Raw genomic sequence first — 72,089 nt, 5'->3', positions numbered from 1 at the left:
AGGAAAAAAGGAGTTTTCCCAAAGTTGCATTTTAAAACCTTCAAAATGTAGTGCTGACAAAACTTACTTTTTTAAAAGAGCCTACTGCGTAAAAGTAACTGCCTATTTTAACTTATATGTCCATTTTAATCTATGAAGGCCAGCAAGAACATACCTCAGCTGTGAGGGATCTCTACAAAGTTCTACGTTTGGTCTTCTTGTTCTCTCGTCGAGGCGTGTTTGCGCCACCCGCATGGGGGCGTCCTTGTCAGCAATAGCACGTTTAATGTGGCTGATGGTTTGTTCCGTGGAAAACATCTCTTGGAGAGTCTGGAAAAAATTTGTAAAGGCAAAGTTGGAAAGGATGAAGTCAAATTTGCTATAATAGAGGGATTTCTGTTGACTGCAAGACTACAGAAAACACCATTTTTCATGCCATTTTCTGTGTCTTTTAGATGGAGATCTACCAGTACAATGCACTGGAAATGAATTGCCCCTGTAGTACATAAATAAAGGATCGTTTAAGTTAAGCGTTAAATTTTATTTTCAATTTTACCATTGACGTGTCTAGAAAACGAAATCACCAACTGTTACAGTAAGCACAAATAAGCAAGGTAGGCTAATTAACGGGAGAAGGGCACCACTGAAATGTACATGAACAAAAGTTTGTATGGTCAGTTACAGGTTTCCAGTTAGCATGGCTAAAAAACGAAAACTACTCAAATTGAACTCATGATAAGATGCTTCAAAAGCGTAAACTTCGAAAAATGCTTAAAAGTATTTGGTACCTTAGCAAGATGCATTTGAAGCTTGTTCTTCGCGTCTGCGGACTCGGCTATTCTATTTGTGAAGGACACATTGACGTTGTTGAACTGCGACCACATCTCGTTGCTGAGTAAGAAGAAGAAGAACTCTTTTTATCCATTCAAATAAATCATATGTACTGAACATCATAAAAGGTAGAGCTGTTTGCTGGAACTGAGCTATCTCTGCTAGACCTCTCGCCAACCACAATCAAGTTACAATAAAGAAACTCATTAACATAATTACAGTATAACCCAACATACGTAAATTAAGTTAAATTATCCAATGCTTGAGGGAATTAGATCAACTAGCACGTTTTAAAATTTAAGCTGAAGAGGACATGAAGGACAAATCAAATGAATTTAAATTATGTGCAAACAATATTGTTTTGTTACCTTGTGACGTTTAGTAAAGTTTCGATGTCATCTCTGAGCTTGGAAGAAGATGCTCGCTCGCTCTGCGAACGCAACAAGTTGTCATCGCTGAACTTGGCCCACGTCTCCGGCACAGATACACTAAATGAAAGAAATCAGTGAAGCGTACCCTTTCAAAAATAAAATGTTTGTGCTGTTAAACGCATGCTCAACTATCATTCGAGCTGAAAAGCCTTCTATTGCAAACTTCAATGTGTGGACATTACATTTTCTTGGAAAACTTCAAAGATTCAATGAAATTTCTTACGTCGCATCCACTTTGTCCACACCACGGTGGTAAGCTATTCCGTCAGAGGTGTTCTTCAAATAGTGACATCTACCATCTATGCGAAGAGCGCTGAACTTGTCGCTATGGTCGCGCTCGAGTTCATGCTGGGCAGCCCGATTGTTCCTGCGCAGAACAAGATTGCTGACAAACATTATAACAACGTTAAGCAACAACAAAAAACAAGCACGTGCTTCACCCTTTACCCTCTCCAGCAAGTCAATAATATTTACGTTGATTTGACGTCTGCAGAACCCATGACTGCACAATCAACCACTAAAGACGTAGAGTCCATGTAAAACAGTCATGTCAGCTGCTTGTGCTTGAAATCTATTTTTCATCACAGTTTTTAAAAACTAAACGAGAAATTTCCGTTTTACAAACAAGAAACAGACAACAAAATAATACTCGAGAGACATACACATATCAGACGAGGCCATATGTTTTCAAAGGGCATTTAAAGAAAAGAGACCCAGTTGTTTAAAGAGACCAGACAAAGGCCATGTCATTGCCACAATAGAACGAACAAAGGCTTGGGCAGGAAAGAATAAAAAGCAAACAATTTAAACGCCTGGTTCTTGTTTGTTGTCTCCAAACCAAACAAACGATCATTAAATGACGAAGATCTCGGTGTCAAAAAGAGACAAAAGAAAGGAAGTAAGCTCACTCTTCCCTCTCGGGCTGACATTAGTTGCCATGGGAAACACGTTCATGAGATATAATTACAATAAATGACCTTTGGAGAATTACAATTCACACATATCGTACAAATGTGGACTTTTGGTCAAACTACTTGTACGACAAGAACCTGGGGAAAGAGCAAAAAAGGTCGCCATGAAATATTATCACAGATGGGTGAAAGAAACTCATTCTTTGATGAACTTTTTCTTTTAGTTTAAAAGATTTATTTAATTTATCACCACGTCAGAAAATCAGTCACTTTTGCATTGACTAAACGTTTGCAAACATTAAATCAATCTAAAAAAGGGCTGATTTTTCGACTGAGTAGTTGTGGAACGTTATTTGGTGTCAACTTACGATAGTTGCTGTACGGCCCTGTCTATATGACGTCGCATTCGTTCTTGGCAAGATTTGATGACGTCAACTTCCTTTGGAATAAAAACAAAACTTTGTATTGTAATTTATGGACTTCCGTTAGCCAAGAAAACCGATTCATAATGAATTAAAAAGTAAAAATTCTCATGGACCGAGGTGATAGGCTATATCAGAGCTTAAACCCATTGACGTTAGCCTACATTCGGGATGCGAAAGTTTGCTTTTTCGCCTACAGTAAAAGGGTTAGTTCTAAATTTTTCACGCCTACATATAAGGCTTCTTTTTAAAAAGAAATTTTAAATTGTTTTGAAAAAGTTAACTTCATTACTCATGTTTAACTTATGACATGCACAATAGTTTGCAAATTAGAAAAAATTGCCCTTCTGATACTGCACTGCAAATAAGCTAAAAGCGTATATGCATCTTTGGTCTTCACGTTAATAAGCGATAACCTTTGTTGCATCTAATCAAAGACTCTTGGTTAAAATGAGGAATTGGATGAAAGGAAGTGTATTGTCATCTGGCACAAGTCATTTATCTTGTTTTAAGCATTACATTAATTGCGTCATATTAATTTTTAAGTGCATTATGTTTTAAACTGCATTGTATTAATTTTTAAGTTGATGCGAAAAATGGTTGTACTCTTAGGTCGATGCAAACCTTTTTTGGATGTCAGCTTGTACAAAGTAACTTTGAGAGTAACGAAAACAGTTTTGTTCTGTCAAATACTTGAAAATATAGTTTAAAACTTTGAATCCTTCTTACTCAGCCCATGTAAACCCACTAATCCGGTCATGGAATAAATTCAATGTATATACTGTCCTAGAGTTTTAGGATGTAGACGTAGACCAAACAGTAGCCTGGAACAAAGCATTCCGACAATGGATTACGGCAGACCAAGGTGGCGATTTTTTTTTCTTTTTAAATTTAATAATAATCTGCAGACTGGTCGTCTGGTACATGAATAGAAAAATTTTCTTGAAGTTTGTAAATTTTTCAGTTTATATTTTACCACGTGTCTTGGGCGAAAACAAAAGTTCCAGTCCCAACAATCGGTGGAATATGAAGCTATGAAGAACTAGAAAATCTAATATCTTTGCAAAATGCAAAACGTTCAAAACTGAAATTCTATGTCTTAGTTTCGATCTTAATAAGTTAATGGAAAAAGGTAACCAATTTGAATGTTATAAACACTTTTTAATAAATTGTATTAATATTGTGATGTACATGAAACGCCCATTCACAAGGGTATAGGCCTACAATAAATGATATTACAACAGACATCGAAAATATGTGAAATATTCGCTTTCTAAAGTAACTTTTTGTCTCTAGCGACTTAAATTTACATTGAAAAGAATGAAAGAAACTGGATTGTTGCTTGAAAAGCTATTAAGAAATAATCAACTTGCACAATTGTTCTCATTGAAATATTAATTGTTAAAAATTGGGTAAGAAGGGAATTATATTTTAAAACTGTTCAATGACGTTCAATGTTGAACCAACAGAGAATCCTAAACTTTTTTGGAAAGTTCGGTTTTGCAAAAACAAATAATCCTGTTTTCACAAGGTAACTTTTCCATTTCCGATTCATAAACCGTTCAGAAATATTTTCAAAATTTCAGACAACGATGGTAAAAAAATGTTTATTGGAAAACGAAGAACAAATGTGGTCTTACTCTAAGAAGATTCCTCTCTACGTCATCATGGACCAAATCAATCCCTTGTCTTCTTTCGCGATGGTACAAACACTCTTGCGCTACCTAGACAAAGTTTTGTATGAAAATTAAAAATATATAATTAACATACATGTACGGCTAGAGTTGGCCAATCGTTAATACTTAAATAATTGGAGGTACTACAGTATGTATGGCAATGCAATTTTCATCGGTTAATTTGATCAAACAGTTAAAGTAAAAAATAACCATAATACTGTATAATTTATAAAATACTTGGATTGATTTCTCATAACAATAGCTTTAGTACAGTATGTGTATCTCATAACGGTAGCACATGACAAGAGTTTATGTACAAAAAGTAAAATAAAATCATCAGTTTATTTTCCGTACTTGGAGGGGCCCCTCTGTTTCAGACAAGGCTCGTTCCAGACGCTTCTTCACTTCAGTCAAAGCATTTGTTTCGGCAACTTGGTTTTCAATTTCATGTTGAATCTCTGACTTCCAGAAGGTGATGTCGCTGACTCTTTCACCCAAGTTCTTGCTCGTTTCTTGCTGAGTACGGAAGGTCAGTTGTTCCCGGTCTTGGACCATGCGAGCTGTGTCTGCTCTCAAACGCTCAGCGCTGTTCCTCCATGACTCTGATGTCTTGTAATTGGTAACGTTTGACTTGAACCAGTCATCAGGGGTGTATCGGGTAAATAAGGCGGTGCGGTTGCTTGCTGACAGGGGCGGTATCTTGTCTAAAGTTGAGGGAAAACTGCGGGTCATTCGTCCAAGAGTTGGGTTGACCTGGGCAACTTTGTAGTAGGTACTCGGCCTCCAGGGGAGACTGAGAGAGTGTGTCAAGGCATGAGGAGGAGCATGACTTTTATAACTTGCTGTCATTGTGCTTATTGAGGGGAGGAAGTTATTCCCGACCGACTTTGGTCGCGTGTATGTGGCAGTGAGAGTTGAACCGGCCATTTCCATATTGCTGTGTTTATCTGATTACTTAGGTTGTACTCAGTTCTGAAAAACAAAATTTTAAACTTGTTACTAACTTTTTGTTGTAAATAAGCTTGGTTTAAATTATATTGAAATGGCAGGATGCCTAAGTATATTGGCCTACTTGACTCATACTTCAAACCTAAACATATAGTGATGAATCTCAAAAGTCGTCCTTTTGTTTCACCCCTGATAAATGACTATGACTTATCGCTGCCTAAACCTCTCTGAAGCGGGGGAAAATACTTTGCGAAAAGTATAGTATTCACATTTGAAGTTATGCTAATACCGGCTGTACGAAGCCAACTCGGTCGTTTTCATCGCTTTTGGATTATTGTACAACCTCACACTTTCGTATCGACTTGAAGTAGGAAATATTAATCTTAATAGTAGAATACCAAATGTCTACAAACGCACAAGGTGGCAATCATGCAGGTGCATTTTACGGCTTTAAAAAATAGCTTCCTCTGACACCAATAATCGAGATCACTGTAATATTACGGATGGCTACGTCACGCAAAACTTGAAACAATTTTCGTGGAATGTAAAGAGAAAAAAATTTTTCATAAAATTATAAATATGAATTTTGAAATAAGATAGGTGTCCTGTAGCAAAAAATAGAACTATTTTGTGTAGGGATACGTCTGTACATCAATCCACTTTAAAAATCTGAGCCTGTGTCACATAGCACAAGCATTATCAGGAAATTCTTTATTCTTGACGATTTGTAGTAGCAAATTTTAACATTTTGTTCTAAAGTTTACTATAGTTGAGGTCAAAGCAGTGCTGTGTTAAACCCTTTGTGGGCCCCGGGGACAGAATAATTTTGGGCCCTCTATCGTCAAGCAGACCTATAGTATGGTGTATACTTTCACTGCAATGATATGGAAATGTGGTTCACTTCAATAGACTTTCTCACCAGTTTAGAAAAGAACACAAGTGTAAGTAACCGCAAACACAGGTCTTAGCTACACCTTTGCTCGTAATGAAAGCCAAAAGTGTTGACAGTTTCTAATAAAAAAAATACTGGCAATGGAGTATAGTCACAATGCGGTAATACCACCGTACCGCGCAGAATTTTGAGTGTTTGAACTTTTCGTCGCGGTACCGCGATAAAATCTGAGGATAAAACCAAAACTGAAGAAATTATTAATTTTCATTCAGATTTGGTCATCTGGTCTGGTAACATTATTGTTTTTCACCATTTTTATGGTTTATCTGCCAACACTACTTGTTCATTCAACCAAGGTAAAAACATTGTGATTGTAAATTTTAATTTGTAAACAAAAGCAGTGTCAAGAGTTTTGAGAATCAGGTGTTTAATTATTTTTATTTAACATTATTTCATTCCAAGGCAAAGCTTTCATTATTTTATGCAGGCATTCAAGTTAATTAAAGTTTTTAGGGTATGGTAACCTTGGTTGAATACAGAAAAGTTTGGGTGTTCATCAGGACAATTATCGTTTCTAGCACTAGTTGCTACGTTCATCAGATGAAATTGAAAGTAAAATTCACAACAAACAAGATGGTTTATTGCTTGTTGTTAATTTTATTTTCAATTTCATCAGATGAACGTAGCAACTAGTGCTAGAAAAGGTGACCTTGGATAGTGTCAAGAATAAACACTTAAACAGGTCACTTGTGAAAGAATGATTTTTATTTTGGATCAAAGCAATTTCAGTGGGCTACCATACAACATGTGATATGCCAGGCCTATAAGGTATCTGAAGATAAGAGAAATTTCATGTGCATATATTCAGAAAAAAGTAAATACAGAAAAACGTTTCTGCTAAAAGTATCCAGCATTCAATAAAAAGCAACTCAGATGAGCTATAAAGGTGGATAACAAGTGGTGCAAGTTCCTCAATTGCCTAAATAGGGCCTAAATTTTTTCAAAAATTTGCTTTTGTTTAATAGATTCCCTTGCATTTGATGTGCACTTGCACAAGTGCTCTCTTATTCTTCATGGTGCAGACTGCAGAGGCAGTATGACATTTCGAGATGTTTTGCGTTGCAGTGTACGGGAAGACATGTGCATTGTGCAGTGCGGCAGCGGACAGGTTTTTACTGCTCGTGACATTACTAGTCAAGGATATTTATAATTACAGTATTGTAAATGTTAAAAATGAAATGATAAATCATAAAATAAATTGAATATATAGGTATGTGAGTTCACAAAGGGCCCAACTCCATTTTTTTTCATTTCACTTTTTGTGCTTTCCGATTTCTTTCAATCAAAAGAAATTGAATACCGGTATGTGAATTCAAAAAGGGCCCTCTAGTATTTTTTTTATTTCACTATTTGTGCTTTCCAATTTCTTTCAATGTCTTGTAAATTATACTAAAAAAACAGCCAAATTTTTCAAACCTATCTGTAAACACATAAAAAATACCCTACCAATATTTCCATTGATTTTGAAATGGGCCCAACAACATCAATTACACTTCAACTTCTAAATAGTTTCTCCAAAGAATCTTCACCGAGTGAACTTATTACATATGATGCTTCTTACCAGTAAGCAGAAAATCATTATCGAAGTTTCACCACAAAAGTAAATGACCAAAATAATTAAAACGGTTGTGCAAAAACACTTTGTGGCAATTGGGCTCTTCTTGAATTCAATTGCATCCCACCTGTTATATGTTAAATATATTTCTGCAGATCATGTTACCGGATCTAACGTTATCGTTTTTTTATTTTCTTTTAAGATAGTAATGGTGTTTTTAGAGATGTTTCAGTAGTAAGGGCCCAAATTTGAGATGTTTTAGTATAATAAGACCTAAATCATCTTTATAATGGACAAGTACACGCAGTAAACTTTAGAAAATCAAAAAAGCTTCACTGAAACGCAAATGTCTGTTATTTGTGGGCCCCCTGAGATGGTGGGCCCGGGGGCCGGGCCCCCCTTGGCCCTCCCCTTAACACACCACTGGGTCAAAGTGATGGTACACAAACTGTTTGTATTTGATTACGTTTTAAATCAAAATAATCTGGTTCACAATTAAAAAAAATCTTTGTCAACTAAACGTTTATTCAGAACACTTACGCACTTAGAAAAGTAATTTAACGTTTTCAATAACCTTGTCAAATTTCAACCAGAATTTGTGGATGAAATATTATTGCTTGCTGTTTACACAAAGTAGCAAACTTTTAGTTCTCATATTTGTATGCGGTTTTGGCTACTTCAAAACAAATTTGCTTATCAAGACAGATCGTAGACATTCACACAAGTTTGAACCATCGCAGAACAAAATCTTTCCTATTCTTCCATCGATTTATTGCGTATGCTAAGAGATGTTCTCAAGCAGCAAAACGGTTTTTGTTTTGTAGAGATTCGACGATTGCAGACGTTGAATCAATGTAAAAAAGGACTAATTTGCTGGCTAAAAATTTTAAGTGGGAGTAAACATGAAACCATGTTGAGGCAAGTCCAAGTCCAAGCACAATTTGCGTTGCCATAGCAAACGTTGTCAAAGCTGCAACACATCGATTTCAACGAAGCAAGTGGTCTAACGCAATTTCTACATTGCTTAAATGTAGATACGCTGGTTGAACTTACAACATGGTGTTGGTAAATGTTAGGCTATTCAGTTTAATTATCAGGTAACCAACATATACCTTTGCACTTGCAATACATTTTTATTCCAAACAAACATGTTGTACGGTAATAGAAGTGTTTAGAGCATAAAAAAAAGCTTCGACGCAAAATTTTGTAAAGATAAAAAGACTTATATTTTCTGACTGGGTAGCGTAGAAAGACTTTATCAATGAAAAGACAAAGATTTGGAAGTTAAAAACTCTTGTGAATTTAACTTTATGTTTGCGTAATGTTCTTTAAATATCAGATTTAAAAATATTAACTCACTAATCACGACATTGCTATTTTACTTTGCTATCTTGTCAGGTGATATGCAAAAATTAAAATGTAACCGTTTCCAGCTGGTACAAAATTCTTTCAAAAATTGCAGTTCAACTAAATTAGAGGTGAAAATACTAAAGTTTAAAAGCACCACTAAATTGGTGTTGAGAAATGGTGAAAACAAAATTCAACTCAGAAAGAATTCTGACTTCCTGTGAACTGTAAAGCAACTCCGCTTGGCTTTATCAAGCATTAATGTAAGATTACTCGAATAGTTATAATTACCAATTTCGTAATTTTACAGTAGTTCAGCTTTTTAGTTGATTCAGGCGGAATTGTTGTTGATACTTGAATATGCAAACTAAGCAAACTTAGTTCGTAAACTCTCAACAAAGCAAACTCTCTACCAAAGATTTACTTGAATAAGAATAATATAAAAAGAGAAAATCTACTGCGCAAGGCGGCAATAGTTTATGAAACAACACAACAACACATTTCTGCTAGCAGACCTTTTTCACAAACTTTTAGGTGACGTTAAACATAGCTGTTCAGTTTTAATTCAAGCTTTATTCAAAGAAGTCACAAAATACCATATTTATTGCCTACATAAAACTAGTTTAGCTTGTGCACTCTTCATTGTGCGATCAAATGAGTTTATATTAGCTGAGATGATATGAATCTACAATGAAATTTCTGTTGATTCTATTTCAACTGATATTTTTTTATCCAGCTTGAAATGGAGAAAAATTTCACTAGATAAGTTGCGATGTGATGTCACAACAAACAGCTTGATTAATCTCATCAAAAATTTGATTCATAATAAAACGTTTTTTAACATTGAAATGTCGTTTAGCAATACCGCTTGCTCTGCAGCAAACTGGAAAAAAAACGATGTTCAACTGTAGGCGCAAGATTCGTAATTTCTAGGTTTGTTTAAAACAAATTTTGAAATATTGTGCATTGCTTTGATGCGATTATTAGTTTTGTAGTACGAAAAAATATGTTTTCATCGCCAACTCGAAATAAAAACGAAACCGTGAGCCAATTTAAGTGTATGAATCGCATGTAAAAGGAACAAATGCTCTGATCGGTAAAAAATTGATGTCTGAATGAGAAGAAATGACAGGAAAATGTGTTTATCTCACAACTTTTGACACGTATTGTACAAGAAGACTGATCATAATAAAACGCAGCTTGTAAAAACGTCTCTGCAGCAAATAGGCCCTAACGTCTGCAGATGTTGAATCGACGTAAAAACAACCGATTTGCTGGCTTGGAAGGATATTGACGCAAAACCACGGACGACGTGAAAAAACGAGCGATTAGCGACTCAAAATGTGTCAGTTATACTGTAGTAAGTCGAATTAAAAATTTGTAATTACAAAAAAATATTATCATCCACATAACAAAGCTTAACTTGCAATTAACATAAAATCAATAAATTAACGCTAGCACTTAGTTATTTTCCTGATGAAAGCTGTGGATTCATGTTCAATCTCGAACAGCTTTAGTATCTAAGCTTTTGCTTTCATATCAACACTTTTTGTTGGTTGTGGTTAATCAACTTGAAATTATTCTCGCAATCCTAAACTTTACCGACAACATGTTTTAACAAAAGCTTCAGACTGAACAAAAACAGTCTTTATTAGCTTATTTTCCCCATAATATCATCAGGGCACTTTGCTAACTGTACTTACTGGTCATTGAGCGGGGAAAGTGAAATACGATCAATCCGTTGCTAATGACGCTGTCATGGTGTTACAAGCCGGTTCTCTTTACTGTTTCTTTTATATACACTCAAAATGCTCTTATCTTTGTTTCTTTTATGTTTTTAAGGAAAAAAGTTAATTGTTAACTCCCTTCGTTTTTCCCAACGCGTTGCTTTAATTTCTTGGGTTCTTTTATTATCTTCAAATACCAGCAATACTTTCAGGAGATGAGACGCCCTTGTCTGGCAATTTGGAATTACTAAAATACTTTCCCTTTCAGCTTGTTCGAGTTATAAACCTGTGATTTCAACAAGCAACAGCTGCTTCATTTCGTATGGGGCAAGCTGGTCTTATTTAAGGGATTATTGTATTATTTAAGGGACCCCCACCCGAAGATTGGGTACTTGAACACGGGCGATTGCAAGTCACGGCTAACTAGCATTGAATTATTATCAATGTAGTAGCCTATATTTTTTTTTATCTCATTTCGCAAAAAAATAGGTTTCGAAACTAGACAAAACTCCTGTTAAAAATGTAAGCAGTAGCCTGATTCTACTTAGGGCAGGGGCTCTATCCACTTTTAGAATTCGGGGGGGTGATTTTTGGACAGTGGGCTAAAATCGTTATAGTCATTTCAACTTCTGGGGGGCTACGCCCCCCAGACCCCCCATTGCAGCATCAACTTCTTTCTGATCGAGGCATAGGGTTTCCAAGTCGTTTCATAAAGTATGTTCCGGAAAGGGCATTTTTGGGTAAGCAAACTGGTAGTCACTTACCAAGAAATAATTCTGGCACTGCAAATGAAAACTCGAACCAATCATAAACTACGTTTTCCGTGACGTGAAAAAGAGCGAAAAGAAGATGATACAAAGCAAATCAAGTGCTGGATTTTCTATCAGCTGTTTGTTTGTTTGTTTATTTGTTATTCATATGTTTACCCTGCATTGCGGGAAAGCGGACTTGAGCGCTATGCATCGGTGTACGCCTTCTGACGTACACCTGACCCACGCTGCAGCCGACGGCAATGTCTGTTTCCGGTTGTCTACTCTACTTATGACTTAAATTTTGTACTACCCATTACTCGAAATCGATCACTGGGTAGAGGCAATTATAGTGAAGTTTCTTCCCCAGAGAAACAACAGCAAGTGCGGGGGGGGTGGAGTCGAACATGCAGGCTCTCGACTGCAAGCCCAACGCGCTAACTACTCGGCCACTGCTGCCGACTAAGTTGGCAGCTGGTCGGCTTTTTAGGGGTTAGGGTTAGAAAGTAGTCATTTGATTGACGTGGGTTCGATTCTCACAACTGCTATTGCTCTTTTTTCTTCTGTAATTACCAAATAAAGTTCAAAACAAAGATTAACTCTCTGGCTAAGTGCGAGAAAGGTCACAATTGGACGGTAGCCTCTTATAACATGTTCTGATTGGTTGGCGATGTCATTCTAGTCATTTGCAGTGGCAGAATTTTTTCTTGTTAAAGTGGCTACCAAGCAAACTAAGTTAAAACACAGTGTAAACGCCTGGCTCGTAGTTCAGAGTTGCCAAACCAAAAAATCATATTGAAATGAAATATATATTCATATTGATAAAAAATTTCAAATGTGCTAACAGCGAAAATATATTTTTCAAAATTTGATCAATAAAATATCACAAAACCTTTCCAAAGCCAAATGAGTGGGGGGGTGATTTTGCATTGTTCACCCCCCCACTCCAATTAGTGGGGAGGTGATCACCCCCCTCACCCCCCCTTGGATAGAGCCCATGACTTAGGGGCTGTCCATGAAAGATGTCCGCAGTGAAGGGAGAGGGAGTCTGCAAATGGCGGACCTTTGTGGACAGGAGGGAAAATTCCTGGGATACAGACATCCTTTGTTTTATGGTACAAACAACAAAGTTATTTTACCAATCATCTGATCGTGCTTTTCCCAGGGCCACTCCGATGCCACAGCCAGGGTCAGCATACTTTGCTTTTCGTACCAACACGAATATTCGCCATTCGTAAGCCGTTCGTGTTGAAATATTTTCTTTAAAATGTCTAAACTCTAGTCTAGAGGGACTATTTTGAAACACGAAGATTTTAGTTTTAACAAAATGTTTTTACGAACAGTCAAAACTTCTCTAAAATAATTGCACGAATAAAAAAAATGATTCAAGCGTTTTTGACATAAAAAAAATTTAATGTTTGTTTTTCGCAAGTTTTGGTGGTCGTGTACTTGGAGCGCAAAAGTTTGCCTTCAAATAAAAAACGTCATCTAATAGCCAGTGATTATGACAGTACATTTAAAACAATGATTACTAAAGGTAATAAAAAACGTATTTGAATAAATTTGCAGTTGTTTTTGAGCTAGCCCGGTAATCAAACAAGTTATATAGCCTACTGGTCATAGGCTAAACCAGGATTTCCCAAACTGTGGTCCGTGGACCACTGGTGGTCCGCGACGACTGCACAGGTGGTCCGTGGCGATATGACAAGAAATTAAAAAGTCACACATATACGTTGTACAGTATGTAGGGGGGACTGGGGATAAGTGGGACAAAATTTTAAAGTTTAAAGAAAAATGAATGGTTTGAATTTGAAAGCAGTGAGTCAAATGGGTATATATAGGACACGTGCAGGAGAACTGGGACACATGTTTAGGAGAAATGGGACACCTTGGAGTGAAATGGGCAGTACAAAGAATGCACACAAATTTTGCTGTTGAAACATGTCTTTTGGTTTTAATAGAGTAATAACAAACTCAAATAACAAAAATGATGTTAACAGTCAGCATCACACTATAGAAATGCAATGTTTCAAGCATGTTTGTGAAAAAATATCTTCGATCTTTTAACGAATATCAAGATCTCCAAACTTCACGGCAAATATTATGCTGTCCTTGGTAGCCTACGAAGTGTTGTTCCTTTCGAAAATAACCTTGGAAGAATGGAGAAATATAATAATATCAAGTGAAAAAATAGGGTGGAGTCAGGGACTTGCGAATGAACAAATTTGTTGTTGAATTTACTAGTTTACCTTAAAAAGTTAACCATCACCTCTTCATCTTCAGTAGATGTTTCCTCAACTTGAGCCACATATAATTCAGGATTGGGACCCTTCTCTATGTTAAATTCTACAAGAACATATCACCCCATTTGCAAGGCATTAGATCCACACCTCCTAAATAAATTGGATCTAAAAATTCATCTTCACTTTTCTCAAGTTCGTCATCTTTGCTATCCGCCATGATCATCACAACGTTGTCATCATCTGAGCTTTCATCACAAGCAATGTGTTTCTTTTTTGTAGACGTTTAAGCGACACTGCAGAGTTGGACTTTTTCCTGTGTCTTTTCTCAAGATCTAACCCTACGATGAGAACTAGCACTATAGCCTACTATCGGGGAGAACTGGGACAGCCTGTCCCAGTTCTCCTGCAAAATGTTTTTACGCCATTTTGTAGTTCTACCATTTACCTTGCAAAAGGATGACTTCTTTACTATCATCAATGCAAGCTGATACCTGAAGCAACACAACCCTTCACAAAAACTAATATACCTTTATTATTCGAGCACTATTACAAAATAATGCCAAGCCTAAAGAATAACTTTTATCACTCAAAAACTACTTACAGCCACTGAAGTTGAATAGCTGCTACAACAATGGTTTCAACTGCACACAAGTGAAAGGAAACTGATGTTTACGTGAACACGTGATCGTTAGCATGACTGGATGTAAAACGCGGGAAATATTGCAGGTGTCCCAGTTGTACCCCGTCCCAATTATCCCCACACTCCCCTATCATGTCAAAGATAATTGCCGCAGTTCTTTACAACTTAAATGATTTCGAAAGCTTTTGCTATCCAGTATCGTAAATCTTACTTGTTGCACCTTCGTTGCAGTTAAAAAGTTGTTTACGAAAATTTTTCATATTTGGTATTCCTCAAAACAAAATAACAGCATTCATAAAGAAACTCAACGTATGGAAAACAAGGATAAATGATAATGTTGTGGATATGTTTCCTGTTCTGTGTAACTACATTACCAACAAACCCTTAATTAATGCAGAGTTGATTTTCTCTGACGGTTCACAACATTTGGAATTGCTTTCTACACACTTCAAGAAGTACTTTTTAAAAGAGACATAACTTATGAGAGTTTTGACTGGATTTTAAACCCTTTTGTTATTACAAAGACTGATCTATCAGGACGCGAAGAGGAAGAAGAATTAACCGAATTATCATCTGATCGAACTTTTATGCTTAGTTTCAATCAAACAGCTATTGCATCTTTCTGGTTGAGTGTTGTGGAAAAATACCAATTGCTATCGCAAAAGGCAACTAAAATTGTATTGCCTTTTGATACGACCTACATGTCTGACAGCATTTTCACCTCTCACCAACATGAAGACAAAATACAGGTCCAGACTTTCCGTGGACCCTGACTTACGAGTTTGCCTTTCAGAAATAACTCCGAGAATTGATGACTTATTCAATATAAGAAGCCATCCCATCCGTCCCATTGATGGTGTCAGTTTTATAAACAAACAAAATTCGGTTTTATTCATTTTTACCTTTGTATTGGGGGTCCACGAATGAACAGTTTCACAAATAGTGGTCCGTGGCCCAAAAAAGTTTGGGAAACCCTGGGCTAAACGACGAAAATGCCCTTAGACGATTTTCTGAAGAAATAAATCATAGGCTACTGGTTAGTCTTGTTGCTTATGAGTTTTTACCTTTTGCTTATTTCTCGTATTTCTACATCGTAATATCTTTCACTGAAAAAAAAAGGTGTAAAATGCCATTGCAAATATGCTAATAAATCTTTCCTGCTTTGATTCCCTAAAAACTGCAATAAAGTTCAGCAAGCACGCTTGGGTCCAGCTTAGCTTTATCTCATATGAAAAAATCTTGGTGAAAGTTACATGAGAAAATCTTGGTGAAAGAAAAAAATCTAGATTTTTAAATATTTTTACATGAAAAAATCTTGGTGAAAGTTACGAATGGTCTTGATCATTTGTGAAACAAAAAAGTAGCCTTTCCAAAAGAAAAATTATGACGTATAAAAAGTCTTTGTGCGAACACAAATATCTTCGTATGAACAAAACCATTATTATTGACGAACAAAACAAAATGTTCTTAGGAAGAAAAATATCTTCTTACGAATATTCGTAAGTTTCATTCCCCGGTTTCATTCTAATCAGTGTATAACGAAGACCATAGTATACTAAATTGTCAAATCACGAATATTCTTGTTCGTACAAAGTGCAAAGTGACCTACGTGGACCCAGGTTTCGCGTTGGATTGAGAAACCTGGAGCGGTTCAGACACGCACAAAAATCAACAATGTAGTAGGGATGTTCATTTCGGAATAAAGGATCCCTTAGAACCAGTTCCAAATAGGAGCCAGCCCAGACAGCCACTTTATCTGGCCCAGATCTAGTCAGATCCGTACCAGAGCTGGTAATGCTCTGGACCAGATAAAGTGGCTGTCTGTCATATCCACATTATGGAACCGAAGTAAGATGCTCGCCAAATGTTTGCTGATGTTCTAATGTTCTGATCACACAACCTTTTTTGTGCAAAAACGTTGATGCGTGTGTGCAGTGCTGTGTCAAGCCTTTGATGGGCCCGGCCTAAAATGATTTTGGGCTCCCTACCAACAAAAAAATTTATGATAATACAGTGTGTATCTTCACTGCATCGATATGGAAAGATGGTTTACTTTAATGGATTTTCTGACCAGTTTAGAAAACAACACAAATGTAGGCTAGGCTAAGTGATAGCAAACACAGGTCTATTGCAGTATGTTATAGCCAGTGTTGGGCGCGATAACTCATTTTTCAGTTAAGCGATAACGATAATCGATAAACGAAAAATGCCTAAAGCGATAACGATAAACGATAAATCAAAAAAAAGTTAAGCGATAACGATAAACGATAAATTATCGCCGATAATGTCCGATAACGATAGTTTTTTTTTTCTTGATTAGCGCTGCCCCATCCCATGCAGCACGAACTGTTTTCATCAACATGACGAAAAATCAAACATAATATACTGTAGTGTAAAGGGACAAAACTTTTTGTAAGTTATGCATAAATAGAATCGCAACAGCGGCAGTAGGTATCGAATCTTCAACCTCTTGATCTAGAATCAAACCACTGAGGTAACCGCCGTGCTTATAATTATACCTTCGGATACCAGTTGTATGCTTTTATCAATTGAGTTACACTGCCGCTTACGTGCAGTAGGCAAAATAATTAAATCAAATAAAAATACCATAAAATATGCCAAACTTTGTAGGCCTATTTTGCTTTCTGCTTAAAGGTCTGTTTACAGCAAAATCAGCAATAATTAAAAAAATTCCAAAAAATGCAAAATGCTTGAAAATTTATCAGTAGCCTAATCTTAAACGTTATTGGTAGTAAAATGTGCATACTGTGAAATCCACCAAGCTTGTCAAATTAGTCGTGTTTGTTTAAGCACAAAAACATAATTATCGTGATTTACTGGTAATTTCAGATAATTTTTTTTTGTTTTCTTTGTGAACACCATCAATAAAGCAATGGCAGAAAGCTGAGTTATTGAGATAAGAATTACAATATATAGGCACTGTATTTGTGGGAATAAAAATATTTGATTGAGGTAGGCTATGTCGCATAGGTAAATGAGAAAGGTTATAGCCTACTGTATTTAGCATAATTTTACCACGCAACTCGATGCGCCTATTGTCATGCAAAAACTACTAACTTACAAGATGCAAAAAATGTGATGTCGGTCTGCATGTCAAATGCTTCAAGCAATATAATAGCCTATTCCGCAATGACTTGTTTCAGTGATGTTGTGTTACTTTGCTAATTTTCATCTTCATATTTTTTGAACTCTCATTTAAATAAAATGCTCGATGACAATAATGACATGACAAGACATGAACAAGACATTTCCTATTTATCACTTTGAGCGATAAGTAAAATGTAATAACGCTTAAGCATTACGCACAAGAAACTTGTGAAATTTGATAACGGATTTGCCTAGCGTCTTATTATATAGGACAGTTTTTTTCTCAAAAAGTGCAAACACAATTAGGAAAAAATAATTGTGATATGTTTTTTAGATCATAATTATGCAATATTTAAATTTTCCGAAAATTATTTTAAGTACTTTCACTTTCGGCACAAATGGGTTAAATTTTCAAGTTAAATGGCACTTACACATTTGGTTATTATTTTTGGATTAAAGTTATATCGCCAAGCTAGAAAAATATCGATCTTACAGTCTATAACCAATCTTGTGTTGTTATTGTGTGTGAATTTTGTCTGTTAAACTGAGTTTGTGACGTAACCGCACGTCTCAAGGCAGGTTCTTGTAATTTTAGTTAATCTAGGCTACTCATCAACAGATTTAATGCGCTTAAAACAGTAAGTTTCATGTTTTGACCAGAGAGATTTTATTTTTTACGACAATTACTAAAAGCTAACACTTCCAACGAAAAAAGAAAACACAAGAATAAAATAGTTGATCGTGAGGTGGCGCGAAAGACCATGTTTCCGATGTAAAAGCGGCCTCGTATTGCGACACTTTCACAAACCACTTGCCAATTTCTTTCTCTTCGCTTCAAAGGAACCTGTACCGCCTGTGCGCTTAATTTTAATTGTAAAATTCACTCGCGATTGCCCATTGCAGCAAAACAACAAGAGCCCCAGCCAGCAAGCCTATATGGGCCCCACATAGGGACCCATATGGGCTGATGTACGGGCCCCATGTGAGATGCCCATATGGGGCCCATACACATTGTGTCCGCGGGCATCACATTGCCCCCATATAGGCTGCCCATATTCATTTATGGGTTGCTCACACTCAACCCACAAATCTAATATGGGCTGCCCATATGTAACCCATAAATCTAATACAGGCTGCCCATATGTATACCAGGTATATAACTGCAGTCTGCAGACAAATGCCAAACTGCAAGCAGTGAACTTTGCGCAATGCATTGCAAGATGCCCCCAGTAAAGTGCTCAATCGGCGTAAGCCAAGAGCGTCCACTGCAGACAGTGCACACGATGATGAACTGTTTTATTTTGATCAACAACGCACGAGTAGGTATATAGATCCATGTGACATTTTCCTATTTGTGGTACGTAAGCACAAAAAATAGTACTACTGCTAACCTTGCTAAAGTGCTCTAACTGCAAGCAGTGAGCTTTGCGCAATGCATAGCAAGGTGCCTCCAGTAATTTTGCTTGTTCAATTTCATTTTGTGTTTGTTTAAAAGATCAACAAAAGTCGTTTGAGACAACTAAAAAATCTCAAAGTCTAGACAAATGCTGATCGAGGTGTATATCATATTAGTATGGGTTGCCCACAAACCTTTGAATCACTGTGTGGGTAGCCCATGGTCTGCCCATAAAAAATGTGTGGCAGTCCATGGTCTGCGCATAAAAAATGTGGGCAGCCCATGGCCTGCCCATGAAAAATGTGGGTAGCCCATGGTCTGCCCATAAAAAATGTGGGCAGCCCATGGTCTGCCCATAAAAAATGTGGGTAGCCCATGATCTGCCCATAAAAAATGTGGGCTGCCCATGTTCTGCCCATAAAAAATGTGGGCAGCCCATAAACAAAGTGGGAAGCCCATCAATATTTCATGCTTAGCCCATGATCAATAATTTTATGTGGCTAAATTTCTTAAAATGCATTTATATGATCACGCATTTGAAGATTGGAAGTTTTATATTCCACCTTGTCATTTAGCAACACATTCTGCAAGAAAGCCCATATTGGGCGCATATGGCAAAAACAAAAAAACCCACATAAAACCCACATGCCCACAAGCCCATTAAAATAGTATATGGGGCCCATATGGGCTTGCTGGCTGGGGCCTTGTTGCATGCATTTCATTGCATTGCAATTTGCAACTCTAAAAGTTATTGTGTTGTTAGGTCCGTCGCTGCAGGGGGCGTGCCCCCTCCCTTGACAACGACCTGTGCACACACACTTCAGGCACTGAAGAAGAACTGGTTTTAATTTTAGTATCATTAACTAGATGGCTAGTAAAAATATTACTTTTCATTGTCTTTCCACTTGTGTGTTGATCCGAAATAAAATTTATCGGCGATTAATTATCGGCGATAATCAAATATTGTCTTTGGTGATAACGATAAACGATAACTGAAAAAATAATTGAGCGATAACGATAAGCGATAAAAATTTATCGCCGATAATTATCGCCGATAATGCCCATCACTGGTTATAGCTACACGTGCTTTGCTTGGAATGAAAGCCAAAAGCATTTGTACCGACTGCAACAGTCGGTAGGCTACACATTAAAGAGTTTTAATCAAAAATACTGGCAATGGTCATGAACATTGGGGTCATTCCACCCAGAACTTATATCTGTATATCCATGGTAGAAGCTAGCATGGAAAATTAGCATGCTCAATAAATTGTCTTAATTTTTTTTTATAGACAAAAATTGACAAATTAAGAGGTTTAATTTGCTTAGCTACATTTGAAAGCGATTTTTCTCTACAATTACAGTTATTCGAAATTTCACTAACCTATCACTTTTAACCCTTATCCTGTAATTACGGGCCTGGGAGGCCCGGTGAGAGAGAAAATTCTTTTAATTTTTTTCTTTTTTGCTTTTTAGAGCTGTTGCTCTAGAAATGCCTAAAATAGTGTCGTTTGCAAAACTTAAAACCGGAGTGTAAGGATTAATAAGTCCAAAACAATTTTTGTTGGCTAAAAACAAAAGTACACCTCAAATTGCAATTTACGGCCTCGGAGGCCCGGTTGTAGTTTAGAGTAAACTTTAGATTATAATCTAAATTGTAATAGAATTAAGAAGTGGTAGGCATACACCAGCGAGGTGGTGTTCGCCCATTTTAAAGTTCATGAGTCAGTAATTCTAGAACTGGCCTGTGTTGACTTTGATTTGGGTACGAACATCGGTCTTGCGTAGCGTGAAGTGTCGACTTAAGATTGGTGACCTTGCCATCTCTGAGCTGTGTCGTTCTGTGTTCTGCAGCGGCTGTTTAGAGAGTTTGTTTGTTTGTTTATCTTTATCCTGCATTGCGGGAAAGTGGACTTGAGCGCTATGCATCGGTGTACGCCTTCCGACATACACCTGACCCACGCTGCAGCCGACGGCAATGTCTGTTTCAGGTTGTCTACTATACTTATGACTTAAATTTGGTACTACCCATTACTCGAAATCGATCACTGGGTAGAGGCAATTATCGTTAAGTTCTTGCCCAGAGAAACAACAGCAAGTGCGGGTGGCTGGAGTCAAACATGCAGGGTCTCGACTGCGAGCCCAACGCGCCACTCGGCCACTATCCCAACCTGAGTATAGCTCCAATTGGGGTTTCAGGGTGGGATTGGGGAATGATTTGGATGTCGGGGGGGCTCTCTTGAGTGTGGAGCTCATTTATCTTGGGTTAGGGTTGTGTTTGTCCACCATTCACATTACGTTCTTTTCATTTTGTTTCCGTATATGTTAATTCCGTATATATAATATGTATAACGATCAATGCATCCTTCCAACCGCTACATATGGTGCAGAAACTTGGAACCTTACAAAGAAATTACGGTACACTTAAACTAAGAACTATGCAGAGAGCACATGAACGAATCATGATGGGTTTAACATGGCGAGATAAAAAGACTGCCGAATGGATCAGAAACCAAACGAAATTACGAGATATGTTTAGCACAAACAAGAAACTAAAATGGTCCTGGGCAGGTCATATAGCAAGATATCAGGACAGTAGATGGATTAAAAAATTAACAACATGGACACCACGAGAAACCAAAAGAAAGAAAGGAAAACCACAAGTGAGATGGAGGGACGACATTGACAAACAATGCAATACAACCAATTAGTACCAACTAGCACATGGCCTAATCATGTAAATAGGCATGAAAAGGGGAAGGCTTACGCTCTGCAGTGGGCTCTCACAGGCTGAAAATGATATGTTAATTCATTTACATAGATAGTAGTAGACAAAACGTTAAATTTCAGTAACATAATTGGGCTGCAAATTCATTGCTTTATATCCAATGAAACATAGGCTACATTTACTGTATAGTTTTACAAAGATTTAAAACTGTGAACATTGAAGTGATTACTGGTATTGCTTACTGAGCATTCTATTGGTGTGCCCATAACCTATTTCAATTATATCACTAAGTTATGACTGTATTACAATACAGTAGTTGCTTAATACATGTGTTTTTTATATAACTACTGTAGCCTACAGTTGTTTGATTTTGACACTGGAAAGGCTGAAAATGTAGTTTTTTGTTGTTAATTATTGCAAGAATGAAACCAGTTTCAAAACATTTGGGGGAAAAAGATAAAATCTGGAGTCACTCCAAGAAAATAATTTTGAAACGGTAGAGCTACATTGTCCGCCCCGATAGCTCAATTGGTTTGCGCGTCACTTCTGGAACGAAGAAGCTTCAAGATCAAGCGGCGCTGGTTCGACTCTCGGGGTGTGCGCTTGAGCAACCCACGTTAAGGACTGTTGCCGGGGAACTATTCCATGTAATGGATGGAATAGTTCCCCGGCAACAAGACTTCAACAATCGGAAACTTCACTCTGTCAATCTCGTTGACCGGGCCTGCGTCAGTGATTCAAAGCCTCTACAAGTATGCGAAACTGTCAGGATTAAGCTCTGCAAGAAGCTTTTCCAGTCCGAGGATAAAGATTCAATCAATCAATCAACCAATTTAGCACATTCTGTGGCAATTTTGGGATCGCAATTTTCCGGAGGGCAAAATAAAATTTTTAGGGGGGCAGTTCCTCCCCTGGGCAACCCCGTTGCTACATCCGTGCATTAGGCAACATTGGCCTACACTCATTTTCTGAAAGCGAATACAGCCGATGTAATGAATTGAAATACGATTGACTTACTTTTTCATATTATGTTAGTATTGGGCCTGAGAGGCCCGTAATCGCTGTTTGTGTTACAGAACAGTAATTACAGGATAAGGGTTAAATACGTAGGCGTAACCTAGCAAAATACTTTGGGGGTACAACAAACATTGGCTTTACCAAAAAGAACATTTCAACACTTTTACCAAGTGGTTAGTATGTTTTGCCTGGTGGGTTCAAACCACTCCATTGTAAGCTCATGCGCATATAAACCTACCCGACTGCCAAATACTACATCGGAACAGCAATTAGCAGTAGGCCTAGGCTACAGATTTCACTTACCATCACTGTCCTAACCGTGCTTGCTAACATTACTTACGCATACAATAGGGCTACCATAGCCTACGTCCTCTTTTAAGAGGATTTGTCCTCTTTTTTCAAGAAAAATGAATTGTCCTCCAAGGACACTAAAAAATGCTCAAATGTCCTCTTTTTTGACAGTTTGAGTTTTCATGCTTATGTTTTCAAAGAGATTACAGTAGAACTCGGTTAATCCGGATCTTCGCCTAATCCGGATGAAACTGGAAGTACAAATGAGTCAGGTTTGATAGAACCGTCATCGGTTAATCCGGATCTTCGCCTAATCCGGATGGAATCGCCGGTCAAATCGAATTCGGATTAACCGAGTTCTACTGTATATTGCTTGGTGACGTTTCAACGACGGTTTAGGGAACGTTTAAATAATACGTAACGCTTTTTTTTCCGAATTTTTGACCCCCCCTCCCCCATGTAACGCTTTTTCACTACGAATTTAGCACAAAAAAACTACCATTCCGTAACGTTTTGCTTGAACCCCCTCCCCTCCCGATGTGACGCTAACGTAACGCTTTGCATAACCCCCCCCCCCTCGAAGGCGTTACGTAATATTTGAACGTTCCCTTATGTGGCTATTTGTTTTCTAAACATTTTGTAGGCAATACCAATGTAACATGCTGATTTATAAATTCTACAGAAAATTGGCACATCTTATGGAACTGTTGTTGAACGTTCGTTGCCTGGTTCACTGTAAGGTATTCAACGACATTTTAAAGGCCATGCTCACACTTTCACAAAAAATATTCTTTTACCCTGGCCACCTTTCATATTGATACAACGCTTGTAGACGTTGTTGATTACCAACTCAGTTTGGTTCGTTTGTTAGTTAGGCTACTTGAAACAAATGTCTAAAAGTGCAATGTGTCATGTGTAACACCTAACCTACAGCAAAAGAAATCGTGGCATGGAAAAGGTACCTACACTCTTATGACTTAGCAAGGAAAGTAACGGCTTTTTAGTTAACGCCGTTTTTAGCATCGTAACGGTTTTGTGCAGCCTACTGTTTTAATCATATTAGTCTACTTGCAAATAATTTAACAATTTCGTTAAGGCTTAGCCTTGTCGAAAAAGGTGAAGGCTTGATGGCTACCTAGAGATCGTGCCTGATTTGTCACATTTTGCAGATTTTTGCGATCATTGCTGTGACTGAAACTGTCTAAAAATTCTGGGTAGGGAGTAGGTCTCTGACCAACGCCTTGACGCGATATGAGTCATTTTTTGCTGGCAGACAATAATTAGGAAGGTAATTTGTTATTTGCGCAAATTGCTTTGTAGTGCAAAAAGTGCATGGAATACTGTTTGCACAGAAACGGAAAAACAAAATTGATGAAATTCTGTGTTCAATGCAAGAAGACTTTCAAAATAAAATGTGAACTGAGAAATTTGACCAAGAAATGGCGAAAATAGGTCAAAAACCAAGTCTTTATCATCTTTTCTACCTAAAATACACAATCACGAATATATTTTGCGAAATAAATTGATAGAGTGATAGATAAGGCTTTTGACCAACGGCATACTTTTTTCTGGTGTTATTTGATAAAAGCCGATGGAGTAATTAGCAATAAGAGAGACGTGGATCTGATGGTCTCGGCCAGTAACTCTTGCCGCCAAAAGAAAGCAGTAACAGATACGGTTAACGTGCGTTGTTCCAGCGCACACCCCGAGAGTCGAACTAGCGCCGCTTGATCTTGAAGCTATTTCGTTCCAGAAGTCACGCCAAGTGCAGATCAAGTGCCGGCAAAGAAAGGTTTATATAACAACACAGGAAAATTTTTTAAGTCATGTATCATCATCATCATAATCCTTCGTCGGTTTGTTCCCCACTAGTGGGGGTGGCCGATTAAATCACAAATTATTTACATTCACAGCTGTAAAAAATCACTAAACGAACACGAAACTAGCACTTCTGTAAGTAAATTGCAATACATATAATTCAAAATTGAACCTATTCTGGACAAGCTTGATTTTATTCAATTTTTTGATTTGTAAAACCTGTTCAAAAACCTGAAAAAATAAAATGAACGTAGGTATGAGTTTGATAATACAACAAAGCTGTACAAAATTCTGAGCTTGACTGCAGTGAATCGTTGATACATTGATACAAACATTTACTAAACAGAGTTTTTGCATATACAGTAAGTGTCACACTGTTAGCTTACAAGACCAAACCTTAATTTACAGTAAGATATGAAGCTCTGAGCATTCAGCGGGTTTAATCATAAATTAAATTAAATAGAAGACCTATTGACAATAACGAAGCCACACCCAATTGCAGCAACAGTAAAATCAAAAACTCTAAATCTGTTCGGCCATACTAAAAAGATCAAAATACAGTAGGGAGACCGCAAAACACCCAATTGCAGCAACAGTAAAATCAAAAACTCTAAATCTGTTCGGCCATACTAAAAAGATCAAAATACAGTAGGGAGACCGCAAAATCTGCATGGAAGAAAAAGTTAACGGAAAGAGAAAAATAAGCAGACCACCAAGTCGATGGCATGACAACGTCCAGGCATAGACCGAACTCAATTTGACGACACTGAGCGAGCTACAAACAGTGACTCATGGAAACAGATAATCACGTTGATGCGCAATCTATTTGAAGTGGAGATTGAATATAACCATAAATAACAGCAGTGTGTCGATATCTATGTTTTGAGTGGTCACAAGCTGAGCTGATTTTTGTCAAACTTGAACGAGCATAAGTAGCAAGTCAGCAACTGCCTTAAAATATAAAAAGGAGGAAGTGCACTTGCGTTAGAACAGGCCAAGCAACTTGATCGTTTGCGCTGCATCGCTAATGAAAACTACAAATTGTCACGATGGAGATACAAGCACAATCGATACACAATTAAGAAAATTAAAAGCTATAGTTGAATCAAAAACGCTGATCAGACAAAAAACGAAAGGTATTTCCTGAAAAGCTACAAAGAATCACTATAGTCTAAAAAGGCTCAATAAAGTTAAACGTCGTGTCAACTACTTTCGCGGAAAGTCAGCCTGAGTGAATGGCTCACCACAGTTTCAGTGATTACTGTCATTGTTCTTCTATTCCAAGGCTGGTACCTTTCTAGAAAAAAATAGTATTTGTAATCATAGAAATAAAATAATGATAGAATTGCTGTAACATTTACACATTAAAACCACCATTTTAAGGACTGCTCTCCATTCAGCGGCACCTAATCGTTGAAACAAACCACTAACAACACTTCAACAAACACAAACTTCACTCCGTCAATCTCGATAACTGGGCCTGCGTCAGGAGTTCAAAGCATCTACATTCTACAAGTATGCGAAACTGCCAGGAATAACCTTTCAGAGGCTTTTTCAGTACAAGGATAAAGATTCAAACCAACCAACTATTGCCTAAAAACCACATTTTTTTTGATTAATTGCAAATAATCTCACCACACAAAATCTTAGTAAGCATAAAGGCAATACCGCAACACCCTTACAAACTTTCAATCATAAAACCCCTGGGTGAGTTTTGACTTCAACGAACCTCTATTTGTTTCGTTTGCTCCTCTTTCGTAGATTTGTCGTGATTGTTCCCGGTTTTCTGTGTTGAATCATTAGTAGCTGCTACAAGATCACCATCTATCACAATACAAAATATTATTTGACAAAGTAATGACCGTTCAAATGACGATACACTATGTTCAACCAGAGGGCCATGTGGGGCCTAGTTGAAATATTTGCTTCGCCTTGTTGATACTGTCGAGTATTTTGTTTTGTGTAAAAATGACAGGTTATTACCGTCATTCAAATCACCAAGCTGTTGGAAACAATTCACGTGCACGGACATTTTGCCGAAAGGACATTTTGCCGAAAGACATTTTGCCGAAAGACATTTTGCCGAAAGGACATTTTGCCGAAAGGAGATTTTGCCGAAAGACATTTTGCCGATGGACAAATTGCCGAAAGGACTAAGGTTGTGAACGATAGACTAAAAGTCATTGTGGAGAATATTGATACATATAACCCAAAAATGAGTTTCGGAAAAATGTCCATTTAGCAAAATGGCTTTCGGCAAAATGTCCTTTCGGCAAAATGTCTTTCGGCAAAATGTCTTTCGGCAAAATGTCTTTCGGCAAAATGTCCTTTCGGCAAAATGTCCGGGTACCACAATTCAAACGAGTTTTGATCTTCTGCTTGAATATGACAACGTGTTCAAACTTTTAGTGTGACAATTTGACCATGTGATGGAAGCCCACAGAATCTGAAACCTGAGTTGCTTGGTTTCAAAGCAAGTATAGAGTTGAAAGCATGGTTTTATAAAGTACAAAATTTCAATTTTTATAAGAAATGTTCATTAACAAATGTTGCCCAACTTGAAGCTAAAGACAATGCTATGTGCAGTTGTGCACCTAGGCCAGTGGCTATGAGCACAACTTATGGGTGTGAAACATACACTATACACTACAGGCTATTTTTCAAATTTAACAGTTTTGAAATCAAATTCAAAAAGTCTGGTATCCGAAAATCCTGATAGGTTGTACCATTGAAAAGTGGCTACGAACCCAGTTTCAAAAGTTTACATCGACAAAATGGAAAGACTTCAAAACAGGTTCACTGAATTATTAAATTTCAGAAGCATATTAACACTGATGAATTAACCTCTGGAAATATCCACTATCCAGTTATGCAATCAGACGTGAGAAAGAGGCGATTTAATTAAAAACATGAATCAATTTTTCAATCAAAGAAGCAATCCACCACAAAGAGAAAACAACAAGTCAAGGAGCATCATCAAACAAATCCTCTAACTGAGACATTCATTTTCAAATCAATTGATTAACAAATGGAACACTTTACCTTTATACTGTACAAAGTTATAATTTCTGAAGTCATAAATACTTTCAAAAACAGCATTTATAGTACCGGTATATTAAATTTATTGATAAAGGATATTGTTAATTCCACTCACCATCGCTAACTTTTTTATTGTCATCATTGTTGTTATTATTATGTGCAACTTCTTTATCTATTTTGTCAGTCTTCCCTTCTTCAACAAAACTCTCCTTGTTGGAAGAGCTTTCACTTTCCTTTATATCTTTCGAAGCACTTTGTTTTGTAGACGGTTCTGTTGCTTTGTTTTCTTCAGGTCGACTTTGCTTGCTTGTACTTTGCCTATCACAATCAGGTTTTACATCATTACCCTTTCCTTCTTCAACATCTTCAAATTCCTTCCTCTGTTTGAAATCTGGATCATGTGTGTGAGTGATTTTGTCTTCATAATCATCACATTCACTTTCTGAGCCAGAGGGTTCAGATTCTGATTCACCTCGACCCTTTCTTGCAGCTTTAGCAAACTCTTTTCTGTATTGGTTGTCCTCTGGCTTCGGAACTGGGCGATTGAAGCGAGATTTTGGAATTTGCGCATTCAAGCTGCAGTAAAATATAGGAAAAAGATTTAGTCATTGATGAAGAATCTTTAAATAGCTCATAGCTGCAACCAGGGCTGCGATTTTTTCTTTCTTGTCGAGACCAAAAATTCTGCATTTGTTTATCGAATAGGAATATGATGTCACAAGAGTCAGACAAGCGTTTGGCCGCGAATTACAGTACCGTACAAGTTGTGTGGATGTACGTCAGAGTTACTTACTTAAGTTTTTGATTGCACGCTGGTTGAGTGATTGCAAAGGAGCATCAAGCGCTAAGTTATGTATATACCTACCGGATGTGTATATTATTTGTTTTGCTCCAGGAAGAGAACTGTTATAAAAGTGAAACTGAGGATCGCAAAAGAATAAGCCCTTCTTAGACTATACCGCTAGCGTAATCTACTGCGTGATGGAGATTTTTGGCATCTTTTTAGTCTTGCTTAGTACGTAATGGTTATGCACGTACCAGCACGCAAACACAGTTAAGAGCGAAGTCTGCAAGTTACCAAGAAACACAGCGAAGAAAAAGCGAAAAATAAACTGTGAAAATAAAATGGAACAATACTACGATAATACGAAACAACGGCGTAATGTTACAGCGTTTAAGGTGTGCCGAGATGGCAAACAAGCCTTTTCGTACAACATTGCAACAAAATAAATCAAATCACATAAAGTAACACAATTGAACAAATTAATTAATATAACAGTGAAAGGAACGAACATTAGTAACAAGACAAACATTAATGCCAGGGCATGCTTGCTGCTAGATCTTGATTTTGCTGCCTCTGTATGACTTTAGACCGGATAGATCCGGTACTCTTTTTTTGAAGATAGAAATGTCAACCATTTGGAAACAGACAGTCAAGTACTTATCGCTACAATGGTTTCGTCAGTGAAATCGGTAGGCTGCACATGCCAACCAGGTCCCTGATGCCAACGAATAGGCTATTTTCTAGATGCAAAACACTTGCGTAATAAGTATCCCATAGAGTCAATTATGTTAATTGGCTCATACGGCGAAATACAAACTGGCAATGACGTTGACAACTAAAAGTAGCCTATTTCGGTTATTTTATCTATAAAAGAAACCCACTGTGTCGAATAGCACGAAACGTGTGGCACACAGCGGCAAAATGTGCGAAAAGTGTACGAAAAGTGTGCAAAAAGGGTCGAAATCTTTGATGCCAGGTGTCGAGCGGCATTGCCGCCAAAAAAGGCAAAAATCGCAGCTCTGGCAGTAACTTTGCTACTGACATCCACAAAGAAAATAGACAACGTTTAAAGCCATCAAAATAAGTGCTTTGAAAATACTTGTACTTGGATTACTGGACAAAGGAAAAGTATTGTGTCAAAAAGGTAATTTTTTTTGATTTTGTCTCATGTTATGGCAGTTTTGTTACACCAGATGTGATAAAAATTGTACGCATCACATGAAACTTGAAATCTACCCAAGGCGTTTTCATAAAACATTTTAAAACTCTGACAAGCTTCCACTAAGTTGACTAGAGAAGTAGCTCGGAATGTGGTGTGTAGTTCTCATCAATGGGTGGCGTTACCATTTTGGTGAGATATGTGACAGTTTCGCTTCCGTCGCCCACTTTGGCCGTCGCCCACTTGGCTCGTCGCCCACTTGGTCCGTCGCCCACTTGGTCCGTCGCCCACTTGGCTCGTCGCCCACTTGGCTCGTCGCCCACTTGACTCGTCGCCCACCTGGTCCGTCGCCCACTTGTCTCGTCGCCCACCTGGTCTCGCCCAAGTGGGTATCGCCCACTTTGTCTCGCCCAGTTGTCGTGTACCGATCCTTTTCACCTCACATTGACAAGATGGTATCTAAGACAAATCGTATCGTTGGTACCATAAAAAAAAACTTCACTTTTCTGGGTGTAAATGTGTTTCTCATACTTCTTCTTGCTTTGAGACTTCTTCCTCATACTGCACAAATCTTAGTAAGAACTATACTGGAATATAATACCATCTGGAGGCCAAGCTCCAAATATCAAATTGCAAAAATAGAAGCAGTTCAACAAAGAGCCACAAAACTTGTGTATACATGGATTTTGAGAGTTTTAAACCTATCCAGAAAGGCTGCAAAAACTTGGTCTGCCACCATTGAATACAGAAAACTCTGAGGTGACCTCATTGAAACATTCAAATATATTATATGCAATATGCATGGTTTGTATGACGTCGATGTCAAGAATTTATTCTCACTGGAACTAAAAAATATCGCTACAAAAGGACACAGCCTTAAGCTGGAAAAGCCAAGGCCCAAGTCTACAAAATTTGGTAACTTTTTTACTTGTGTAATTAATGAATGGAACCGTCTCCCTGAGTATGTGGTTGCTTCACCAAGTGTAATTTTGTTTAAATCTTCAATAGATAAAACAATTCAATTTCCAAAACCGAGATATTGTGTATACCCCACAATGTTTCTAATTGTTATATATATATATGTTGTGTTTTGTTAAGAAGCAAGTTCTATTTCTAATATTTTTAGTTATTTTCTAACCGCAGACATTGCACACAGTCTTTTCTATGTATATATATATAATATAATATATATTATATATAATTGAAAGATGAATAAGCAGTAAGCACTCTGCTTTGCAACATCTCATATGCTATTATTATAACTACCATCAACCGCAAACTTCCCACCAATAGCAATAACCATAACCACTGTTATCAACATAATCTCGCAAAACAGGAGCAGATAATATTACAATTACACAGCAAGCAAGACATTCGTCATCGTGAGAGCGTCTGGGGCCGAGGGTCTATTCTTTTACCACCCCAGATTCACGATGTTCCCGGACTACACTGGAAGGCTACTAGAGAGCAGTCAGTCTTTGGTTACATCATCCATGACGCGCAGACCTTCCACTCCGTTAGGTGGCTTGAAGATGAAGCAGTCATTGATGATGTGGTCTGCGGTCTGTTCCTCGGCACCACATTCACAGGAGGAGGAAGAGGCCATTCCCCATTGGTGCATGGCTGAGCGGAAAAGCCCGACGCCCGTACGGAGACGGTTGAGGCGCACCCATGCCTGTCTTGGTAGTTTTAGACCGATGGGGCGTGTGTCGGCGTCGGGGATGAACGAATAGAGTCTGGTGGCGGTTGACTTCCATTCAGAACTCCATTTATGGTCCGCCCAAGCAGCCGCAGAGATGTCTTGTACATCAGCTTCGTTGATAAGAAGTTGAACGGCTGGCACGAATGGGTGTCTTGATTTCAGTCGACGGGGGTGCTCGTTTGCAAGACATTGACTCAGTATAACTACCAAACCTTGCATTATGTAAGCTAGTGGTTCTAGTGGCGGAATGGTGAGTCCGATCCCTATTCGATGATTTTTTCAATTTTATTTTTAAACTTTAAAATTATCGGGTACCGTAGCCTAATTATCATTGCCGCTTTAGAGTTAGGGGCATAGGCGCCTAAGCCGTGGGGGCCAGGCTCCCACGCATATTTCTGCGTGGGAGCAACTTTTTATGCTGCATTGATACATAAAACAATAGATGAACTAGCGATCGGTAACAGGAAAACATTTTTAAATGCAAACCGCAACAGCTTCGCGATAAATAATCACTAGAACGAGTAGCGATGCTACAATCCCACCCAGACAAAAAAAATCTGTCATTTTCACATTGATTTAACGTCTGCAGACGTTAAATCAATGTAAAAATGGCTGATTTTGCTGCCTGAGACATAGCAAAAATCTACCATTTTGCGTCGATTCAATGTCATCAAATGTTGATTGTTGAATGCACACAAAAACAACATAATTTGCTACGTTGACGCAGCGTGCGTTTAGCTTAATGCGCTTGCAAACAGACCCGATGTCGCTTTCGAAAGTCGAAACCTCTGCAGAGAATTGTCGCGGCAGTGAATCGCTTGCTGTGAAAATGAACTTGAAGTCTCGGCCCGAGGTAACCACTAACCAACATAACAAGGGCTGGTACAAACCGCATTGCGCACACGCGGCATAATCAACACAACAACGGACTCGCGCAAACTGCATGGCGCACACACGACCGTTGCCATAGAAACCCGATCAAAGGCGGGTAATATGCGCATATTTTGTTTCATCTGCAACACGAAAACGGGCGTATTACAGCCAATTGAAACTTGAAAGCTGGTCAGCGATAAGTTGCAATATTGTAGTAAAAAGGGAGCAATGTCAAGTCGAAAACTTAATCAAACGTCTCTCCGTAACTATTTTTCAAGGGCTGTTTACGGATGTCAGAAACTTTTAAATTTATTCAAGGTGACGTGCTGTTCGCTGTTAAATTGATGTAAACATGAATGATTTTACTTTCAACAGGTATATTTTCAAGCGTATGATCAAGTTAGTATTTTCATTCCATTTACAGTATACCTTTTGGGTCTGCTACTATTCGGTGAGTCCGATTCGGTGAGTTCCTAACCCCTAACCTTAACCTCTAACCCTAAAACGACAATGATAATTAGGCTACGGCAGGCCTCGAAATTCACGGCGAACATGTCCGCCGTCACAGCATGTGATGTCCGCGGGAAGTACCCTCTAGATCGGTCATATTTGTCCGCCGAGAAATATCGCAGAAACTGGCGATACAAATCGTCATTGCATAGCACGAACAACTGTTGCAAGAATATAATTTGCGCTGGGAATGCGAAATTATCGCATTCCAAGCGCGCATCTAGAAAAAGTTAATACTGTATCTCTTACCTTCCATTCAAGCAGAAAAACTTTCGAAATTTACGTTGCTTCAACGATTGATGACATTGAATCAGCGTAACAGAGGTGAATTCTTAGCTAAGAATTGATGGGAGTACCGGTACTTCTACACTAATCACGCGCAACTTAGTTCAAGTCTTATGTCACAATGTCTGGCTTTGATCTCCGAGTAATATTGATAATGCAAGGTTGGTTACAAAGTTAGATTATAAGAGTATAGGCTACTACAGCAAGATGCCGCAAAACTTAAGTTTTGGTATTACAGTAAGAAAGAAGAGGCCCAGGGAAATTTCTGAAAGTGAGAATGAGGGCGATGAACCTACTACTAGGAATTTTAGTGGTGATAGATGCATATATTAAAGGAACAACGAATGTAAGGATTAGCTCTGTCAAAATTCACAACACATCGTTTACCCCAAGCCATCAATTTCCGGTCATCAAGGCCATCGACAATATGAGTGACAACAAAAAAAATCAAAATTAAGAGGCTGTTTGAAATCGCATATTTTATCGCTAAAGAAGAGCTCGCATTTACGCTTTTCCCTCAACTAGCCGGTCTGGAGAAAAGACACGGAATAGATCTCGGTATCACGTATCTTAACGACAAGCAGTGATCTCGTGGAGATTGGCGCACGTCTTTGAAGATCGATGTTATTGAAGCTCTAATCATGCGCATATGTTTGAATGGCCTTGACTGCGCTGATTATAACTCCGAGCCTGCCGTGGTCTCGTGGAATACTGATACTATTTTGGAGAGGCGACCGCATCACGGAGAGGGGAAAAAATAAATGTGCTTTTTCTAATGTTTTGTTTATTCTTTTCGTCACTTTCGCTCACATGACACGCAAAAATAAACCTAAAGAAAAAAGCCTAGTGAAACTTTGCACATCAGAAAATAGTAGCGTTACGCGTTAGTGTAGAAGTTTTCCCACTCGTGCCCAGAGCATTGTGACGCAAGAAGCCACACGACCTCGTTCGGTGGAAGTTAATCAGTTATGCGGCGGATTATTTTTTTATTATTTATTTGCATCAGACACAAAAAGTCCATAGAATTTAAATTTTTAACAATCATCATATTATCATCATCATCATATTTAGTAGCTACACAACGTCAAGCGCACGTCGTTGATCTGATGAAAGCCTTTCAGACACTTTGCTGAAATTTTAAAAAGCCTAAACCGTAGCTATGGTTCTCAAATGGCGAAGACTTATCAAGATAAAGGGATTAAGTATGACGATCGACGTTAAAACTGGTGTGTCCGCCGTAAGACTTAATTTGTCCGCCGAGATAGCTGCTCAGACCGGACACGTTTGTCCGCCGTCAACAAACACGAATTTCGAGGCCTGCTACGGTACCCGATACTTTTAAAAAAAAATTCAAAAAATCACTGAATAGGGAATCGGACTCACCGAATTGGACTCACCGAAACGGGCCATTCCGTACCTTTTAGTAAACCTTTTCGTCTCTTGTTTCATGCTAATAAATCTAGTTCGTTGCTAAACTTTATGTTGTGCTTAGCTTAAAGAGTCGCAGTCCATCAACCGCTAGCCAACGCAGACGCATAGCATGTGTTTTGGTCGAGTTTTGTTTATAATAATTAACGGTAGGTCGAACGTAGCGATAACTCCAAGTGTGGCAATAAAAGCAATCCTAGTGTGACGACATGTGTAATTACGTCACCCATCTGCGTGACATTTCGCTGAATTTACGTTGCTGCTGATGAAACACGCTTTCGCCCCCACGGCCAAAAAAATAGTTAGGCGCCTATGGTTAGGGGTTAGAGGTTAGGAACTCACCGAATCAGACTCACCGAATCGGACTCACCGAATAGTAGCAGACCCTCTAGTGGGGCGTAAAATATTTGGTGCTGGTTTAGGATCGGCCGCCTTGGTTAGTGACGTCACAAAAATCTGTGACGTCATGCAAAAAAACGCAACTACTTTTAGGAAGGGTGCAAAAACGCGGAATAGAAGTAAAAGCGGAATGCCTATTGATTTTTAAATATTTGTAGGCATTATTATTGATCTAGCGCTAACTTAAACTGTTACTATTTTGTACCAATTCTCAGCAATTCATTTTTACAATAAAAATACTTGCTTTATTAACGTACCAACTTTCACGTTTATATGTCATCTACAAAACGAGCAATGTTATCTACAAAACGAGCAATCGTGGTTCAGTATAAGCCGCCCACAGTTTGCTGTGATCGATGAATACTGCCTCCACCAAATATGCTGTAGCTTTCTCATTTCTGCTCGGATTTTAACAATTTTACTATCGTTGGATGGCATTATGCTTCATCTACCCGAATGGATTAATTGCCAATCTAAAGTAGGCACTATATTTATGTAGCGCTAACTTAAACTTTACTATTTTGTACCAATTCTCAGCAATTCAATTTTTACAATAAAAATACCAAACCAACAGAAATTAAAAGAGTATGTCTTGTTTTATTAACCTAACAACTTTCACGTTTATATGTTATCTACAAAACGAGAAATCGTTGTTCAAACGTAACCGCTCGACGAAGCTTTTTTCCAATGGATTTTTCAAGGCGATTCGATCGTGGTTCAGTATAAGCCGCCCACAGTTTGCTGTGGTCGATGAATACTGCCTGCACCAAATATGCTGTAGCTTTCTCATTTCTGCTCGGATTCTAACAATTTTACTATCGTTGGATGGCATTATGCTTCATCTACTCGAATGGATTAATTGCCAATCTAAAGTAGGCATTACATTTATGTAGCGCTAACTTAAACTTTACTATTTTGTACCAATTCTCAGCAATTCATTTATTACAATAAAAATACCAAACCAACACAAATTAAAAGAGTATGTCTTGGTTTATTCAAATGTTAACTTTCACATTTATATCTAATCCATAAAACGAGCAATCGTTGTTCAAACGTAACCGCTCGACGAAGCTTTTTACCAAAACAATGCAAACACAAAGCGATCAGTTTCCAGTGTTCATTACAAGCCACCCACAGTTTGCTGTGATCAGTGAATACTGCCTCCACCAAATGTGCTGTAGCTTTCTCATTTCTGCTCGGATTTGAGAAATTTTACCATCGTTGGAATGCACGATACTGCATCTATCCAAATTCATTGGTTGCAAGTTTAAAGTATGCACTATATTGATCTAGCGCTAACTTAAACTTTACTATTTTGTACCAATTCTCAGCAATTCATTTTTTACAATAAAAATACCAAACCAACACAAATTAAAAGAGTATGTCTTGGTTTATTCAAATGTTAACTTTCACATTTATATCTAATCCACAAAACGAGCAATCGTTGTTCAAACGTAACCGCTCGACGAAGCTTTTTTCCAATGCATTTTTCAAGACGATTCGATCGTGGTCCAGTATAAGCCGCCCACAGTTTGATGTGATCGGTGAATAGTGCCTCCACCAAACATGCTGTAGCTTTCTCATTTCTGCTCGGATTCTAACAATTTTACTATCGTTGGATGGCATTATGCTTCATCTATACGAATCAGTTAATCCTAATTCACAAATAAACACTGGAGCCATTAACTGATGGTTTAAACTTTACTATTTTGTACCAATTCTCAGCAATTCATTTTTTACAATAAAAATACCAAACCAACACAAATTAAAAGAGTATGTCTTGGTTTATTCAAATGTTAACTTTCACATTTATATCTAATCCACAAAACGAGCAATCGTTGTTCAAACGTAACCGCTCGACGAAGCTTTTTACCAAAACAATGCAAACACAAAGCGATCAGTTTCGAGTGTTCATTACAAGCCGCCCACAGTTTGATGCGATCGGTGAATAGTGCCTCCACCAAATATGCTGTAGCTTTCTCATTTCTGCTCGGATTTTAACAATTTTACTATCGTTGGATGGCATTATGCTTCATCTACCCGAATGGATTAATTGCCAATCTACAGTAGGCATTATATTTATGTGGCGCTAACTTAAACTTTACTATTTTGTACCAATTCTCAGCAATTCATTTATTACAATAAAAATACCAAACCAACACAAATTAAAAGAGTATGTCTTGGTTTATTCAAATGTTAACTTTCACATTTATATCTAATCCATAAAACGAGCAATCGTTGTTCAAACGTAACCGCTCGACGAAGCTTTTTACCAAAACAATGCAAACACAAAGCGATCAGTTTCCAGTGTTCATTACAAGCCACCCACAGTTTGCTGTGATCAGTGAATACTGCCTCCACCAAATGTGCTGTAGCTTTCTCATTTCTGCTCGGATTTGAGAAATTTTACCATCGTTGGAATGCACGATACTGCATCTATCCAAATTCATTGGTTGCAAGTTTAAAGTATGCACTATATTGATCTAGCGCTAACTTAAACTTTACTATTTTGTACCAATTCTCAGCAATTCATTTTTTACAATAAAAATACCAAACCAACACAAATTAAAAGAGTATGTCTTGGTTTATTCAAATGTTAACTTTCACATTTATATCTAATCCACAAAACGAGCAATCGTTGTTCAAACGTAACCGCTCGACGAAGCTTTTTTCCAATGCATTTTTCAAGACGATTCGATCGTGGTCCAGTATAAGCCGCCCACAGTTTGATGTGATCGGTGAATAGTGCCTCCACCAAACATGCTGTAGCTTTCTCATTTCTGCTCGGATTCTAACAATTTTACTATCGTTGGATGGCATTATGCTTCATCTATACGAATCAGTTAATCCTAATTCACAAATAAACACTGGAGCCATTAACTGATGGTTTAAACTTTACTATTTTGTACCAATTCTCAGCAATTCATTTTTTACAATAAAAATACCAAACCAACACAAATTAAAAGAGTATGTCTTGGTTTATTCAAATGTTAACTTTCACATTTATATCTAATCCACAAAACGAGCAATCGTTGTTCAAACGTAACCGCTCGACGAAGCTTTTTACCAAAACAATGCAAACACAAAGCGATCAGTTTCGAGTGTTCATTACAAGCCGCCCACAGTTTGATGCGATCGGTGAATAGTGCCTCCACCAAATATGCTGTAGCTTTCTCATTTCTGCTCGGATTTTAACAATTTTACTATCGTTGGATGGCATTATGCTTCATCTACCCGAATGGATTAATTGCCAATCTACAGTAGGCATTATATTTATGTGGCGCTAACTTAAACTTTACTATTTTGTACCAATTCTCAGCAATTCATTTATTACAATAAAAATACCAAACTAACACAAATTAAAAGAGTATGTCTTGGTTTATTCAAATTTTAACTTTCACATTTATATCTAATCCACAAAACGAGCAATCGTTGTTCAAACGTAACCGCTCGACGAAGCTTTTTACCAAAACAATGCAAACACAAAGCGATCAGTTTCCAGTGTTCATTACAAGCCGCCCACAGTTTGCTGTGATCAGTGAATACTGCCTCCACCAAATGTGCTGTAGCTTTCTCATTTCTGCTCGGATTTGAGAAATTTTACCATCGTTGGAATGCACGATACTGCATCTATCCAAATTCATTGGTTGCAAGTTTAAAGTATGCATTATATTGATCTAGCGCTAACTTAAACTTTACTATTTTGTACCAATTCTCAGCAATTCATTTTTTACAATAAAAATACCAAACCAACACAAATTAAAAGAGTATGTCTTGGTTTATTCAAATGTTAACTTTCACATTTATATCTAATCCACAAAACGAGCAATCGTTGTTCAAACGTAACCGCTCGACGAAGCTTTTTTCCAATGCATTTTTCAAGACGATTCGATCGTGGTCCAGTATAAGCCGCCCACAGTTTGATGTGATCGGTGAATAGTGCCTCCACCAAACATGCTGTAGCTTTCTCATTTCTGCTCGGATTCTAACAATTTTACTATCGTTGGATGGCATTATGCTTCATCTATACGAATCAGTTAATCCTAATTCACAAATAAACACTGGAGCCATTAACTGATGGTTTAAACTTTACTATTTTGTACCAATTCTCAGCAATTCATTTTTTACAATAAAAATACCAAACCAACACAAATTAAAAGAGTATGTCTTGGTTTATTCAAATGTTAATTTTCACATTTATATCTAATCCACAAAACGAGCAATCGTTGTTCAAACGTAACCGCTCGACGAAGCTTTTTACCAAAACAATGCAAACACAAAGCGATCAGTTTCCAGTGTTCATTACAAGCCGCCCACAGTTTGCTGTGATCAGTGAATACTGCCTCCACCAAATGTGCTGTAGCTTTCTCATTTCTGCTCGGATTTGAGAAATTTTACCATCGTTGGAATGCACGATACTGCATCTATCCAAATTTATTAGTTGCAAGTTTAAAGTATGCATTATATTGATCTAGCGCTAACTTAAACTTTACTATTTTGTACCAATTCTCAGCAATTCATTTTTTACAATAAAAATACCAAACCAACACAAATTAAAAGAGTATGTCTTGGTTTATTCATATGTTAACTTTCACATTTATATTTAATCTACAAAACGAGCAATCGTTGTTCAAACGTAACCGCTCGACGAAGCTTTTTACCAAAACAATGCAAACACAAAGCGATCAGTTTCGAGTGTTCATTACAAGCCGCCCACAGTTTGATGCGATCGGTGAATAGTGCCTCCACCAAATATGCTGTAGCTTTCTCATTTCTGCTCGGATTTTAACAATTTTACTATCGTTGGATGGCATTATGTTTCATCTACCCGAATGGATTAATTGCCAATCTACAGTAGGCATTATATTTATGTAGCGCTAACTTAAACTTTACTATTTTGTACCAATTCTCAGCAATTCAATTTTTACAATAAAAATACTAAACCAACACAAATTAAAAGAGTATGTCTTGTTTTATTACCCTAACAACTTTCACGTTTATATGTTATCTACAAAACGAGCAATCGTTGTTCAAACGTAACCGCTCGACGAAGCTTTTTTCCAATGCATTTTTCAAGGCGATTCGATCGTGGTTCAGTATAAGCCGCCCACAGTTTCATGTGATCGATGAACACTGCCTCCACCAAATATGCTGTAGCTTTCTCATTTCTGCTCAGATTTTAACAATAATAGTTGGTCAAGCAAAAATAGTAGGCTACACATTTAGCCAAACGCAGCAGCACCACTTTTCAAGATTAAACAATAGAAACCCGTTAATGATGCAGAAATCAGTAGTCTTAACAGCATCAAATTTTACGTCTTGAAGCAGTTTAACATCGCCTGTCTTAATACGAGAAGTAGAATGGGGTGACTTTGGTCCAGTTATGAGACACCGCTTACTTTAGTTTTACAATGGTTCTGGGAGAAAACTTTAATTAACCCATATTGAGGGCTATCAAGAGCCCTTACATGTTACCAAGTTTGAAGTCATTTGGTCCATGCGTAGAGTTAGAAAAAAAAAAAAAAACTATAAGTGGTTTTCACTCCAGTGTTTTAAAAAAACTATAAGCAGTAATCTTTTTTCAAGACATGCTCATTGCCAACCCCAAAAAGGGGTGTCACTGGCCCCTTTCAGAGTTTTTAAAATACTTTCAACAATCAGCACTCGTGATTACGTATCAAATATCAAGTTAATCGAACGAAAATGTACCACTAATATATGGCCTAGCACCTGGTTTCCGTTTGTATTTCCTATAGGCATGTCAATTTTTGAAATATTAATCTGCACTCCATCAAGCCAAAATTGATGAAAATGGATCACTAACACAACTAAAATCCTGTAATAAACGACAAAAAGTGGATTAACATCATACAAAAGTGGCCAAAGTCACACCATATTTTCTACATGTCAAGGGGTGACTATAGCCACCTAGGTGAAAGAAGCAAATGCTCAGCAGCCAAATTACATAATTAATACTGAACCTAGAGCTAAGACCTACGTTCTGTCAATGCTTGGCATACCCAGTATGGTCAGACACTGGCGTGCCAGGTAAAAGTTTGCAAAGTTATTTTTTGGTGTTATTTGGCGGCCATATTGGATCCTCCAGAGTGAACAACTGAATTCACATTTTTCCTAAAAAATTCTGAAAACACACAAAAGAGGATATTTACAAACCTATGCAAATGACCAAAATATTGCAGAAATATTTTAAGTTGCTCAAGTTAACCAGTAACCTTTTTTTTGTTTGGTATAAAGTCGCCCTTGATGGCCAATGTCAACCCATTTTACGGAATGATTTGTTCTTGATGAGAAACATCTGAAGTAGCATCTATCTATGATCGAAAAATGTTTGGAACTGCCTATTTCATCCAAAAATTTGTTAATTTTTTAAGTTGGTACACTATTGTTTTTGTGGCAAAAATGGGACCCCCTCAAACTTAAATAAACGAAAAACTACTCGTTTTTCCTTTACAGTGCTTTGCTAGGGGAGAAAGTTGCCCGACTTCCCTCCCCCTCTCGGAGCACCTGCTCGGTGCCCATGAGATTCGCGGGCCCCTAATCAAGGCACTTCTAACAAAAACGCGCTTTGTATAAATATACGACTTAGTTTCTTCAATTTCCAGGACCTCTCGGAAGGGTTGCGGGACCCTCAAATCATCTCAAAGCAAGACATACTCTTTTAATTTGTGTTGGTTTGGTATTTTTATTGTAAAAAATGAATTGCTGAGAATTGGTCAAAATAGTAAAGTTTAAACCATCAGTTAATGGCTCCAGTGTTTATTTGTGAATTAGGGTTAACTGATTCGTATAGATGAAGCATAATGCCATCCAACGATAGTAAAATTGTTAGAATCCGAGCAGAAATGAGAAAGCTACAGCAAATTTGGTGGAGGCACTATTCACCGATCACATCAAACTGTGGGCGGCTTATACTGGACCACGATCGAATCGCCTTGAAAAATGCATTGGAAAAAAGCTTCGTCGAGCGGTTACGTTTGAACAACGATTGCTCGTTTTGTGGATTAGATATAAATGTGAAAGTTAACATATGAATAAACCAAGACATACTCTTTTAATTTGTGTTGGTTTGGTATTTTTATTGTGAAAAATGAATTGCTGAGAATTGGTACAAAATAGTAAAGTTTAAGTTAGCGCTAGATCAATATAATGCATACTTTAAACTTGCAACCAATGAATTTGGATAGATGCAGTATCGTGCATTCCAACGATGGTAAAATTTCTCAAATCCGAGCAGAAATGAGAAAGCTACAGCACATTTGGTGGAAGCAGTATTCACTGATCACAGCAAACTGTGGGCGGCTTGTAATGAACACTGGAAACTGATCGCTTTGTGTTTGCATTGTTTTGGTAAAAAGCTTCGTCGAGCGGTTACGTTTGAACAACGATTGCTCGTTTTGTGGATTAGATATAAATGTGAAAGTTAAAATATGAATAAACCAAGACATACTCTTTTAATTTGTGTTGGTTTGGTATTTTTATTGTAAAAAATGAATTGCTGAGAGTTGGTACAAAATAGTAAAGTTTAAGTTAGCGCTAGATCAATATAATGCATACCTTAAACTTGCAACCAATGAATTTGGATAGATGCAGTATCGTGCATTCCAACGATGGTAAAATTTCTCAAATCCGAGCAGAAATGAGAAAGCTACAGCACATTTGGTGGAGGCAGTATTCACTGATCACAGCAAACTGTGGGTGGCTTGTAATGAACACTGGAAACTGATCGCTTTGTGTTTGCATTGTTTTGGTAAAAAGCTTCGTCGAGCGGTTACGTTTGAACAACGATTGCTCGTTTTGTGGATTAGATATAAATGTGAAAGTTAACATTTGAATAAACCAAGACATACTCTTTTAATTTGTGTTAGTTTGGTATTTTTATTGTAATAAATGAATTGCTGAGAATTGGCACAAAATAGTAAAGTTTAAGTTAGCGCTACATAAATGTAATGCTTACTTTAGATTGGCAATTAATCCATTCGAGTAGATGAAGCATAATGCCATCCAACGATAGTAAAATTGTTAGAATCCGAGCAGAAATGAGAAAGCTACAGCATGTTTGGTGGAGGCAGTATTCATCGACCACAGCAAACTGTGGGCGGCTTATACTGAACCACGATCGAATCGCCTTGAAAAATGCATTGGAAAAAAGCTTCGTCGAGCGGTTACGTTTGAACAACGATTTCTCGTTTTGTGGATAACATATAAACGTGAAAGTTGTTAGGTTAATAAAACAAGACATACTCTTTTAATTTGTGTTGGTTTGGTATTTTTATTGTAAAAATTGAATTGCTGAGAATTGTTACAAAATAATAAAGTTTAATTTAGCGCTACATAAATGTAGTGCCTACTTTAGATTGGCAATTAATCCATTCGGGTAGATGAAGCATAATGCCATCCAACGATAGTAAAATTGTTAAAATCCGAGCAGAAATGAGAAAACTACAGCATATTTGGTGGAGGCACTATTCACCGATCGCATCAAACTGTGGGCGGCTTGTAATGAACACTCGAAACTGATCGCTTTGTGTTTGCATTGTTTTGGTAAAAAGCTTCGTCGAGCGGTTACGTTTGAACAACGATTGCTCGTTTTGTGGATTAGATATAAATGTGAAAGTTAACATATGAATAAACCAAGACATACTCTTTTAATTTGTGTTGGTTTGGTATTTTTATTGTAAAAAATGAATTGCTGAGAATTGGTACAAAATAGTAAAGTTTAAGTTAGCGCTAGATCAATATAATGCCTACTTTAAACTTGCAACTAATGAATTCGGATAGATGCAGTATCGTGCTTTCCAACGATGGTAAAATTTCTCAAATCCGAGCAGAAATGAGAAAGCTACAGCATGTTTGGTGGAGGCAGTATTCATCGATCACAGCAAACTGTGGGCGGCTTATACTGAACCACGATCGAATCGCCTTGAAAAATGCATTGGAAAAAAGCTTCGTCGAGCGGTTACGTTTGAACAACGATTGTTCGTTTTGTAGATAACATATAAACGTGAAAGTTGTTAGGTTAATAAAACAAGACATACTCTTTTAATTTGTGTTAGTTTGGTATTTTTATTGTTAAAATTGAATTGCTGAGAATTGTTACAAAATAGTAAAGTTTAAGTTAGCGCTACATAAATATAGTGCCTACTTTAGATTGGAAATTAATCCATTCGGGTAGATGAAGCAGAAATGAGAAAGCTACAGCATGTTTGGTGGAGGCAGTATTCATCGATCACAGCAAACTGTGGGCGGCTTATACTGAACCACGATTGCTCGTTTTGTAGATAACATATAAACGTGAAAGTTGTTACGTTAATAAAGCAAGTATTTTTATTGTAAAAATGAATTGCTGAGAATTGGTACAAAATAGTAACAGTTTAAGTTAGCGCTAGATCAATAATAATGCCTACAAATATTTAAAAATCAATAGGCATTCCGCTTTTACTTCTATTCCGCGTTTTTGCACCCTTCCTAAAAGTAGTTGCGTTTTTTTGCATGACGTCACAGATTTTTGTGACGTCACTAACCAAGGCGGCCGATCCTAAACCAGCACCAAATATTTGTAGTGTACAGAAGTGTTGATCTGGGTCAAAAAAAGTTGAGAGCAATGTCCAAACATCTTAAGAATACCATTGTAACATGTATATACAAACTTACTCATTGACAAGCCAGTCTTTGAAAAATTTCAAGCTGGAAACATTAAGTATATTGTAATTGAATTTCACAAGTTCAACAAAATCCTCCAGCATCTTCAATCTATCCACAGAGATGCCGTAATTGGCCAGACCTCTTTTCTCTCGCTTTTCTATTGATACATATGGACTATTCATTATAATTAGCGGTTAAAGAAAACTTTGAAGAGATCTATGTAAGTTAACAAACAACAGCACCTAAAATTAAAGATTTTATCAGTGATTATTCTATTATAATCAAATATTGATTGATTGATTTATTTCATTGTAGGTAAATATAATGCAATAAATACAGCAATAAAAAAGGAATTCCCAGCAACGAGAATCTGCGAAGAGACCATGGGTCTTCGAGTCAAGCAGGTACCCCAGATTCTAATAGAAGATCTAGAATTGCGATAACAGTTAGTTAAGTAATCTAAAAGATCACTACGAATAAGCGACATAGGATAGAGAACACAATAAATAATTCAATAACGAAAATTGAGACAAGGTGTTAGATGATAGTCTTGCACAGAGAAATATATTTAGTAACCAATCGGTAACATGAAGGACAAAGGTAGTACAAAATTAGTCGTGCTAATATTTGGCGATGAGTGAATATTTGTGTTGCTTTTTAAAAGAATAAAATGACAATTTACGCATGCTCGTTGGTAAGGAGTTCCAGACTTTCACTCCGGCATATTTAATGCTGCACTGGAGTCGGGATGAGGCGTAACGTGGGACAAAATAACAATCATTGGTAGAGTGTCTAGTAAGACGTGCATTATATATACATGAGGTTAGGTTAAACCTGAGATGTGCAAACCGTGACCATGAGCTTAAACTGTTTGGCGAGCAAAAAGGTTAAAATTTTAAATAATATATATGTGGCCAGTTAGACAATTTTCATTTATGAATCAAGTTTGCAACATTCAGTAAACACTATTTCTTGTTTGCCAATCCAAAAAGTTTAACCAGTCTGAAATTAGGCAAGCTGAGCATTTAGGTAGCTGTGGTTAGGCTAGCCTATTTATTGCATGTACATTTGTCATAATATACTATAGCCTAGTGAATAGATATTTCCACTTTCCAGTAAATGCAATTACAGGCACAGCTGACAGTACAGTAGTATTGCTCCTTCCACTAGTACGGTAGGCTACTAGGTCATATTTTAAGGGTAGACAGTACTAGGTCATATATTCAAACCAGCTTGCCTGTCTTTTTTTGGGTGTATTTTAGTCCAATTAAGCCAAATGTGAATTTTTTTTATTTTTAGCAGATTGCACCGAAAAAAAATGAAACGAGCCATAATTTCCCGTAAAAATTCATCGCGCTACACAGCAGCGCAACTGGAAAAAATCAAAGGGAGTCGGCAACGAGAAAACTAACAATTATTTGTAGAAGTGGATATATATATCACAGTTAGATTGTTAGAATATTGGCCTAGTGTAAACTGACAGCACAATCTAATAGTCATTTTTCGGAAGTTAGTTGTTGGAACACTAAGAAACTTTTTTGGCTGAATAGGTAGGCTAGGCTATGGGTATTGGGTAGGCTATGTGACCTATGGGTAGGCTAGGCTAGGGTAGACTATGTGACCTATTGTTGTGCCAAAAAATAAAGGACGCATGAGCTTTGTATGGATAAAAAATAACTAGCCTAATATGTGAAAAATGGCCCGTTGGTGAAACATCTCCCCTAATTAAAGAACGTTTTCTTTTCAAAAAGGAGGCACTGGAGAAACTTGCAAATGACCAAGTGCAAAAGGCAGAATGTTGACAGCAGACAAATGGACTCCTCGAGAAAATGGAGTTGCTCAAAATTGGAATCTTAGTGGTTTTTTGAAATAGCTTACCCGATCGCTTCCAGGCAAGTCAAGTCTCTCTTTAAACAAAGTGGCAAAATCTCATCATTGCTTCAGCGCTGTGTGCCTCTTTGGCAGGATCCCTATACTGACTTTCAAAGAACAATTCGCTAAGCTTGAGTCAGAGGCGCAGAAGCTGACTCAAGTGCCGGATTACCGACCAACAAGCACAAGAAGAATTGTCCAAAATCGAACGCACGATGAGAATGTAGGCAGTGGCCGTTCAGTTTCAGATGCAATGGATATCTACTAAAGACAGATTCCCAGTGGAAGTTTTCCTTGTAGTATTGGACAGCCTACAATCTGGTTGGAGCAACGTCACAAGGCATACACCAATTCATAAAGCACATTGCTATTGATTACTCCTCTCCAGAACTCAAATATTTCACATCGATTAAAAAAAATAATATTGACATCACGTTTCCTAACATTGACAATTTGTTACCGTACGCTTTTATCTATGTATGATGGTAACTAATTGTACTGGAGAGAGATCATTTTCAAAATTGAAGTTGATTAAAAACTAGCCTATCTGCGAAACACGATGGGGAAGAGCGGCTACACTATGATCAAAAAAGTATCAAATCTATAAAATATTCAATTACTTTCCAGTCATTATCTGTACCGTACATCAAATCAATCTGCTACAGGCCCCGCACTTGGTTAATCCGGCACTGGTTGCGACTATACGGCCATGGCCCCCAGGTTGGGAACCCCTGGGCTAAACAGTCATCTAGTTAGCCACCGCCCCATCACAGTAAATCTAACTACACATTCATACACTAGTGTGCAGAGGCAGGCACACTACTTCAATGAATAAAAAGGGTTCGCGACTGAGATTGAAAAACAACTGCTGTTAGTTTGAATTTCCATTCTCAGACTGAGTAAGCCGAGGATGAAGATTCAAACCAGCAACCAAGAATTAACCAACGACCAATATGTGATTGTGTGCTAGAACAGGCTACAACACTTGCAAAAGTTTTCCTGAAATAGCGGGGAAAAACGTGAATACCACCACCGAATTGCAACAATTATTAGCCTATGTAAAACATACAAAAACTGGACAATTTGATACCAGCCCAATTTCCAATATGCTTCAAAATATTTTTGACAGACTCAACTCAATCATATATATATGCTGATGTCTAGCATCTCTAGATCTTATGATTTTACGCTGAAATTAGCATGTAGATTAGGGTGGATCGTTTTTCTACTTTTTTTCTTAATCGCTTACTAATAGTGCGAAAAAGTTGTGCAGTTGTGCACTGACTACAATGCAACCGCCAACATTGTAAGCACAACAAGACTTCAACAATCGGAAACTTCACTCTGTCAATCTCGGTGACCGGGCCTGTGTCAGTGATTCAAAGCCTCTACAAGTATGCGAAACTGCCAGGATTAAGCTCTGCAAGAAGCTTTCCCAGTCCGAGGCACTGTTGCCACTCTCTTGTCATGGAAAAGTACTAGATTTGACTGAAAAAAACACTAGATTCACAATAAAAACACTAGTATCATAAATACACGATCATTTACATGCACAATGTACAAAAATGACAGCCAATGGAGTTAGTTAGTGTTAAAAGTCCTTAAAATTTCAAAATAGAACTGAATTTCCTTGAAAGTGAGAGCCCTGAAGTAATAGCCGTAGGAGAGTAAAACATTTTTGGGGAGGGCTAAAAAAATTTTCCCAAATTTTCTCAAAATTTGGCCTTTGCAAACATATTGTCAAAAACGCAATATTACTCATAATCATCTCTGAGATGGTGCAAGTATAGACTCCGCCACCTTGGTCAACATGACGTCACAAAACAGACTCAACTATTATTGGTAGGGTGAAAAAAAGGAAGGTAAAAAGCGGCGGAATGGAGGTGATAAGGCGGAATGGATATGGATTTTTTGACAATTTTAATGTGTTTTTACAATAAAAACATTAAACCAACGTCGAGTGTTGAGTATAACTACCTAGAATGACATAAAATTTACCAAATTGCATCAATTCAACTAAAAACTTACCCAATACACTTTAAAAATAAAAATATGAAACGTTTGCAACTAAATGTGTTGTAGCTATCTAATTTCTGCTCGCATTTTAATTTTTACAATAAAAGTACCAATCTAACGCAACTGCAAAGAGTATGTCTTGCTTTATGCACGTGGAAAGTTTCATGTTTATATCTTATCTACAAAACGGGCAATCGTCGTTCAAACCGTTGTTCAAACGTAGCCGCTGGGCGACGCTTTTTTCCAATGCGTTGTAAACGCGAATCAATCCTTATTCAGTATAAGCCACCCCCTGTTTGCTGTGATCGATAAATAGTGCTTCCACTAAACTTGCTGTAGTTTTCTCGTTTCTGCACCGATTTTAACAATTTTGCCATCGTTGGAAAGCACGATCATACATCTACACGAATCAATTAAATGCAAGCACAAAATAAGTACTGGATTTATCTTGTGATAACTTAAACTTCATCAACTTGTAACAATTCTCAGCAACTTAATTTTTGCAATAAAATCATTAAATCTTTGCAAACTAAAAGAATATGTCTTGCTTTATGCACCTAGAATGTTTCAGGTTTATGTCTTATCTATAAAACGGGCAATAGTCGTTCAAACGTAGCCGCTCGGCGACACTTTTTTCCAATGCATTGAAAGGCGAATCGATCCTTATTCAGTATAAGCCACCCCCTGTTTGCTTTGATCGGTAAATAGTGCTTCTACTAAACTTGCTGTAGTTTTCTCGTTTCTGCTCGGATTTTAACAATTTTGCCATCGTTGGAAAGCACGATTATATATCTACCCGAATCAATTAAATACAAGCACAAAGTAAGTAGGCATACTATCTTTATCTTGTGATAACTTAAACTTCACCAATCTTTAGCGATTCTCAGCAATTTAATTTTTACAATAAAATCATTAATCTTTTGCAACTGGAAAGAGCATTGTTTGCTTTATTCACCTGAAAAGTTTCAGGTTTATATCTCATCTACCAAACAAGCAATCGTCGTTCAAACTTAACCGCCCAGCAAAGCTTTTTTTCAATGCATTGTAAAGGCGAATCGATCCTTATTCAGTATACGCCACCCCCATGTTTGCAGTGATCGGTAAATAGTGCTTCCACTAAACTTGCTGTAGTTTTCTCGTTTCTGCTCGGATTTTAACAATTTTGCCATCGTTGAAAAGCATGATCATACATCTACACGAATCAATTGGCTACAAATCCAAAACAAATACCATCTTTTTCTTGTGATAACTTAAACTTCACCAACTTGTACCAATTCTCAGCAATTTATTTTATACAATAAAATTATTAAACATTTGCAAATTAAAAGAGTATGTCTTGCTTTATGCACATGAAAAGTTTCAAGTTTATATCTTATCTACAAAACTGGTAATCGTCGTTCAAACGTAGCCGCTCGGCGACACTTTTTTCCAATGCATTGTAAAGACGAATCGATCCTTCCGTACGCCACCCCCTGTTTGCTGTGATCGGTAAATAGTGCTTCAACTAAACTTGCTGTAGTTTTCTCGTTTCTGCTCGGATTTTAACAATTTTGCTTACAATGTCAGTGCACAACTTTTTCGCACTATTAATAAGCGATTAAGAAAAAAAGTTGAAAAACGATCCACCCTAATGTAGATACTTGCAAAAAAAACATTCAATGTGTAATAATTGACATAATTGCATTGCAAACAAAATAACAAATATAGAGATAGCCTACTTGAATGGCATGCTCATGGTGGCCTATATAGCCTACTAAAGGTCACCAATCACCATGGGCATGCTATATGGGCAACTAATTTTAATTCAAATTCTTTGGTTGCATTGCTCAGCAGCATTGCTCGACAGCACTAGAGCAGTAAGCCAGCAACTTAACAGCATTCTATACAACCTAGCTCAACCTAACTACAGTAGCCTACATTTGAATCTCGACTACATTCTCTTCTTTTAACAAGTTTTAGCAATCTCATGTTGTTTTGAGACACAATACTCAAACCAACCCAAAAAACCGCAACTCGCAACCTTCAAAAAATCCCGCAACTCAGGATGAAATCGAGCCCAATTGGGCGTGAAAATCGTAAGGTTAGCAACCCTTCTGACAAAGCCTGGATAGGTTATTCCTAGTAGTTTAATGTAGCATACTTGTAGTTGTAGAGGCTCTTGACGCAGGGCCAGTTACCGAGATTGGCAGAGTGAAGCTACAGTAGAATTCGCCTATAGTGACACCTGAAGGGACCGTGGAAAAAGTGTCACCATAACAGAAGTGTCACTATAACCGAATTCTACTCAACTGTTGCGTATGCAAACGAGACTTTGCAACAGGTGTCACTATTATGCGAAGTGTCACTATATGCGAAGTGTCACTATAGCCAAAGTCACTATAGGCGAATTCTACTGTAGGCCTACTTACAGAAAATCTGCAATTTTACATCTCCCAGCATGCAAACTATTGTGATGAAACCGCTTCCAAGCATAGGCTACACTCTACACTGAAGTAATAAAATTTGTAGATGAGCCAGTTAGAGAAAAGTGCTTTGATAAAGTTGTAGAAGAAAATACTTTCTACCTTAAAATGTCGCAATCAATTTTTATGTTTTTTTAAGGAACATGACTAAGATCCAAGAAGACTCTTCATGATCCGTTACTAGCCTCAACCGCAATAGCTCCGATGCCATTGAATAGGTTAATCTGTTAGGCCAGTTGTTGTAAATTCCAGACAAGTTACGTCTTTGAAGCCACGTAATTGAGTGACCCCCCATTACAGGTTCTCTACTTGTTCAATTATGAGCGCCTTTAAATTGATGGTAGACCCGAGGGTTTGAATCATGGCTTGGTTTGAATCCATTTAAACACTTTTAGCTATGAGTAAAACAGTTTTATCTTTAAGTGGTATGATAATAAGTTAATCACCCTTACAAAACATGCTATCATTGTTTTCGCCGAAAGGTACCCAGAGAACAGTGACACCACTATGGTCTTGCGAAACTTGCACTGCATTTGCGCACTCAGCAATACAGATTTTGAAAAATTTCAGAAGCAAAGGGAACGTGCAATGCCGCATCTACTCAAAAATGAAAAATCATTTGTTGAAAGTACAAACCACTTCGCAATTGAAGAAAACCCTTGGATTGTACATAAGTCTAACTGCCCAATCGCTCACATACCGCCACCATTTGGTGTCACTGCGCAAGAAACTGACATTCCGCGCTGCATTACTGAAGCGCCTGGCAGGCTCTAGCTGGGGGGCGAGGGCTGACACTTTGCGAATAGCAGCCTTAGCCCTTGTCTACTCTTCAGCAGAGTACTGTGCACCTGTCTGGTGCCGCAGTGCTCACTGCCACAACATCGACACTGCCATAAACAGCGCCCTGCGCACAGTGACCGGATGCCTGCGTCCCACACCATTGGACAATCTCCCCATTCTAGCTGGCATCCAACCTGCTGAGCTTCGTCGCGAAGAAGCCACTCTGTCCCTCGGTCGACGGGCACTGGAGCCTAATCATCTTCTCCACCACAAGATCTCTGCCTTCCCAAACGGGCACCCCCGCCGACTGAAATCAAGACACCCATTCGTGCCAGCCGCTCGGCTTCTGATCAACGAAGCTGATGAACAAGACATCTCTGCGGCTACTTGGGCGGACCATAAATGGAATTCTGAATGGAGGTCAAGCACCACCAGACTCCATTCATTCATCCCCGACGCCGACACACGCCCAATCGGCCTGACACTACAGAGACAGGCGTGGGTGCGCCTCAACCGTCTCCGTACGGGCGTCGGCCTTTTCCGCTCAACCATGCACCAATGGGGAATGGCTTCTTCCTCCTCCTGTGAATGTGGTGCCGAGGAACAGACCGCAGACCACATCATCAATGACTGTACCATTTTCAAGCCACCTAACGGAGTGGAAGGTCTGCGCGTCATGGATGATGAAACTAAAGACTGGCTGCTCTCTAGCAGCCTTCCAGTGTAGTCCGGGAACATCGTAAATCTGGGGTGGTAAAAGGATAGACCCTCGGCCCCAGAAGCTCAGACGACTGCCCAATCGCTACCCAGGTAGGCCAACAGAACCACTTTATCATTCGTCAATCATGACAGCTTTCACAAACGGCTGCACTGATACGTTAAACGACTCGACCAAAAATTAAACCTCTTTTCATCTGATTAGTCCTGTTACTCAACGCGACAAACAGTTTACCAGCCTCATTTTTGTAATCACAAATCGATTTCGCTAATATAGCATCCTCAGTAGGATCATGTCAAGTCTGCTCAAGTCATGCTCCATAGCCGAGTGGTTAGAGCTTAGTTCGACGTTCAAAAAGAGGCTGGTCCGACACCGCTCAAGAGCTCTTTTCATCTGCTAACCCTCTTGAACTCAATATACCAAGTTTCCGTTCTCTAATCAAACAATGTTTTTATTGGCCGGGACTTATGTACACGAGCGAACAGTTAAAACGAGACAGAAAATTTCAACAATAAATTGCCTACATTGACCAACATTCGAATTCTCGCCAACGCAACAAGGTAAATGAGCAAAACAAAGAGATAAATAACGATCAATGGCCCACCAACTTTCAACAGCTTGAGCATGAGCAACTATATTAATTCGAACTTGAATATTTGTAGAAAAAACGAAACTTTTCGCTTTTTCTTTGTTGTTTTTATGAGGAGGTAACCTAAACCGAAAGCATGGAAGTTGATCTAGAAAACACGTTAAATCGATAACAATTCGCTGAAAAAAGCATCTTGTTTGCGGGGTCATTGCTGCCTTGGCTCAAAGCAAGAGAATAAAACTAAACGATTTGTTGGTTTGAATTATCTCGCGACTTGAAAAAAGGTTTAGTACATAAAGTATACCGTTGATTTCGTGCTGGTAAAATTTCGGTTTAAAATCGATATTTGATAACCTAAACATGATAGACAGTTCCTTGCCCTACGGTGCTTGGAATTTACGAATTTTATCTTAGCAAAAATCACAAACGCAACAATTTACCCAAATTAGCAATTTTTTTTATAACAGGGAGTGTGACTCCATCTTCATCTCTTACGGCTATGTCCATTGTCCAAACCAATCAAAATCCGTTTATTTTATTGGACAGCACTTGATTTCGAGATGTCACAGTTAAGTACCTACGTCCGTTTTGACATCCATTCAGATTTCTTTAATGCAAATTTATCGAGCTAGAACCCCAACAAATGAATACGTACGTGTGAATTATAACGTTTTAAAACAATTTTTTGTTATCACCACATTGTGGTCATGTTTATGGGCTTTATACAGAACTTTATTTCTGCTTTTTGACAGCAGAATAATTTGTTTTAACATCAAACGAAACACTTTTGCAACAAGAGAAAAATTGAAATTTGGAAATAAACCGCCACACATAAAGCGTAAGATGACACGTAAGGTCCAGCAGAGTTCAGACAGAGAGGGAAATGATGGACTAAGTTTGCAGTTAAACCGCTAAATTAGTACCAACACACTAAGTAGAAGACACAAATGACAAACAATCAGTATGGAAGAATCAATACACTCGTTTGAATTCTGCTGTAATTTTCGAACAAAACCATTGTAGGAGTTTGTTAGTTTTAATCCGCACACGATTTCATTTTTTCGCATGAAAGAGAACGTCATGAGAGGAGAAACGTCACGAGACGTTGAAATTAGCTTTTGGTCGGGCGTCGGGCTTTTCCCCTCAACCATGCACCAAAGGGGATGGCGTTTTCCTCTAATTGTGAATGTGGTGCTGAGGAACAGACCGCAGACCACATCATCAACAATTGCGCCATCTTCAAGTGAAAGGTCTGAGTGTCTTGGATGAAACCAAAGACTCTAGCTGCTCTCAGTAGCCTTCCAGGTTAGTCTGTTCTCTTCTCTTTCTCTCTCATGCAAAAATGAAATCACGGGTTAAAATCAACCAGCCACCAATTGTATTTTTTCAAGCTTCAGATACAATACTTTATGTTTGTTCAAAAACAAACCTACTTCTTTTTTCCAAGTAACAATGACATGTATGCATGGGAAAACGGTACCTCGTTATTTTTTTCATAAAGTGCCCACTTCTGTCACAAAAATACGTTTATTTAACGTATATTTTCAGTTATAACACAAAACATCACCATCACTGTTAAGATATTATTGAGAGCAAAGCATAAGACACCAACTTCATTGCATGACAAATGAGTATGGTTTGCTAAATGTCGGAGATAAAATCAAAGAGTTACAGCGTGGATGAATAGCGCCATCCCCACACAGCACGTAAGTCCTTTTTCACATAGATTTCATCGCCACATTTTTTCGTCGTTTGCAGACGGTGAATCAACGTAAAAAACGATTTGCTTGCTAGGCTGTTTTGACGACAGCCAGCCAAGTCCCCGGCAACAGGAATTCGTGAGCTGGTCACTACATACTACACTGGACAAACGACTTGGCTGTCAACCTAAGGCATCAACTAGAAGATAAAGCCAAGTATTTGCATGGAAGCGTAAGTCATACAAACAACATTTTAAAGGCTGGTGACGTCATAAAGCTCATTGTTTCGAGTAATGTTTTGGCAGACTAAGAAGCAACCAATAAAACGGTAGTTTTTTGACAAGCTCGCACTATCCTGAGCAAGCATAGTCATTTTTGTACACTAGTTCAACATTTACAGACGTTGAATCGATATAAAAAAGACTAATGTTCCTGGCTAAGACTTGACAAGTCAGGTAACAATGAATCCAAACGGAACAAGTAGCTTTGCACTTCGTAGAGCGCACACCGCAGTGTAAACACTACTTCAACCCGATGTGAATTTTCCTTCAACACAAACTAAAGTACTAGCCACAAAACCAGCAAATTTTTATCAAATCTAAAATAGGGAGGTAACAGCTTCAGGATGATGCTATGTTCAGACCAAACGCATCGCTGACAAAATTTTAAACTCTTGCAGTGTTCTGTTTAATACGAACTCTACCTAAAAACACGGAGGAGCAATAATTTTTTTGGCCTTCAAATGGCAACCTTTTCACATTCACACTTGTATAACTTATGAGGAAAATTGCTCCTCGCTTTATGCCTCCCTATATAGTGGCACGACCACGGTATGTTGAGCAACAACACAACTTTCTTATGTTGATCCAACGTTTCGCTTTGTTAAATGGACAATATTACACAAACAAAAACACAAATTTTTCTAAAAAGCGAAATGATTGGAAATGTTTAAGATTCTATTTAAAAGTTATTTTTCAGATATGGTCAGTTCTTTGATGCGGCGATAGAGAACCTTTAAAACACGTAGTTCTCGTCCACCATGGCGATGGCCCAAGCAAATTTGTCTCTCTGGGTCTTGTTGTAAACTTTTTCAATGGGAACGTTGTACCTTTTGCACCTGAATAAAAAATTAAAAAAAAAATCAACCAGAACGTAAAACACGCCAGAGCTTTATCGAACACTGGAAAATCGTAGCTTATCAGGTGATGCTGTTGTCAGTGTTGCTAAGGAGCAGAATCAAAAAATACTTGCAAGCGGGAAGATTTTATTCTGGAGAGGATATTTCGAGGTAGAGTGCAAACTGCACACCTGTGTTCAAGAGGGAAAGCGCACATTTCAAGTGTTGTAAAAGGAAATAGAAAAAATAAAGCTGAAATATAAGAGATGAAGACATGAGTCTACAACTGTGGCGTTTGTGGTCAGAAAGCGGCACAGATGAGACTCATCAGAACAAAACAATCGTTTACAGTTTTATTCTTACCATAGTCAACATCTGACATGGGCAAGCAAATTGCACGTAATCCGAACACTTTGCGCCTTGAATCACAGTAATAATTCGGCTGTATCGCTTATATGTCATGTATGCAATGCTATTGAAAGCACTTTGTGACATTAACTAATAAACTATTCTTCAGTAGAATGAACTTTACAAATAAACTATGCTCAAGTTAATGACAGTCGGTAACTTACCACGAGACCGTGATTCTTGGATCCAGATAGTTGAGCTTGGAGGTCCCAAGAGCAATCTCCTTGTTTTCCTCCTGTGGATGAGAAATCATGGTTACAAGAGGAGGCTGATTAGGAATAGTTTGTAATGAAAACCTGGTTGACCATTGACCAACCATTAACTTATATAGAAAATAACGATTTGTTTAAATGAATGAGTAGTTTGGTTTACCACATCAGTGCGCATCTTCATGAAAACAACTTTAACTGTTTCAGTTGAGTTACAAGCAATACTTAGAAACTTCCTTCAAAAACTAATCACCAGAACCAAACCGGCCATAATTTCTAGCAAACAAAGAAAAAATATCCTCCAACATTTGTACAGCGCTGAATCATGAAGAGCAATTATTTACATAACTTTCAACCACAGTCGAAATGAAACAAATTGAACATCTTTATTTGCTTCTTCTCCCAGTACAAAAGCCCAGCCGATCGAAGGTACGTCCTACCTTGTCGGTGGCCTGGACTTCAAGCTTGATCAGTTGCTCCTTCAAGCGCTCTAGCTTCTTCTGCTTGGCGTCGTATGCTTTCCTCTTGCCTTCAGTCCTGTGGTGCTTGTAGTCCGACTTGGCGCTCTTCACTTCACGTTTGCAATCCGCAATGTCGTTTTGCTTCTTCTCGATCTACAAGATGAGAGACGATTGAGCTAACAATGGCATGTTTCAATTTGTTTAGAAATTACATGTCACACTTTGTGGCAAATAAAATTGAGAAAAGTTTGAAAACTTAAAAAAAGGAGTTTGAGAATGAAAATAGGTATAAAAAAGAAACATCAGCATTTTGATGCTGACAATATGGTCACAAACACCACAAGTTCAGGAAGTGCTAGAAAAGCTCAACAACTTGTACTTTAAATCAAAACACATCTGAGCTTTTAAAATAGAGCAAGTTTAAGGTAAATGCGGTCCAACCATAGCCTTTTGTCAACACACAATTGATGCCGGTATCCCATTAACGAGCGGGTTACCTTTTCATTCATTCGACCCATCTGGGCACTGAAGTTCTTCGGCGGTGCGCGCTGATGGTTGCAGAGGATGGCCACGGCACGGTTGGCGCGATTGTAAGAGAGCAACCTCGAAGCTGGATTGTTGTCGTCAGCTGGAAACATGAGTTCATTTGTTGAGAAAATAAAGACGCGACGTTGTTTGGACGTAATTTACTTATGAGATGATGTAAAATAGCAAAATCGAATTGATATCAAACCATGCCTAGAATTAAGCTCCAACCTTCTCAAAACACTCCTTAGATAGACTAATGTCACATAAACCCACAGTTTTTCGTTGATATCCATGATCGACAAATAAATAAAATAGTTTAACAACAGTAAGAGCTTACGATCAGTGAGTTCGACCAGCTGGTTTTGCAGAGTGATGGATGCGTTGTATGTGCGAAAGACCTTTGCCGTCAATCCTTCCATGAGGTTGTTAAGATATTTGTTCAGAGTTGAAGTCTGCAAGATGTAGGTTCAAAGTAATACATGAATGCAATCACTTGTCTGAGCAACCTTCATAGGTATTTCACCCGAAAGCGAAGCGACCATAAGGTCTCCATTCAAATAGAATGGTGAATTCGCATGTCATACAGCTGCACTCCCACTCATACTTGATCACAGAGGCAGATCATAGGCTTCGACAAAAGTGTTTATAATGACCATGGCTTCTCAGATAAGAAACGAATGGTTGGTTTGGGTTAGGTACTTACGTTGAGACGGTCGAATAGGTCGTCGGCTCCATCTTTGTTCTCGGTGAACAGGACAAGATTCTTGAACACCTGAAGGAAATCAAATGTTCAAACAATCCTACAATATTAACAAAGTACACATCACGCTGATCGTGAACGACGACCGAATCAAAGTTGTCACGTAAAACTTTCCCAGAAGTACGGAGATTTATTTCCTACAATCGACTAGCGGGTTTCGATGCTATCCGGTCTAGGTGTTCGAGGAAAGCAAAACGCCTGTATGTGTTTCACAAGCATCCCTGACTGTGGTTGCCAAATTATGATACAAGCTTGCATTTCTAAAACTAGCAGCATTCGGTGCTGGCCTGAACTTGCAAGCCCAGTTATGAGAAAACTTTTAAGATCACCCTCTTCACAATTCGCCTTGTCAGACTCTGACTAACAAAGTACAAAATATCTTGTAATTGATTTCCATTTAAAAATATTGCAGCATCGCAGTCCATAGGTAAAGACATAAATGCTTCAAACTTACCTGCTTCAAAACCGGGACCTTATTGTAATATCTGATGGAGTCTTTACCGAGGAAATCAAATTCTACAACGTAGTCTTTACCGTCCAAGTGCTTGTGGAGTTTGATGTGTTCGCATCTGAGCGAACAACAACCGACGGTGTCGGCTGATTCGCCATCTTCCTTTTCGTTGCCAGCTCTCAGCGCCAACTAGGGAATGAATTACATCCATTAAAATCCGCTAAGTAGTCACACTTAAAAAAGAGTTGTTCAGTTAGTATCTGCTAATACTGTAGCTACAACAGCCCACCTTGTCGATAAAGTAAAGGGCGACAGCTCTCTGGCGCACCATCATCTCGGTGCTCTTCAAGTCCCGCATGTACTTTTCACGAATGCCGTCGACGCAGCCCTGCAAGTTCCGAGCTGTTTCGTATTTCTGCCAATCTTTTTCGCCCTGTCAGCAGCAATGGTTTAACCTCAGATAACTTTGCATTTCCAAATGATTAAGCAAAGGCGACAGAGAAGATGTCTACTTTCATCCAAGCAAGCCATCTAACTCAACTGGAAACGCTAACATACCTTGATACGGGAGCTCGGGTTAAGCATGATGTATTTAGTTTGGCCTTGGACGTTTTCAGTCCAGGACACGAGCCATGTAACCGTGTTGTCATGGCGAACTTCCTTCCAGCGATGGCCTGGAGGAGGCTTTGGGATAACAGAGCCTCTGAAGATAAAAGTGAAGAAAACTATAAACATTGACTTTTTTTGGCGAAATATGCAAATAAATTTACAGGCTTTTTACAGTGGAATTTAAAGATTATATATAATTTTTAGTTGTTTCAGAAAATTGATTGGTTAAGTGTTAAAAGATAAATCAATGTTTTCAGGCCAGTGTATTCTAAGTTTACACTTGTAAGTAAACTTTACCGAAAACAACGAAATTACGTTGCACTTTACTGGAGGCACCTTGCTGTGCATTGCCCAAAGCTCACTGCTTGCAGTTTGAGCACTTTGGCAAGATTGGCGGTAGTTACATCTTTTGGAGCTCTCTGGGTTCCACAAATGGGAAAACGTCACATGGCCATACTCACCCAGTGTACCTACTGCCCTGAGGAGGCAGGAAGGCCGAAACGGTGTGCCACTGCCTGCAGTTATGTATAATTATGTAGACAGCTCTACTTCACGATCAGATTACAACAGGTGCAACCATAGACTTTTCTCATCGGCATTAAATTTCTAACGTTCCACTAACTTGCTGCAGTTTATGATGATGCTTTCCGGCACAATCCTCTTCTTCAATTTTCCCATCTTTGGGTGGTTCCCTCTTCCACGGAAAAGACTTGGAGGCTCCAGACGAAAGTTTCCTATCTTCTCGCGATGTCCGTCCCAGTCGCAGAAACCATACTCTTCGATCAGCGCTTCATTCTGCAACTTTTCTCGCTGAAATGTCAAAGATGTGGTTGGAAATAGGCGGAATGGCCCGTTTCGGTGAGTCCGATTCGGTGAGTCCGATCCCTTAACGGGGGATTTCTTCATTTTTTTTTTAATTATTGGGTGCCGTAGCCTAATTATCATTGCCGTTTTAGGGTTAGGGGTTAGGAGTTAGGGTTAGAGGTTAGAAGTTAGGAACTCACCGAATCGGACTCACCGAATCGGACTCACCGAATAGTAGCAGACCCGGAAATAGGACACCATTGAGACAATTTGCTTTCAATTGACAGATGGATTCAGTTGGCTTTTTAGATCCATTGCAAAAGACAAATAATGCTGCTATAGTGAACTTATGTATGTACTTAAATATCGTAAGCAATGACATAGTAGACAAACACTTAGCTTTTTCACCTCGCGGACTCTCATCTAGCAATGAATTACCTACACACAACAAGTTATTGAAAAAGCACTGTTCCACCAACCCAACATTTCTACTTCCACTCAAAACTTAAGTACGTGAGACAATGTACTATCAAAAATCCCGATGTTTCGTAAGTTTTATATAAATAAGAAACCACTTTGCCTTCCAATTTGCAGCGGCAGGCTACCAAATACACTGTATTACAATGTTGAGCAAACAATCTAAAAAAGATTATTTGCAAAAGACAGCAACAGTAAAGAATATCATCTTACTTGCTTCTCTTCTTTTGACCTGGCCCTTCGCTGTTCGGATTTCATTTGGAAATATTGGTGCACTTCGGTGAAGTCACACTTACCAAGGTCGGTGATAACAGCCCTCTCTTCCTTGGTCATCGTCTACAAGACAAACGTGAAGCAGTGCAAGGATTGAATTCTCAAAGGTCAGAACAATTGAAGCAGTAATGCTGAACTTGCTACATTGTTTCTAATAGTGTCCGCACATGAACAAATATGATAACTCCATATTAAAGCTTTCATTTGTTGTAGATTGTAGTTAATCTAACTCTGTCAAGCACACTTTCGCGGCATCTTCCACACCACCCACCTTTCGCCAATCACCGAAAAAGTTTTTATTGAATTCCTTTTTGGTGACATACTCGTGATTGAGCATCTTTGCATAGAAAGTCATAACCTCTTCGGACTCTGGCTCCAAGTCCATTGCTTCACCTGAAAGACAAACAATGATCAAAACATTGAAAGACTGATAGGAAAAATAAGCAAACGACATGCCGGTAACTTACAGGGACGCCAGGTACGGGTGGACAGCATCGGTGCCCATATTTGCTAAGAGTTTTGTACACCGATTAGGTTTCTAGGATATTTTATTCCTGAACGTTTAATGTTTAAAATGTTGTTCCTAACGGAATACAACGTTAAACGATGCAACGAAGCAGCCTCGCAAAAATCACTACCTCGTCACCATTGTGAAGGGGAATACCCATCGTTGGTGATAGAAAGCTTGTTTAACCTAGAGCTAACGTCTCACCATCGTATTTAAACTGAACGTTGGAGGGCAAAGGTTCATACGAGGGAGCGAACACGGGGCCCTTGTGTTGCAAGTGCTTCCATTTAACTGCGGAGTCCCTCTGTTCGGCAGATTCCTCCCACCACTTCCATCGTTCTGCACCAGCTTCTTCTTTCTTCACTTTCTAAGATGAAACCCAAACGACAAAGAAAGTTGAAACTGTCATTCACTGCAAACAACTTCACCAAACTTTTAACGAAAAAGCCACAAAGTTTAAAAAATGATTGCTTAAAATTAGTCTCACTTACATAGCTTAACGATCGTCCATTCTGCTATAGAGAGGCTATTTTTTCAAATCATATTCAGTTCATATGATGCTGTACAAGGACATTACTAACTAATTACTGCATACCAGCTATAAAAACTTATTTTTAGTTGTAATCACTTTACTAAAAAAATGGATTATACCTTTGAGGGGGCACCTTCCATATGCTTTCCTCTCTTCTGTAGAAGAACAACAATTATTTGACCAGTGGCTGTTACAGTGAATGATACTTACTGCCAATATACGAAAAGAATTCACCTGAGGACTGAACAGAGCACACATAACAATAGTGGTTCTTTCCTCTTAGTTAGAGAACAATATTTCATGCTAAAGCTTTCAAAGTATATTATTGAGAAGTTTTTAATAATGTTTGCATCTTAACATCAGAACAAAACATTTGTCTATCATCTGTCCGTGTTTATTTCAAGTCGACAATGGACAGCCCTGTTCAAACTATTTACCCGGCGTAAGTCCAATGCTGTGCTGTGCATTAGTTTGGTAAGTAAAAATGCTGCTGGATGAAAACGCCAAAAAAGATTATTACAATTTTCAACACTTCTCAGTCTTCTGTGATATTTTTGTATGCCGCACAACATTTATTACATTCCATGTAAAATGTTTAGAAAACGCTGGAAAAAGACAAAGCCCGATGAAGCTTGAAAAATTAAACTTTTCTACTTCAAGATATCACCTCTCCATCTGCTTTTCTTTTCTCGCCATGTTTTTCCTTTTTAACTTTTTTTTTTATCCTGGAATGCAATGTAACTAAAATTAGAAATTCTAACAGAAAAACATTTCTTCAAGGTCTAGTTAAAGTTAAGACATTTTTCCATAAAATGACATTGGTTGCTGGCATGCCGACAAATTTAACTAAGGTTAAGATAGCAAATGAGGACATTGTATCTACAAAAAGTATCCATAAAAAACAATAAAACAGCCTTGGTCTTTTTTTACAGCAAACCACAATATATCAACAATTCCTCTACAAATTTTAGTATTAAGATTTTTCACTATTACTACGATTACCAACAATTTTCAAACAAAAAATAATTTTACAAAAAGTAATAACCCACCTTTGTACAGCATCAGCGTTTGAATGTAATCTTTCTAGTGTTGGCTGAAAAACAGTCTTAAATTAATATGATATATTATGTATTACCACTACCGTATTGTAAATGTGTTGTAATGCAATCTGTAATTCAACAATCAACACAGGTGACGAGCAGAGGTGGGCACTGGGCAGTAGCACGCTTTTTTTAGTAGAAGTAGCGGAGCTACCTTTTTGTTGGAGTAGTGGCTGCAAAGCGGAACTACTTTTTTCCAATGTAGTCGTACTGGAGAAGTGCTACATATCTTTCACATGCTACTTTCCACTTCAATGTGAAAAAAACAACTCGTTTTTTCAATTTTCAAAGCAGACGTCATTCGACTATTGCGAGAAACTTGAAGCCGCGTTGATACCAATAACGGTGAAACCAACACCAGTCATGAGTCACGACTACAAATGCTTTGGTGCCATCGCATGAAATGTTGATACGAAAAGACAAGTCCATTGTGGAGGCTCTTTTTTCAAACAGAAGCAAGTCCTACATCTTTCCCAAGATGCAGATTTAAAACGTCTGTTCATAAGTATAACACCATGCACCATTCCTTCCACGGCTGCGGTGGAGAGACCTTTCTTCATTGAAATAGAAGTGCTGAAGCCAAATCGGAAAGAACTCAGCGACTCGCATTTTGAAATGCTCATGTTTTTGAAAAATGAGTAACAGAAAGTTTCACCTTGAACAAATTTTCTATAACGACATTGAAATGGCAGTGTAATTGAATAATATCATTTGCTTTCAAGATCATTTTAACTGCACAAATAGCTTCCTGTGTTTAAAAGACCAAGTAGCGGTAGAACATGCTACTTTAGCCGGACTAGCGGTACCACGCTACTTGTATTGATTGGTGACAGCCTAGCAGGTAGTAATAGCACAAAGTATTTTAGCTTGAGTAGCAATAGTGCACTTTAAAAGTAGCAAATACCCATCTCTGGTGACGAGGTTTATACACCATACATTAGCCTACTAACTCATACCTTATGAATAAAATACCAAGCAATCTTCCACTATAGATTATGCGACCTTTTATAAGAAATGATGTAGAAGACAAAACTTCCAACATAATGAACAAAGTGTAAGTAAATTTGAACAATTTACACTGCTCAGCGCTCCATTGTGCCAAATTGGTAACAACATTACTCAGTTTGAAAGGACTACTGGGTACACACATCACACAAGTACAAAATCGAAAAGTCATTACTTACGGGCGTGGCTTCTTTTTTGATATGTTTTCCCAGTTTTGGGGCACTAAAAATATTTGAAATGTATCGATAATATTGTTGGTAAGACACATTTAAAATTTACTCATAATCTCAGAATACACAGAGGTTTCAATATTCTTTAAACATCAACTGAATGTGTTGTGTATGGTGTCAAAATTTTGTTCATTCAGATACAAAATAAATTGACATCATTAGACTTTTGCTAGCCTAAGCCTACTCAAGATCGTGCTCTGAACAACATGTAAGCACCTATTTTTAAACCTACATTTTGACAGGCAGTAATCTGGCCTTTAGACTACAATTAGAAATAACCAAGACGGCAAGAGACCTGGGTTTTTTTTTTCGCTGTCATTTGTCCGAAATGACTTGAAAAAATTCGGTCATTTTTTATTTATTTCGGTTATTTTTTTCTGATGAAAATATTTCCTTTCAAGTAGATGATACAAACCAAAATTTGTACTTCCTGACTAGTGACTAGCTACAACATTAAGTTTCACTGAGAAACGTTGTTTTTTTTCGGACATGTTGACCAAATTGACTATATATTTTTTCGGACATTTTGACCGAATTTACTATATTTTTTTCGGAGATTCTGCTAAAAAACCGGTCAATGACCGAAAAGAAAACCCAGCAAGAGACAATGAACTCACTCTCCAGCGTGATTAACTTCTTCCTTGTGTTTTTTGTGTTCTGATCTGATACGAATTGGTTTCCCGTCTGGACCTATTTTCGGCTTGCCGTCTTTGCCCAGAACATAACGTTTCTTGTGCTTATGCTGGAAAAATAGTGGAATTAAGGTAAGCAAACAAAACAAAATCAACAAAAGCAATTGATAATTTAAAAATCATTTATTCATTGTTGCAATAAAAGTGTATGATAAGATATTGATAATAGTTACATTTGCTTGCCATTGTGAATGTGTTAAATGATGCACCACATTGCAAAAGTGGCAAAATGTTTAGTTGGCACTAACGGGTGCAACCTAGTTCGTACCTTGAACCATTCGTACAAGTCAGTTTGTACCCTGAAAAGATCGAGAGAAAAAATTAAAAAAAAGCCGAAGTCGCTGATCGGAGTTTCCCCAAACAATTTGAAACAAACTCGAGGGTTAGGGTTAGCAGAAACTGCGGTTAGCAGAAACCGCGAAACTGCGAAAAAATGTTTGCAAAAACTGCAATCAGCGAAGGTTAGGGTTAGAGCATAGATTACTCTATGGTTAGAGTTAGGGTAAGCAGAAACTGCGGTTAAAGGAAACTGCGGAAAAATGTTTGCGGAAACTGCGATCAACGAGGGTTAGAGCATAGATTACTCTATAGTAGGGTGATTCAAAAAAATGTTTTTTTGGAAATTTTTACGGGCCACCCTCCCAAAAGCTTCCATTGTATACAAAAACACCTTGTGTAAAATATTTTTGAAAAATATTAATGTTTAGGGGTGGCCCAAGGACCCCAAAATTTTGAAATTTTTGACGAAACACCGCAGATTAAAAATGGCCATATTTTGAGAACACTTGATGCAAACATATAAGTGTTGGGGTTCATTTTCATCAGCATGGTGAGCACTGTCATTTGGCGTACAGCAACAGTTCAAAACATGCTGTTTTAAAATATCCGATATTTTCAATTTGATCAAATTTCTTGATAATGTGGTTATTTTAGAATTCAACTCTACCCGTATGAGCACATGCTATTTTGCTTCAATGGTGCCGGTACAAGAATTATAATTTAATGACTGGAATGCTCATAATACAACAGCACTTAGGAGCATGATGATAGGAACGGATGTCAATGTTCCTATCACTCTTGGTACAATCAACTTAAAATGAACTAAATGTTGTACAAAACGTCTGGAAATAAAACGTCAATGACTGCTATACTGCTAACCCGCTCCTTTTTTATTTGCATTTACTCTCTGCTGCCACCAGTTCACCACTGTGACATAAGCTCACATGTGGTCTGTTATCACTATCAGTCTTTTTTTACAGCAGGCACTTTAGGTAGCACAGTTAGTGACGGTTACTATAGTTTTGTAAAATATAGCACATTTAGAAATTACCGTACTATTCGCAAGCTGCAACTTATTTAGTATTTTCATAGATTATTGTGAAATCTTACTCACATAACTTACTTAGTAGTAGTGTGCCGGTATTGTGCTTATCATACTGTAAAAATGGCAGTTGCAACTAGAAATCAGAAGAAACTCTACCTTTTGGATTCGTATGTTCCGGAAATTACAGGGTCTAAACTTCCTTCGAACAAACAAGCTTTGGGTCACTTCCTGTATCTTCACGGAGAAGAGAACCACACCATTCGAGAGGCAGCAACACTAACGATAGAAAAGATCTTTGTGTTTTGGATGAAGGCGAGTATTCCCATGAAGCAGAAAAAACATGCTATCACAAAGTTGGAGAAATTCCATTGCAGCTGGAAAAAATTGCTAAAGCACTCAAAGCGGAATTCAGTCACTCATGCAACACAGGAGAAAAACTTTACAGAATGCTTAGATAATCTGTTTGATGTTGCTCATGCCAATGCCTTAAGCATTATGACAAATGATCAAGATAAAATTTTTCTCTTGGCCCAGCGGGAAAAAGGACGTCGTGGATGTATGGGTAGGCTTGATGCAACTTTACTACAAAAGCAAAACAAGCGTCAAGCTTCTTTGGAGAGAAAAAGCAAGCGACGTCGACTGGCTGATAAAGCAGCTGCTGCAAGTGCTGCATCAATGGCAGTGGCTATTCTTCAAGATAGTAGCAGCTCACCAACTTGGTGAGTCGATCTCTGATGATGAATACAAACCTGGGCCATCTCATGCTTCTTCGCTGTCACAACAACCACAGAGAAAAGAAATTGTAACACCTACTTTATCAGCAAGCCTTGACCGTGCCAATGTTTCAGATAGAGCTGCTATGTACATAGTCAGTGAAGCTGCGAAAAGCCTTGGGCACAACATTCAAGAGTTTACCTTAAGTTCATCAAGCATAAGGCGCAGCAGGCGTAGCCATCGGGAGCAGTTTGCAACAGAAATCTTGAACAACTTTTCTCCTAATGCACCTTTAACTGTCCATTGGGATGGAAAACTTCTTCCGGATTTAACAGGAAACAAGAATGTTGATCGCCTTCCCATACTAGTGTCTTTTCAAGGAAAAACGCAGCTCCTGTCAGTGCCAAAGCTTCCATCCGGTACAGGCGAGGCTCAAGCTCGAGCAGTTTTTCAAGCGCTTAAAGAATGGAGCATCGAAGAAAAATTGAGGCACTGTGTTTTGATACCACAAGCTCAAACACTGGTCGAATAAATGGAGCCTGTGTCATTATTGAACAGTTACTGGGTCGAGATCTGTTATATTTGGCATGTCGCCACCACATACTTGAATTGATTGCAGCTGCTGCTTTTAAAAAAGTAATGCCATCATCATCTGCACCAGATATCCAGCTTTTCAAACGTTTTAAGGAGTCCTGGGAGTTTATTGATCAAGACAAGTTTGAAGATGCCTCCACAGATGAGGTAGCAGCAAGTGGTATCGAGGACGTTAGGGAAGGACTGGTCGAGTTCATTAACACATTGTTGACCACGAAAACACAACCCCGTGATGATTATCGGGAAGTTATGGAATTGGCGTTGCTGTTTCTTGGAGCTTCACCATCTAATAAAATCCGATTTCGACCCCCCGGGGCTAACCATCATGCACGTTGGATGGCTAAGGTCATCTACACATTCAAAGTGTGGATGTTCCGCAGTCAGTTTCGTCTGAGTCTCCGTGAGCAGAAAGGACTTCGAGATTTGTGTATTTTCTATTCGTGTGTTTATGTTAAAGCATGGATTAACGCTCCACTTGCTGTGAAAGCTCCTAACAATGATTTGTGTTTGCTGAAACGTTTAAAGGAGTATGCAGCTATCAACAATGCAATATCTGGGGTGACAACTGAGAAGATGGCACGCCATTTATGGTACCTGTCCGAAGAGTTGGTAGGTCTTTCACTCTTTGATGATGATGTCATGCCAAACATTAAAGACCAGATGGCAAAAGCAATATTGCAGACTGAGGAAAAAGAGGTTCCACCAAAGAAAGTTAATGTGTCGTTGGAAAACATTTTGGATATGACATTGCCAACATTTGCTAGTTCCAACACGAGGTTGCTGTTTCAAAAACTGAAGATTTCAGATTCCTTTCTTCACCTTCCAGCAACTCAGTGGGAAGAAAACGAAGATTTCCAGATTGCCAGAGCATTCTGCAGGTCATTAGCTGTAACAAATGACCATGCAGAAAGAAGCATTGCCCTTGTGCAAACCTTTTCTGGGCGCTTAACAAAAGAGGAGGACCAACTACAGTATCTTTTGCAAGTTGTTTCTCAGCACCGCAAGAACTTTCCTCGGCCGCTCAAGAACACCTTAATTGGGCAACAATGAGTGGTTGGTCGCCATGACACCCCTGTTTCAAACAGATAATACCCACCTGGATAATGGACATGGAGGGGAGACCCAAAATAACCTTGTGTGGATTGTGGAATTAGCTGATTCACTTCGGACATAACTACAGTATTCATCTTTCAAAATATAACCTCACTGTGAAAGATTATATTACTACAAAATTCATACCGAAAATAAATGAAATACAAATTTTGAATTGTTTGACTTTATCAAACAACAGTGCTCACCATGCTGATGAAAATGAACCCCAACACTGATATGTTTGCTTCAAGGGTTTTCAACATACGGCGGTTTTAAATCTGCAATATTTCGTCAAAACGTCAACTTTTCGGGGTCCTTGGGCCACCACCCCTAAACATTAATATTTTTCAAAAATAATTTACACAAGGTGTTTTTGTATAAAATGGAAGCTTTTGGGAGGGTGGCCCGTAAAAATTTCCAAAAAAACATTTTTTTGAATCACCCTACTCTATAGTTAGGGTAAAGGTTAGCGGAAACTGCGGAAAAATGTTTGTGGAAACTGCGATCAGCGAGGGTTAAGGTTAGAGCATAGATTACTCTATGGTTAGAGTTAGGGTAAGCGAAAACTGTGGTTAACGGAAACTGCGGAAAAATGTTTGCGGAAACTGCGATCAGCGAGGGTTAGAGCATAGATTACTCTATAGTTAGGGTAAAGGTCAGCGGAAACTGCGGAAAAATGTTTGTGGAAACTGCGATCAGCGAGGGTTAGGGTTAGAGCATAGATTACTCTATGGTTAGAATTAGGGTTAGCAAAAACTGCGGAAAAATGTTTGCGGAAACTGCGATCAGCGGACTTCGGTTTTGAGCTATTTTTTCTCTCGATCTTTTTAGGGGGAAAATATTAAAATGATTGCGGAAACTGCGATCAGCAACTTCGGCTTTTTTTAATTTTTTCTCTCGATCTTTTCAAGGTACGAACCGACAGTCCATGTTCATGGTACTGTTTATGGTACGAACTAGGTTGCATCCGGCATTAACATGTTATACTACAAACCCGTTCTCTTATTATAAAAGTTAATACAACAAATCTAAACAACTCATTGATGTACTATAGTGAAATGTTTTGGGAGCAAGGACTGACTTCAGGGGAGGAAAATCTTACAGCAGCCTTTGTTCTTGTCTATTCTTCAACAATCTATCTATCTGGATTTAGGTTCCAAGAGTTTCATTGGTAATGGCCCAAATAATCCTCTCAACGGCCCTGGTTGTCGGTACATCACTCTTGTCAAACAATAAAGCCATAACCAAGCACTCTTAAAGAATGAGTAATAAACGGAAGTGTTTCTGATGTCTCTTAAACCTCCGTTCTGGCTTCTTGTACTGGGAAAATTGTAGATTTAAATTTTATTAGAATCCATGTTTAATGATACAGTCAAACGAACAAAATCAGTAAATAAAACAAGCTGGTTTGACAACTGAATAAAATTTATTAGTACGTAGAGCTTTCACAACCGTAAAGGCAGCTTCATCAGCACTCTGGAAAAGCACAAATAAAAATATTCACAATTATATATTCCTTTTTAACGCTTTTTATTTGTATCAGCAGTTCAAAGCCTCTGCGACGGATTTATCATAGTGTTATCGTAAGTAGCCTAAAAGTAATGTAAGATCATGTTCATTAAACTAAACAAGTTTCAGATGACGCAAGCAAACCATCCAATGATTTAAATCAAACAACCCTGTTAAATACACGAAGAAAAAGTTATGATAGAAAGAGTTAAAGCTCTTGCTTTTACCTTATGATGCTTTTCTCTACGATGATGCTCATTGATTCCATTTTGTGATGAAGTAGCCACCTCCATCTTGTATTTCAAAGTAAATTACAAATTAAAAATAGGCTATTCAATTCCTCAAGGGCAATGTTTTTGATGTTTTAGAATAGCCTACGGTACGGTACCTAAGCAAGAAAGACTTGGCTACTATCACTCCCTGAAAAAAAATTAAAAATGTTTTGGTGACCAGTCAATATTATTGTAGCAAATTTTTGGCATAATACTTCATTAACAAGGCTATAGTCTAGAAAACAGCAATGGGTGATAAACTTGGATAAACCTAATAACCTACTGTAGGTAACTGTATGAGTTACAAATTTTTTTAGATAGTAAAATAAACACCTCACATTCAGACATTCAAACATATCACAACCTCATCAACTTGTTCTCATCCACTTTAAAATTAATTCAAAATTTATTATTTCTGCTTCGTACATCTGCTGAGCCGCCTGCACCTCCATAGTCAAGTAGGCTAACGCTACAGCCTACATTTGATGACTTAACAGCACTTTGTCAAAAACAAAAATTCAACCAAAAACTGTCAATTTGAGAACACACGAAATCCAACATGTTGTTCTGCGCATGCGCTTAGTTGAGGATATATACAAAAACGGCAATTTTTTCCGCCGCAAAAATCCTCAATGCAATTTCAAAAAATTGCACGACATATATCCCATTTCATGAGACAATGATTGAAAAGGTTCACCACAAAATTTAAGCTAAAATGTAATGGTAATATTGAATTGAATTGAACTTTATCAGTTGCCATAGTTACCAATTTTTATTTATGTGATGTTCAAAGATGTCACAAATAACAATATGACGAGCAACAATGTCACCAAACATTTTAGGTTTTAAGAAATCACCAATTAAATTGATATGCATCTGATAAAGAAAGAAAATGAAAACTTTTCGACACATTTCATACCATCAATGATACTTGATATGAACGATTCGGTTTTATGTCTGTACAAACAAATTTATTTTCTTAAAATGTAAAAATTAGACTGATAAAAACTAAAGGCCTGAAGAAATACGACAAGTTTAAAAAGATTGATTGATCGATTTGATCTTTATCCTCGGAGAGAGAAAGAAAGACCTTTTAACAAGGAAAGGCTTTTTTGAGAGCTTTAATCCTGGCAGTGTTGTATAGGCCTGCTCAGGCATAGAGGAACCACGTAGGCCTCGTGAACCTACGCCTACCTAGCCTACTTTATTTTCTGGGTGGGCCTGACCCACCCACTTTTGACAGCCAAATTTCTTTGTAAAGGTAGCAAAAATGGCAAATCAGAGACGTAGTTCCAAAAAAAGGTCTTCACTCATTTGATACACACTAGTTTGATTATCTTTGGTAGCTCGATGAAGAAATCCAATCTTTAAACTTTTCTGTTGAGCCCTTTATTGATGGGAAGTGCGATGAATGGTCGCTATAGTCAGATATGGGAAAGATCACCAGTATTGGTGAACTTGAAGATCAAAATCACCAAGAAAAAGTGATCTTGAAGATCAAGATCACCAAACTATGTGATCTTAAAGATCAAGATCAAGATCGTGATCTTGAAGATCAAGACCACTTTTAAGATCACTTTTGTGTAGCCTACTTGAAAAAAAATGAAGTTTTTGATCATTGATGTTGCAAAAAATAATTACCGGTACTATAACTTAAAATAAGCAATCTGGGTAA

At 38.0% G+C, this 72,089-nt stretch overlaps 3 protein-coding genes across 4 annotated transcripts in view; all 3 read right to left on the bottom strand.

The window, feature by feature from the left end:
• LOC145786414 (tektin-3-like) overlaps positions 1-5,218 on the bottom strand; it is an 8,354-nt gene extending 3,136 nt beyond the window's left edge. For both annotated transcript variants that reach the window (XR_014291292.1, XM_082598067.1), the window contains exons 1-7: positions 4,605-5,218; positions 4,215-4,298; positions 2,521-2,591; positions 1,465-1,608; positions 1,179-1,298; positions 768-870; positions 155-309 (exon numbers count right to left, since the gene is read on the bottom strand). Coding sequence is in view for 1 of the 2 variants with exons in the window: in XM_082598067.1 (XP_082454193.1) it covers positions 155-309; positions 768-870; positions 1,179-1,298; positions 1,465-1,608; positions 2,521-2,591; positions 4,215-4,298; positions 4,605-5,183 (1,256 nt within the window). In the remaining variant the exon portion in view is untranslated. The remainder of the gene's footprint in view (positions 1-154; positions 310-767; positions 871-1,178; positions 1,299-1,464; positions 1,609-2,520; positions 2,592-4,214; positions 4,299-4,604) is intronic.
• Positions 5,219-24,228: 19,010 nt separating this feature from the next.
• LOC145786668 (uncharacterized) lies at positions 24,229-44,838 on the bottom strand. Its single transcript, XM_082598379.1, has 4 exons — positions 44,618-44,838; positions 27,921-28,381; positions 26,496-26,590; positions 24,229-26,063 (listed from the first exon to the last, which is right to left on the bottom strand). The coding sequence occupies exons 1-4, from the start codon at positions 44,788-44,790 to the stop codon at positions 26,031-26,033; spliced, it is 762 nt and encodes a 253-aa protein (XP_082454505.1). The 5' UTR covers positions 44,791-44,838; the 3' UTR covers positions 24,229-26,030.
• An 8,048-nt stretch (positions 44,839-52,886) lies between these two features.
• On the bottom strand, positions 52,887-70,582 carry LOC145786619 (DNA topoisomerase I, mitochondrial-like). Its single transcript, XM_082598307.1, has 19 exons — positions 70,370-70,582; positions 64,835-64,959; positions 64,167-64,209; positions 62,932-62,975; positions 62,550-62,607; positions 62,002-62,037; positions 61,555-61,717; positions 61,114-61,235; positions 60,783-60,905; positions 59,911-60,098; positions 59,238-59,382; positions 58,969-59,112; positions 58,683-58,868; positions 58,172-58,240; positions 57,806-57,920; positions 57,438-57,568; positions 56,920-57,093; positions 56,435-56,505; positions 52,887-55,862 (listed from the first exon to the last, which is right to left on the bottom strand). Exons 1-19 carry the CDS (start codon positions 70,433-70,435, stop codon positions 55,760-55,762), a joined length of 2,106 nt encoding a protein of 701 aa, XP_082454433.1. The 5' UTR covers positions 70,436-70,582; the 3' UTR covers positions 52,887-55,759.
• Positions 70,583-72,089: the final 1,507 nt, after the last annotated feature.

Source organism: Aplidium turbinatum, chromosome 17 (genome assembly GCF_918807975.1).
Source record: "Aplidium turbinatum chromosome 17, kaAplTurb1.1, whole genome shotgun sequence".
Classification (NCBI taxonomy): domain Eukaryota; kingdom Metazoa; phylum Chordata; class Ascidiacea; order Aplousobranchia; family Polyclinidae; genus Aplidium; species Aplidium turbinatum.
Note: the sequence above shows the minus strand (reverse complement) of the source record. Positions and strands in the feature narration are given on the sequence as shown.

Coding starts and splice junctions, on each gene's coding strand:
- LOC145786668 (XM_082598379.1), bottom strand. CDS start 44,790: ATGAATAGTCCATATGTATCAATAGAAAAGCGAGAGAAAAGAGGTCTG. Junction 28,382..44,617: donor AAAGACTGGCTTGTCAATGA/GTAAGTTTGTAT, acceptor ATTTTACTGCAG/CTTGAATGCGCAAATTCCAA. Junction 26,591..27,920: donor CAATAAAAAAGTTAGCGATG/GTGAGTGGAATT, acceptor GTATTGTGATAG/ATGGTGATCTTGTAGCAGCT.
- LOC145786619 (XM_082598307.1), bottom strand. CDS start 70,435: ATGGAGGTGGCTACTTCATCACAAAATGGAATCAATGAGCATCATCGT. Junction 62,976..64,166: donor TCAAAAAAGAAGCCACGCCC/GTAAGTAATGAC, acceptor ACTGTTTTTCAG/CCAACACTAGAAAGATTACA. Junction 55,863..56,434: donor CCAAGAATCACGGTCTCGTG/GTAAGTTACCGA, acceptor TTTTTTATTCAG/GTGCAAAAGGTACAACGTTC.